The 72,089-nt window shown below is 44.1% G+C and overlaps 1 protein-coding gene and 1 non-coding gene across 2 annotated transcripts; both read right to left on the bottom strand.

Annotated features, from left to right (window-relative positions):
• Positions 1 to 32,910: 32,910 nt before the first annotated feature.
• Positions 32,911 to 50,997, bottom strand: LOC109898238 (U1 small nuclear ribonucleoprotein 70 kDa). Its single transcript, XM_020493131.2, has 10 exons — positions 50,801 to 50,997; positions 45,739 to 45,892; positions 45,551 to 45,613; positions 45,296 to 45,350; positions 45,142 to 45,206; positions 44,814 to 44,876; positions 44,589 to 44,670; positions 35,926 to 36,027; positions 35,594 to 35,696; positions 32,911 to 35,318 (listed from the first exon to the last, which is right to left on the bottom strand). The coding sequence occupies exons 2-10, from the start codon at positions 45,883 to 45,885 to the stop codon at positions 34,502 to 34,504; spliced, it is 1,497 nt and encodes a 498-aa protein (XP_020348720.1). The 5' UTR covers positions 45,886 to 45,892; positions 50,801 to 50,997; the 3' UTR covers positions 32,911 to 34,501.
• Positions 45,960 to 46,038, bottom strand: LOC116376025 (small nucleolar RNA SNORD35). The gene has a single exon (XR_004211422.1). It is a non-coding gene; the product is annotated as a small nucleolar RNA SNORD35 (small nucleolar RNA).
• Positions 50,998 to 72,089: the final 21,092 nt, after the last annotated feature.

The raw sequence follows: 72,089 nt of genomic DNA, 5'->3' as shown, positions 1-72,089 counted from the left end.
TCATGCATAACTGTGGCATAATCATCAATGTCAAATGTGGCATAACCCACTATGTCGAATATGATATAAACATTTGCTTTATATAGGGTGACTTGTTAGATCGAAGGATGGCATATGCTTTAAAGTGATGTGATGTTACTCACATTACACCTAATCTCCCAAACTTTTGAACGGTAGTGTATGTGTTATGGCTTTACACCCCCTGCTATATTGTAGATAAAGAGTTACCTTGTCTAACAGAACACAGACAGTGTTCTTTAATGGTAGCCTCTCAAACATAATCAAAGTAAAATCAGGAATTCCCCAAGGTAGCTGTTTAGGCCCCTTACTTTTTTCAATCTTTGAGTAAAGCCAGTGTGTCTATGTATGCGGATGACTCAACACTATACACGTCAGCTACTACAGGCAAAACATTTTGGGACTATATCAACAATGAAAATGAAACAAATACCAAAAGATAGTTTTGGGTGGAGTTTTTCTTTAAGGGCTCTCCACAGTGATTTCACAGTCTATGCAAATGTAGTTGCTGTGTATGGAGCTCCGTTTGCATCACCTATGCAAACTAATCTCCGTTGGATACTGTGTACACTGTAGAGTCTTTTAGAGCTGTCAAATCCACAAGTAGCTCTGGCATTATACCTAAATAGGACACTTACATTTGCTACATTGAGTTGCATTGAGAGAACTGCCATGCATCCTTGTTTATTTCAAACTCTAGAATGTGAGATGTAATCTATACACCTCTATTAGGCTGATATAAATCCTCATTATTTAATTTAATGATTGTCTATTTGGATGTCAATATTTCTATATGCACTACACTTTCTCATTCTGAACTTCTAACAGGAGTGGGACAGGTGTGGCTTCCTGACAATGAACACCGATTTGACAGCTCCAACAGGAGTTCCACCTTTTACACCGCCAAAACATCAGCTATGGGGTTGTCGGCTATACCTGGTTAACACTTGATCTGAATGATTTCTTCTATAGAAATTGGTCATGCCTGTCACTTAATAGTAGAATGCAGATCATGCAGTCTACGTTTTTTCAGTACTAGACTATGGTGACCTCATTTACATGAATGCAGCTGCCCCTTCATTGAAGCTGTTAAGATGCAGTTTTCCATAGTGCACATAGTTTTATCACATGGACACTAATTCTCAGAAGCCATCAGTCACAGAAACAAAATATTGAGATGTTTTTTGGGGATGTTTTGCACTCATTACTGCAATCAGAAAGTAAGTTGGCCAAAAACTCCCACATTCTCTTTACTCACCAAAAAAAGTATGAGACATAATACCCAATCACAGGGATTGCTAACTGGAAAATCTATCTGTTGCTCCAGCCTTTTCACCCCATGTATGCATCAACAAATTCCTTGCAACTAGTTACAATTGTGCCTCTCAGTTACAATGGTGCAGTTCAAAATATGGATCAAGAACATCTTCGTTGGGGAATGTGATTGTTTTTCTTAATAAGTGTGTATTTTTGTATTCTCTTATATTTTGTCAAATGTGTGAAATTGTAAAATGCAGGGCTCCCTTATCAAAGACACCGGTCCTCTGTGCCAGTGGGACTCCCTGTTGGAATAAAGGTTACATAAAATATACTCCAGTATGAATTTAAACGACTACAACCAGAAGTGTGTTGAAATAATGGACCTATACATTAAAAAATGTATTTCATCTCTAAAAATGTTTTTTCTTTAATCGCAATAAAGTTGTGAGCAGCACATTATTGTGGTCTCAAACCAGTGAGCATAACCTACATTCTTCAAGAATAAGAGCAATCTGGAATTATTTACTGCAGATAATTGCTGCAGTTATTAAAAAGTGCTGTGAATGACACACTTCCTCACCGGGACCAATTTCCTATTTTCTCCGCATACATCTGAGAATTCCCATGAACCAACATCACCCATTGTGAGTCAAATACTGTGCCAAATTCATGTGATAGGACCGTGATGTTTCAATGTCCATAGAGTCGCTGTAAAGTTTTAACAAAGGCCATTTCAGATCCACTCTGATAGCTAGATGCTGGCGTAGAAACAGTGGTGTAGTGGTAAAAAGAATTGCTGATCCCAGGTTGCAGTGAAAAAAGTTATGCTCCCTATACTTTCAATTCATTTTTCTGTAGAAGGTGGATAAACGCTCACGTAAAATGAAGGTGAGTAAATTACATTTAGGCTACCCTTCACTACACTGTAAAATAGATTCATAATAATTTATGCCTACACAATCTTTCAATGGGATGATCAAACCACTGAATGACACCACTGTTGCATGTTTTCAGGTAGTTTACAGAACTATAGTTTAATAGTGGATCCCAAATAAATGGTAGGGAAGGGATGCGAGGCCTCATTTTGCCATCGCATTGAGAAAAACAAACACCATAAGGACAATGAGTGAGAGAATGCCAATGAACGCTCTGACTGCTGCGAGAGGGACACCTTGTGGTCAGGTGTTAACATGGCCACTGGGAGAAAGGATGGTAACAGAAAAATAGTTCTGAGATTACATTCATTTAGACACACTTTGACATTCAAATAAAAAATATTTTGGTCTGTGTAATAATTAATACATAAATAAATAGTAACCTCACCACATCACTGCTCTAAAAATCTCCCAATGGTACACTCTACAGAACACAGGCAAGCCAAGCACTGTAGTATCCTGGGTACCAGTTCCACCTTTTACACCGTGGTGTCGGCTATACCCGGTTAACACTTGATCTGATTGATTTCTTTTGTAGAAATATGTCATGCCTTTCATGCCCTGTCATCCATGTCATGTGCCAAAGATAAAGATTGGCAATGACAAGAAGTGGCAAGGAGTGGAATGTTCGCTCTAAGACTAGCACTGTAGCACATGATTGGCAAACACCAAACACACACACACTGAAGAATGAGCAAAAAATATTTGATTAGATCTTCTTCTAGTCCATGGACTCAAACAGCTTCCTTCTCTCCTGGACAGAGTAATCCTCATTCAGACTTTGACAAAGAGATGACACATATGGATAAAAAGTGAAGAAATAAGGCACAAGATCAGTGTTTTGTTTTTAGTTATAGCAAAGTATTATCAAATTGGGATTGGTTGAGAGTTACCTCACCCCTGTATGCAGATGACCTCTCACCTTTGACCTGACCCCTCTGATTTGCCTAGTGAGTGTCAACCTCTCCTTCTTCGGGAAATCAGTGTTCCTTGTCAACTTCACTATGTCTTCAGTGTATGCAAGGAGAGAAGACCTAAGTAACTATACATGCCAGTATGCCAGCAGTACATGCCAGTAAGTGTGCATACAGGTGTGCACATGTGAGTGTGAAGAGGTTGAACTGTGTGGTGTGGGGGTGTTTGTGTGTGCACGTCTTACCGTATACCTGAGCAGCATTGGGGCCGTCGCCGCCCATATCCTCATCCCAGGGAGACCCTGTTGCAGTCTGGAGCTCCTCTCGCAGTTTGGGAATGTCACATTGGACCTTGGACCGGCTGAAGCTCAACTCAGCATACAGGGCTTTGCGCTTGTCTGTGGTGTATGCCTTATCCTGCATACACACATAGGGAAGATTGAAATTTTGCCAGATTCCCTTTTAGTGGTTTATTGACAAAAAATCTGGTGAAATGGAGCGGATGGTTTCAGAACCCCTGTGGAGTGGGGAACCAATCATTTATTATAGACTACTTGAAACTAGAGATGTGCACTGTTATTTGAATATTCAAATAGTGTGCGTATTAATGTATACTCATATACATTATAATATAGGCCTATTTTAACACTGAAAAGTATTTTTTCTGATTTACATCACAATATCCATGTGACATTATTACATAGTATATACCATGACATTTCAAATTATTAATTTAATAAAAAATTGTATTTTCAATGTAGTTTTGTAGTTTTTATGACATGCACTGCACCCCATAAAAAAGACCTGTAGCCATTTGGTAGCCTTCATTTGTGTAGCTTTTTGTTTGTTGGCCAATCAAAGAGGCTAATTGTGTAGCAAGTGTAGTGAGAGTTCACTAACGCAATGCAAGATTATGGAATTAAAAGCTAAAATAAATGAGAAGGAGTAGGCTACAACGAGCAAACAACAGGGGAGTTGGGAAGAAAGGCCAAATGTGGCCTCAATTAGCCTATCTAGCTATAGCTGGCTAGCTAGGCTACTCCAGTCAAGACAGGTACTGTTATAGCGCATTTAGAAAGTAAAGTCCTTTACTTTTTCCACATTTTGTTACATTATAGACTTATTCTAAAATTAATAAAAACGTTTTTTTTTCACTCATCAATCTATATATAATACCCCATAATGACTAAGCAAAAACAGTTTTTTAGACATTTTTTCAAATTTTTTCAAATTCCCAAATATCACATTTACATAAGTATTCAGACCCTTTACTTAGAACTTTCTTGAAGCACATTTGGCAGCGATGACAGCCTCGAGGCTTCTTGGGTATCACGCTACAAGCTTGGCACACCTGTTTTTGTGGAGTTTTTCCCATTCTTCTCTGCAGATCCTCTGAAGCTCTGTGGGGTTGGATGGGGAGCATTGCTCCACAGTTATTTTCAGGTCTCTCCAAATATGTTCGATCGGGTTCAAGTCTGGGCTCTGGCTGGACCACTCAAGGACATTCAGAGACTTGTCCTGAAGCCACTCCTGCATTGTCTTGGCTGTGTGCTTAGGGTCGTTGTACTGTTGGAAGGTGAACCTTCGCCTTAGTCTGAGGTCCTGAGCACTCTGAATCAGGTTTTCATCAAGGATCTCTCTGTATTTTGCTCCGTTCATCTTTCCCTCAATGCTGACTAGTCTCCCAGTCCCTGCCACTGAAAAACATCCCCACAGCATTATGCTGCCACCACCATGCTTCACCGTAGTGATGGTGCAAGGTTTCCTCCAGACGTGACGCTTCAGGCCAAATAGTTCAATATTGGTTCCATCAGACCAGAGAATCTAGATTCTCATGGTCTGAGAGTCATTTACGCGCCAAGCGGGCTGTCATGTGCCTTTTACTGAGGAGTGGCTTCCGTCTGGCCACTCTACCATAAAGGCCTGATTGTTGGAGATCTCCACAGAGGAACTCTGGATCTCTATCAGAGTGACCTTTGGGTTCTTGGTCACCTCCTTGACCAAGGCCTTTCACCCATGATTGCTCAGTATTGCCTGGAGGCCAGCTCTAGGAAGAGTCTTGGTGGTTCCAAACTTCTTCCATTTAAGACTGATGGAGGCCACTTTTTTCTTGGGGACCTTCAATGTTTTGGTACCCTTTCCTGGATATGTCCTGCAACACAATCCTGTCTCAGATCGCTACAGACAATTCCTTCGACCTCATGGCTTGGTTTTTGCTCTGACATGCACTGTCAACTGTGGGACCTCATATAGACAGGTGTGTGCCTTTCCAAATCATATTAAATTATTTGAATTTACCCCAGGTGGACTCCAATCAAGTTGTAGAAACATCTCAAGGATGATCAATGGGAACAGGATGCACCTGGACTCAAAGGTAAGGGGTATAAATACTTTCTGAATGCACTGTATATGGAATGATAAATAACATTGTGGCTGCTACAAGTTAGGTAGACTTAGGTGTAGCCAAGTAGTGTCTCACTCTCTGCTTCCATCTGCTAGCTCCAATCTCAGAGCTGCAGTAATATAGTGCCAACCTCTCCCTCAACACAGCAGTGCTCGGGTTAAAGATGTATGCACTACATGTAGTATTTTTGTGACCAGCAAATCTCTTGTTGTCAATTTGACTGGGGCTGAGCATTCGCGTGTGGCTTAGAACCAGTCAATTTAAGTATGTGGTGGGTCGAACTGACAAATGTGAAGTTGATCGATCCCTGTTGAGGGAGGAGCTGATTTTTGTATACAACAGTAAAACAATTGTTGTTGACACTTTTGATTCTTGCACATTTTATAATTTAAAGTATATTTCAACACTATCTGCTCAGGCAAATTTGCCAAACTGCTAAAGTTTGAATCAATCAGAACTCCTGTACATACCTTGTGAAGACTTACAGAAAACGTTTGACCTCTGTCATTGCCAACAAAGGGTATATAACAAAGTATTGTGATAAACTTTTGTTATTGACCAAATACTTATTTTCCACCATAATTTGCAAATAAATTCATTAAAAATCCCATAATGTGATTTTCAGGAAATGTGAGTGGCTGTCTGATGTAGAAGTGAACAACTCCAGGATTTTTTGAGTCGACTCTGACTCCTGTGTTTGGAGTCATAGTCGACTTTTGCTCGACTCCCAAAACATGCCAAAAGGTCTATCTTGTTTGAATGTATACAGGTATAGAAGGTAGGAACTAAAATATTTCGGTGAGATTTCTGCTGTGCCCATCCTTGACAGATCCCATGGGATGATGTGGCGCTCTCTACGCTAATAACCAGATGATCATTGTGCACATGTTGATTTTGTCTATCCCCACACCAGATGACTTCATGACATGCAGGTTAAAATACCAAAAACAACTGTAAACCAACTATATTAAAGGGTAATTTCATCCTGGCTCTGCCACGGCATTTAGTCATTTCTATTGTTATGTTCTGTTAATTACTGATGTCCCCTTTAAGGATGGAGCACCCTTGGTCATGCGCAGTATTGTTCTATGTTATTCTGGTACTAACTAGTTTCAGTTCAATGTGACGCTCCAGTTCAATTGCTTGTATTCAGAGTCTTTCTTATTACATAAATAAGTACTAAGTGTTAAGACACTACAATGGCGACGAGGATGATTACCTGCAGTGTGCATCACAAATACAGATGGAGTTCGTAGGAAGAGAGGAAGATTTTGACCCTGTAGCACAACAGCTAGCAAGCAGTGAAGACGAGGGGAGAGCTGACGAGAACGAGGCGGCAGATCAAAGACCCGTGGAGCCGGAGGTAAAGAGAATGGCTAGCATCGGGAAAATAGATGTGTTTGATGACACGCAAGAAAACTGGGCAACTTACATTGAACGACTGGAACAGTACTTCATTGCAAACGACATTGCTGATAACAAAAGAGTACCAGCGTTGTTGAGTTTAATTGGCCCAAAAACATACAGTTTGCTAAGAGATCTGACTGCCCCTCTGAAGCCCTCAAATAAAACATTCACAGAGATTGTGGAGATATTGCAAAATCACCTATCACCTAAACCACTCCTCATCGCGGAACGTTTTCGTTTCCACAAGAGAGATCAGAATGAGGGGGAGGGTGTTAGTACATATGTAGCAGTGTTGAAGAAACTGTCTGAACATTGCCAGTTGGGAGAGAACCTAAATGACACATTAAGGGATAGATTTGTTTGTGGACTGAAACATGAACACATTCAAAAACGTTTGCTCACAGAATCAGAGCTCACGTTTGCAAAGGCTGTTGAAATTGCTGTGGCTATGGAAATCGCGACTAAAGATGCATTTGAGTTGCAAAGTAAAAGAAGTACTGACCTGTCACAAATTCACTGCACAAGTTTTCACGCAGTCGACAGCGCCCCCGTGTGGCCGAAAATGCAACAGGTGTGACAGAGATGGTCACAGAGCAGAGGACTGCCGTTTCAAAGACGAAATATGTCACAAATGCAGTAGAAGGGGGCACATTCAAAGAGCATGCAAAGCAAAATTCAGTCACAACAGGAAAACTGAGAAAATTAAAGGGTCTGTGAATGCACTAGCAGAGAACAGTGGCAGTGATTCAGATGAACAATTCATTGGTACAATGGAGTTAAACACAGTGACTTCTCCCAGCAGTAGCATAATATGGGTGACACCAGATATCGAAGGCAAACCCCTCAAAATGGAGCTGGACACAGGATCTGCAGTGTCTATAATTTCCACTACTGTCTACAATGAGCACTTTAAGGCTATCAAGCTGAAGAACACAAATGTGTTGCTGAAGACATACTCAGGAGAGAGATTGAGCCCAATGGGGGCATTGCAGGTCAGAGTGCATTATGGGGGGCAAACACAGCGGTTATAGCTGTATGTGGTGCCTGGAACTGGCCCCCCATTATTTGGCAGGGAATGGCTTTCAAAAATAAAGCTGAATTGGTGTGACTTAAATGCTCCACACGTTCCAGTCCAAAGAGAAAGGCACAGACCAAACACTGGAACACTTGCGGAAGAAATACAACACAGTTTTCAGTGATCAGATGGGAACAGTAAAAGGCTTCACAGCAAAACTTGTACTAAGAGATGACGCAACCCCAAAATTCTGCAAAGCCAGATCTGTTCCATACTTCCTGAGACCAAAGGTGGAAGCGGAAATCGATCGCTTGCAGGATACAGGGATCCTGACGAAAGTGGACAGAAGCGAATGGGCCACACCCATAGTTCCTATTGTGAAGAAAGACAGGTCTGTTAGAATGTGTGGGGACTTCAAGGTAACTGTGAATCCAATGTTGCATGTGGACCAATACCCCCTACCACGTCTGGATGACATCTTTGCTGCACTTGCTGGTGAGAAACACTTCAGTAAAATCGATCTGAAACAGGCTTACCTGCAGCTACCGGTTGAAGAGAGTTCCAAACAGTACCTGACAATAAACACACACAAAGGTCTATACAGGTATAACCGCCTGGTTTTTGGCATTGCATCAGCACCAGCCATTTGGCAACAAACTATTGACCAGATTTTGCAAGGAATCCCAGGAACCCAGTGTATCCTGGATGACATGATCATAACAGGACGCACCGACAAAGAGCACCTGGCTAACCTGGAAGAGGTCCTGAAAAGACTGAAAGTGTATGGTCTACAGGCAAACTTAAAGAAGTGTGAGTTCTTCAAAGACAAGATTGTCTTCTGTGGACATGAGATTGACTGCAATGGATTGCACAAAACACAGGACAAAATCGAGGCAGTGGTACAGGCACCACGACCACAAAATATCACAGAAGTGAGATCTTTCACGGGTCTGATCAATTACTACAGAAGATTCCTCCCAAACCTTTCAGCAGTACTCCAGCCTCTAAATCAGCTCCTGGAAAAGAATAGGACATGGCGGTGGACAGAGCAGTGTGAAAATGCATTCCTGGAGGCAAAACGGCTCATAACATCTGAACAGGTCCTGATGCATTACGACCCTGAAATGCCAGTGAAGTTGGCTTGTGATGCGTCCCCTTATGGATTAGGGGCAGTCCTTTCACACACACTGAAAGATGGGTCAGAGAGGCCAGTTGCATTTGCGTCACGAACATTGAATGATGCAGAGAAAAACTACTCACAAATCGACAAAGAAGCACTGGCACTAGTGTGGGGCGTCAAGAAATTCCACGCATACCTATATGGCAAGCGTTTCACACTGGTTACAGATCACCAGCCGTTGCTTTCCATTTTCAGTCAAAAGAAAGGCATTCTGGCAATGACAGCAGCCAGGTTACAGCGATATGCCCTGTTCCTTGCCAGTCATATGTATGACATTGAGTTTAAGCCGTCATCCCTCCACACAAATGCAGATGGATTATCCAGACTGCCGTGTACAAGAGAAAGACAAAGGAGGGTGGAGGCAGTGGACATGTTCCATACCTCTCAGCTTGAGGCACTACCGGTCACAAGCACAGTTATCAAACATGAGACAAGGAAAGATGTGACCTTGTCAAAAGTGTACACCTACACCATGTCAGGATGGCCAGCTACTGGCAGAAAGGAGCTGACTCCGTATTTCCAGCGGAGAAACGAAATTACAACGTACCAAGGATGTTTGATGTGGGGAATGAGAGTCATGATACCCCAGAAATGCCAACATCTAGTCTTGCAGCAACTACATGAAGGTCATGTTGGAATTGTCAAAATGAAGCTGCTCGCAAGGAGCCACTTCTGGTGGCCAGATCTGGACCAACAGATAGAAAATATGGCAAAGAACTGTAGTGGATGTTTGGAAACCCTTCACATGCCTGCTCCTGTCCCAGTCCACCCATGGGAATGGCCCGCAGAGCCATGGCAGAGAATTCATGTGGACTACGCTGGTCCCTTTGAAAAGCACATGTTTCTGGTTATAGTTGATGCCCATTCCAAATGGCCAGAGGTGTTTTGCAGAACAACGTTTGCACGCTTTGGTTTGCCACTGCAGCTGGTAAGTGACAACGCGCAAGCTTTTGTAAGTGACGAGTTTACAAGAGTCATGTCAGTAAATGGAATCAAACACTCAACCTCAGCTCCGTACCACCCTGCCACCAATGGGCTGGCAGAACGCTTTGTGCAAACCCTAAAGCAAGGACTCCGTGCAGCAAAACGAGACGAAGGAACTTTGCAAACACAACTTGCCAAGTTCCTGGCCTCCTACCGAAACACCCCACATGCCACGACAAATGAAAGCCCAGCCGCACTGATGTTCGGGAGGCCTCTCCGCACACAGCTGGACATCATGAAGCCAAACAGGCGTAATGAAGTGCTGAACAAACAAGCCAAGATGCTCTCCGGTGGCCGGGAGCGCCATCTCCAAACAGGACAGGAAGTGATGGTGCGAGACTACAGAAGAGGAGGGAAATGGACAAGAGGGACCGTACACACACAAACGGGACCCAGAACTTACCAGGTTCAAGTGAGCCCAGACATAATGTGGCGGCGTCACATTAACCAAATGCATTCCACGGAAAACAGCACAACAATCGAGAGAGAACAGGCACAGAGAGCTCCTGAGAGTGACACACAGGGAACTGTAGAGGACGGTGGGGCAGTAGAGAGACCCCAGGCTGAAAGAAGGGAACGTGTTGATGAAGGTGCTGCTATAGCAGACGCTATAATGGAACAAGCACACACTGAGGATGTTCAGGAGCCTCCAGACAATCTGAGGCGCTACCCAGAACGAAGGCACCGTCCACCAGACAGACTAGACTTATAAACAAACAAACAAAAACGAACTGTTCAAATTAAAAGATGCAAAATAACTACAAGTTCTGGGAAATGTTTCAGTTGTGGTTTGGTAAAATTAACTATGATTGTATAAGAGAAGGAATGTTAATTACTGATGTCCCCTTTAAGGATGGAGCACCCGTGGTCATGCGCAGTATTGTTCTATGTTATTCTGGTACTAACTAGTTTCAGTTGTGAAGCTCCAGTTCAATTGCTTGTATTCAGAGTCTTTCTTATTACATAAATAAGTACTAAGTGTTAAGACACTACATCTATATTAACAACATTATGTTTTTATCATAAACAGTTATCATTCACTGTTCTACCTATCAGAGATTCACCCCGATTCTGCCAGTGGCTTGCGGTTATCAAGAATAGTGCAGTGACCAAAGATTAGAGTGATTTCACGGCTAAACTGATGGGGAATCCATTTCAACGACAGCTGAGAAGTGATGCAATACCATAGATTTTTTTTTTTTTTCACAACAAAATGGAAGATCCCCAATTAGAGACCTTAAAGTGGCCACCAGGCTCCTCCGCCCCTGCAACCCCTCACCTGGCCTGCTGAGCCCTGGGAGCACCTGCAGTTGGATATCTACAGTGAGATCCATGGGGTTCCCCACCACCAACGGTTCTTGGTGGTGTCCTGCAGTCTACGCTCAACATAACCAGTGGTCATTGCGGTGGGCTCCGTCCCCTTGCAGGTTATCATTGACTTCTTAGAGTCCCTCTTCTCCCTCTGTGATTTAGCAAAGACCATCACTACACACAAAGAGCCCCATCTCATCTCATACGAACTGTCCACCCACCAGGAAAGCAAAGGCATCCATCACGTCCGAATGGAGTACAACAACCTCCAGGCCAACAGAGGGGTGTCTTTAAAGAATGGACTCAACGCACACCTAGCCGAGGGGTGTACTTTAAACAAGGCCCTCTTCCTCACGCTGCTACACTACAGAGCAACGCAACATTCCACAACGGGTGTCAGAGCTGCCCCGTTCCTGCTCCTCATGTCAAAGCCTTGGTCACCAGACAGTAACTGCGGATGAAACAGCAACTAGAACAATCAGGATGGGCTCGGGCCCCCAACATCGCTGTTTCAGACTGGGTCAGAGTTAACAGGCCCCACCGCAACAACAAAATGGCGTCAGCAGCCAACTTGGCCCAGCCACCTTCTGCCTCACTGATGCCTCCCGGTGGCATGCTAGACACTTACGGAAGGTGTTAGAACCCTCTGGTGCAAGACCACACACAACTCACCTCCAAGACATGCACCCGCAATGGCTGAATGCACCTGTGGCTCAGCCTGCCACCACCGAAGCAGAAACTGCTCCTCAGCCACAACCACACAAGTCCCCACCTTGGCCTGCTCAAGGAACAGTGCCTCAGCACGACCACACAAATCCCCACCTCGGCCTGCTTGTACACCTCACCTGCTTGTACACACTCTCACCCATACCACCTACAAGACTTTGCCACTACATTTCACGTTTGAAATCCTGTGAGGGGGAAGGAAATGCTTTGTCAGCACACTGCATTTACAGTGCTGCATTGAGTTACACTAGTACACAGTTCGATAGAGCTTTTATTGTTGGGTTACGCCTTATGTATTGGGATATGCCATTGATTGCGTTGTGCTGAAACCGTCACTTGAGTTTGAGATAAAGAGCAAAATGGTTGATTATAAATCGCTGTCACAGAGTGTAATTCTAAACACAACAGAATGCACTTGAAATATGCATCATCAACAGGGCTGTAGTAGAGCAGGCTAAGAACTTCAAGTTCCTTGGTGTCCACATCAGCAACAACCTATCATGGTCCAAACACACCAAGACAGTCATGAAGAGCGCACAGCAAAGCCTATTCCCCCTCAAGTGACTGAAAATATTTGGTGGGCTCTGGCCGGTGCTCTGGGTCCCGGGGACTTTCATCTCCAGTGTCATGCCCTGACCGTAGAGATCTTTTTATTCTCTATGTTTGGTTGGTCAGGGTGTGACTCAGGTGGGAAACTCTATGTTTTTTGTTTCTATGTTTTGGCCGGGTATGGTTCTCAATCAGGAACAGCTGTCTATCGTTGTCTCTGATTGGGAATCATACTTAGGCAGCCTTTTTCCTTTTGTATTTGTGGGTAGTTGTCTTCGTTAATGGTATTATAGCCTAAGTAAGCTTCACCGTCGTTTTCTTGTTCTTTGTTTTGTTGGCAACATTTATCAATAAAAGAAATGTACGCTCACCATGCTGCACCTTCGTCCGGTCCTTTCCCCGACGACAGTAATCATGACATCCAGAGACCTCTCAGGCTCCTCGGCTGTAAGGGGGGTTGGCGGCGAGTGAGCTGGGGACGCCTCCTTTTCCCCACGTTTGGAATCTAAACCAGTAGATGAATGTCTGTACATTAAATCAAATGCATAACAGACCTGGTGGGTTTTTAAATACTTTGTGCTAAGTATTCACACCCCTTGACTTTTTCCACATTTTGTTTGTGTTACAAAGTGGGATTAAAATTGATTTGTCATTTTTTGTCAACGATCTACACAAAATACTCTGTCAAAGTGGAAGAAAAATTGTAACATTTGTAAAACAAGAAAAGAAAACATGGTATCTTGATTAGATAAGTGAGTCTTTTGGGGTAAGTCTTTAAAAGCTTTGCACACCTGGCTTGTAAAATATTTGCACATTATAATTTTTTTTATTATTCAAGCTCTGTCAAGTTGGTTGTTGATCATTGCTAGACAGCCATTTTCAATTCTTGCCATAGATTTTCAAGCCAAATGCAAACTGCAACTAGGCCACTCAGGAACATTCAATGTCTTGTTTACCAACTCCAGTGTATATTTGGCCTTGTGTTTGAGGTTATTGTCCTGCTGAAATATGAATTTGTCTCCCAGTGTCTGTTGGAAAGCAGGCTGAACCATGTTTTGCCTGTGCTTAGCTCTATTCTGTTTCTTTTATCCCCCAAAGAAAATCACTTGTCCTTGCCAATGACAAGTATACCCATAACATGCAGCAGCCACCACCATTCTTGAAGAGTGGTACTCAGTGATGTGTTGTTGGATTTGCCCCAAGCATAATGCTTTGTATTCAGGACAAAGTTCATTTATTTTCCACATTTTTGGAAACTGGATTCGTGTTTTGAATATTTTTGTTCTGTTCAAGCTTCCTTCTTTTCGCTCTGTCAATTAGGTTAGTATTGTGCAGTAACTAAAATGCTGTTGATCCATCCTCAGTTTTCTCAGTTTTCTTTTTCAGACATTAAACTCTGTAACTGTTGTAAAGTCACCAGTGACTGCGTGTTTTGATACACCATCCAAAGTGTAATTAATATCTTCACCATGCTCAAAGGGATATTCAATGTCTGCTTTTTTATACCCATTTCCAATACATGCCCTTCTTTGTGAGGCATTAGAAAACTTCCCTGGTCTTTGTGGTTGAATCTGTGTTTGAAATCCCCTGCTCGACTGAGGGACCTTACAGACAATTGTATGTGTGGCGTACAGTGATGAGGTAGTCATTTAAAAATCATGTTAAACAGTATTATTGCACAAATAGTGAGTCAATGCAACTTATTATGTGACTTGTTAAGCACATTTTTACTCCTGAGCTTATTCAGGCTTGCTATAACAATTGGCTTGAATACTTATTGACTCAACACTTCTCCACTTTGACATTATGGGACATTGTGTGTAGGCCAGTGACACAAAATCTCAATGTAATCCATTTTAAATTCAGACTGTAACACAACAAAATGTGGAACAAGTCAAGGGGTGGCAATACTTTCTGAAAGCACTCTATATGACATTATAAATGTTAAAATGATACAAAACTGTAAATGATATAAAACCCTCACACTGGTTGGTTTGAAATACTAGCATTAGGTCAAATTACTCTTCAGAAAACCTTCTATTCTGTTTTATCTGCAGATGCATATAACCTTGCCCTAAGACATATCTGTGGACTCAGACTGTAGACTTCTTAGGGAAAACTGTAACCATGTTAGAAAAACAACTATTGACTTAGCTAGGCTAGACATACGAGAAATACATCAATGATATACATTAATCATAATACCGGTGGTTTCAGATACTACAGCTAAAGTTAACTTACTATTGTGAAATTATTATCCTGTCTGACCTGCAGATGCATGATGACTGTAGGCCTAGTTACTTGATGTTGTGGCTATAACTGCAAATAGGCTTTATGTGATTTCATGCATGTCCATTGAATCAGAATGACAGCTGGCTAGCTAGCTAGCTACATGTATATCAGATATTATCCAGCAAAACAGTAAAGCAAAAAATGCACATTGAAATTTACCAAGGTCTCACTTCACCATATCTCTGCAGCAGCTTGCTTTCACATCATCTTGACACAAAACAGACAAATATACATGTTACAGGTCCCAGTTTTGGGACTGGTGCAGCAGATAATAGTTCCTGTAACACAGGAAAAATGATGAAACAGGAGAATGTGGCTTCTCTTTCACTGGGTTCTCTCAATTAGGAGAATACACAGGTGCAGGATCACATTTCGTCCCAGTGCGAAGTGAACACGTTTCACTGCCCCCTACTGGCCAACAGTAGTATAAACGCATTGCAATGGCGAAACCTTGGAGTGCTGACATTTCAGTAAAAGCATTCTTCCCCAATACAAAGAACAATATAGAAACACAAATGTGAACACACCTTTTGTGTGCATCACACACTACCTGACACAAATCAAATTGACTCCTTTTTCGTCAATCAACAGATGTAGTGTATGTACAGTGCCTTGCGAAAGTATTCGGCCCCCTTGAACTTTGCGACCTTTTGCCACATTTCAGGCTTCAAACATAAAGATATAAAACTGTATTTTTTTGTGAAGAATCAACAACAAGTGGGACACAATCATGAAGTGGAACGACATTTATTGGATATTTCAAACTTTTTTAACAAATCAAAAACTGGAAATTGGGCGTTCAAAATTATTCAGCCCCCTTAAGTTAATACTTTGTAGCGCCACCTTTTGCTGCGATTACAGCTGTAAGTCGCTTGGGGTATGTCTCTATCAGTTTTGCACATCGAGAGACTGACATTTTTTCCCATTCCTCCTTGCAAAACAGCAGTTTTCAGTTCTTTCCACAGATTCTCGATTGGATTCAGGTCTGGACTTTGACTTGGCCATTCTAACACCTGGATATGTTTATTTTTGAACCATTCCATTGTAGATTTTGCTTTATGTTTTGGATCATTGTCTATTTGGAAGACAAATCTCCGTCCCAGTCTCAGGTCTTTTGCAGATTCCATCAGGTTCCAGAATGGTCCTGTATTTGGCTCCATTCATCTTCCCATCAATTTTAACCATCTTCCCTGTCCCTGCTGAAGGAAAGCAGGCCCAAACCATGATGCTGCCACCACCATGTTTGACAGTGAGGATGGTGTGTTCAGGGTGATGAGCTGTGTTTCTTTTACGCCAAACATAACGTTTTGCATTGTTGTCAATTTTGGTTTCATCTGACCAGAGCACCTTCTTCACACTTTTTATGGATATCTTTAAGAAATGGCTTTCTTCTTGCCACTGTTCCATAAAGGCCAGATTTGTGCAATATACGACTGATTGTTGTCCTATGGACAGAGTCTCCCACCTCAGCTGTAGATCTCTGCAGTTCATCCAGAGTGATCATGGGCCTCTTGGCTGCATCTCTGATCAGTCTTCTCCTTGTAGGGACGGCCCGTCTTGGTAGATTTGCAGTGGTCTGATACTCCTTCCATTTCAATATTATCGCTTGCACAGTGCTCCTTGGGATGTTTAAAGCTTGGGAAATATTTTTGTATCCAAATCCGGCTTTAAACTTCTTCACAACAGTATCTCGGTCCTGCCTGGTGTGTTCCTTGTTCTTCATGATGCTCTCTGCACTTTTAACGGACCTCTGAGACTATCACAGTGCAGGTGCATTTATACGGAGACTTGATTACACACAGGTGGATTGTATTTGTCATCATTAGTCATTTGGCAAAAGGTCGCAAAGTTCAAGGGGGCCGAATACTTTCGCAAGGCACTGTATGCGGCATGTAAGTGGACCGCATGTAAGGTGCAAGTGAATAGGGTGGAGGAATGCAGTAAGGTGTTTCCCATACTGGTAAGTATGTTACACCAAGTGTGTTAACTGGAGGGTGTGATTGCATTGAAGGTTGACCGAGTGTCTCATTTGTGAACATTAGCTTTGGCCTTCTATCTCTAGTGTACTGCGTACTCTCAGTGTGAGCCTCAACTACGGGGGGGGTATCTCTTTGTATCATGGGAGGTCTTGCAGGAACCTGGATTGGAGATCTTTGTTCTGGCCTAGTCACAGGTCTCCTTAACCAATAGTCTTCTGTCCATTCATCATCCGAGTCAGATGTGTCCCCATTGTGAGTGTGTTCTTCCACATCACTGACTCTTGGTTGTCTGTTTCTCTGCATAGATCGCTTCTCCGTTGCTGGTTTAGTTGGACGTAGTGGTGGAGGTTCAACCAGTAAGTTGAACCTCCACCACAAGTTTTGGTGCAGTGTTCTGGTTTTACCCCTGTCTCCAACCTCGGGATGAACTATATATACCGGATTGTCTGCAAACTGTTTCTTCACTATGTAGATCACTTTCTCCCAATATGATCTTAGCTTCCTGGGCCCTTCCCGCTCACTGAGGTTCCTAACCAAAACTCGGTCTCCAGGTTGCAGAACTACCCCTTTCATCTTCTGGTCATAGTAGGATTTGCCTCTAGCACTTGACGATCGGATATGCTTCAGTTATTTTTCCCGCCCAATCTTCTGCATATCTCTTGTGTGTGATTGTGTCTCTCTCTCCCAGCAAGCCAAACAACAAGTTCACTGGAAGACGTGGATGATGACCGTAGATCCGATAGTAGGGTGAGTAACCAGTGGACTCATGTCAGGTGCAGTTGTATGCGTGTACAATTTGTGGAAGATGGTCCTTCCATCTCTCCTTCTCTTTGTCTGCCAGCGATCGCAACATATGTAGCAAGGTGCGATTAAATCTCTCAGCTGGGTTACCTTGGGGATGGTATGGTGATGTTCAGGAATGGCCAACCCCCGACAGCTGCTGGAGTGTATTAAACTCATTCAAGCTCATTCTCAAACTTCCAACCCTGATCATGATGCAGTTTCAAGGGGTATTCCAATCAGGGTACGAAGTCATTAAAGATACGCTCTGCTGCAGTCTGTCCGGACTCGTTCTTTGTCAGATAAGCTTGAACAAATCTTGTAAAATTATCAACCATGACCAGGATGTACTCTTAACCTCCTCTGCTGGTCTTCAGATGTAAGTAATCAATACAGATGTGATGCTTCCCATAGGTGCTCGCACATGCATGGCGGGTTTCTTCTGCTTTATGCACAGAAATTTCCTTGTGACATAGTTCTCGATTTCCTTCTTCATAACTGGCCAGTAGAACCTCTCTTTCGCAAGGTGGAGTACTATTTTGGTACCAACGTGTCCCATGTCATCATGGAGATGTTTAAGGGCTACCGGTCTGTACTTTACAGGAAGGATGAGCTGTAGTCTTTCGTTGGTCCGTTTATATAGGAGCCCATTGTCCAGGTGCAGTTTGCTCAACTCGTCTTGCTTGTGACCCCATTCACCACTTTTCTCATTTCCTCAGTAACTACTGTAGCAGTCTCCTTAAGTTTTACAATCTCTCCAAAGGCTGGGTCTTCACGCTGTGCTTTCAACAGCTCATCATGACCTGTCATTGGCAGAAGTGCACTGGGCTGTTGACTGGAGTCTACAGAAGAGATGTGGAGGGCAGTGATCCAGGCCACGTCCTTCCTCTGGGCCGCTTGGCTCCCTTCCCAAGTTGCACGCACAATGTCCTGTGACAGCTCCTCAGTGCATTCTGTCACATATTGGTTGATGTCCATGGGGATACGAGACAATGTATCCACATCTATATTTATCTTTCCAGGCCTGTACTTAATGTTGAACCGGAAATCTGACAGTTCTCCAACCCAGTGGTGGCCGACAGCATTAAGCTTTGCGGTGCTCATGACGTAGGTTAGGGGGTTGTTATCTGTATAAATGGTGATAAGTAGTCTCTAAACGTTTCACACACTGCCCATTTTAGAGCAAGGACCTCAAGCTTTCCGCTTTGCAAATTGTAGTTCCTATCAGCTGGTGTTAATGTTCTTGATCCATACCCGATGACTCTCAACTTCCCATCATGCTGCTGATAAAGGACAGCTCCAAGGCCCTTCTCTGAAGCATCGGTTTGCAGTACGAGTGGTAAGTCAAAGTTAGGGTATGCTAATACAGGTTTGTTCACAAGCATGTCAACGAGTCATTCAAGTGTGCTCTGGTGTTCGCCTGTCTAATCCACGGGGGTCCTGGAGGACAGCTGGGGGCCTTTGGTCTTTTCTCTGCGCGGCTGGACTTTGGCATTCCAGATTTTACTTGGAGCAGCTCATAGTGGTTTGGCTATTCGACAAAAGTCCTGGACATATGATCTGTAGTAGCTGAGGAAACCAAGGATCCTCCTGACGCCACCCACTGTCTGTGGTGTCTTGGTTTTCAGGGACAGCACAGCTTTCAGGTCCTTAGGGTCCATCACCCCTTCGGCCGACACGAGGCGCCCGATGTACCAGGTCTCCAGGAGGAAGAGTTCGCACTTCTCTGGACGGAGTTTCACTCCGGAGTTTCACTAAGGAAGCTTAGCCCCAGTGATGTACTGGGCCGTAAGCACTACCCTCTGTAGAGGCTTACGGTCGGATGCCGAGCAGTCGCCATACCAGGCAGTGATGCAACTGGTCAGAATGCTCTCAATGGTGCAGCTGTAGAACTTTCTGAGGATCTGGGGATCTATGCCAAATATTTTCAGTCTCCTGAGGGGAAAAGGTGTTGTTGTGCCTTCTTCATGACTATCTTGGTGTGTTTGGACAATGATATTTATTTATTTGTTTTTTTCACCTTTATGTGACCAGGTAGGCTATTTGAGAACAAGTTCTCATTTCAAACTGCGACCTGGCCAAGATAAAGCATAGTAATTCGACACATCAAATCAAATCAAATTTTATTTGTCACATACACATGGTTAGCAGATGTTAATGCGAGTGTAGCGAAATGCTTGTGCTTCTAGTTCCGACAATGCAGTAATAACCAACAAGTAATCTAACTAACAATTCCAAAACTACTGTCTTATACACACAAGTGTAAGGGGATAAATAATATGTACATAAAGATATATGAATGAGTGATGGTACAGAGGGGCATAGGCAAGATACAGTAGATTACAGTAGAGTACAGTATATGCATATCAGATGAGTATGTAAACAAAGTGGCATAGTTAAAGTGGCTAGTGATACATGTATTACATAAAGATGCAGTAGATGATATAGAGGACAGTATATACGTATACATATGAGATGAATAATGTAGGGTATGTAAACATTATATTAGGTAGCATTGTTTAAAGTGGCTAGTGATATATTTTACATCATTTCCCATCAATTCCCATTATTAAAGTGGCTGGAGTTGAGTCAGTGTGTTGGCAGCAGCCACTCAATATTAGTGGTGGCTGTTTAACAGTCTGATGGCCTTGAGATAGAAGCTGTTTTTCAGTCTCTCGGTCCCAGCTTTGATGCACCTGTACTGACCTCACCTTCTGGATGATAGCGGGGTGAACAGGCAGTGGCTCGGGTGGTTGTTGTCCTTGATGATCTTTATGGCCTTCCTGTAACATCGGGTGGTGTAGGTGTCCTGGAGGGCAGGTAGTTTGCCCCCGGTGATGCGTTGTGCAGACCTCACTACCCTCTGGAGAGCCTTACGGTTGTGGGCGGAGCAGTTGCCATACCAGGCGGTGATACAGCCCGACAGGATGCTCTCGATTGTGCATCTGTAGAAGTTTGTGAGTGCTTTTGGTGACAAGCCGAATTTCTTCAGCCTCCTGAGGTTGAAGAGGCGCTGCTGCGCCTTCTTCACGATGCTGTCTGTGGGTGGACCAATTCAGTTTGTCTGTGATGTGTATGCCGAGGAACTTAAAACTTGCTACCCTCTCCACTACTGTTCCATCGATGTGGATAGGGGGGTGTTCCCTCTGCTATTTCCTGAAGTCCACAATCATCTCCTTAGTTTTGTTGACGTTGAGTGAGAGGTTATTTTCCTGACACCACACTCCGAGGGCCCTCACCTCCTCCCTGTAGGCCGTCTCGTCGTTGTTGGTAATCAAGCCTACCACTGTTGTGTCGTCCGCAAACTTGATGATTGAGTTGGAGGCGTGCGTGGCCACGCAGTCGTGGGTGAACAGGGAGTACAGGAGAGGGCTGAGAACGCACCCTTGTGGGGCCCCAGTGTTGAGGATCAGCGGGGTGGAGATGTTGTTGCCCACCCTCACCACCTGGGGGCGGCCCGTCAGGAAGTCCAGTACCCAGTTGCACAGGGCAGGGTCGAGACCCAGGGTCTCGAGCTTGATGACGAGCTTGGAGGGTACTATGGTGTTAAAGCTGTAGTCGATGAACAGCATTCTCACATAGGTATTCCTCTTGTCCAGATGGGTTGGGGCAGTGTGCAGTGTGGTTGAGATTGCATCATCTGTGGACCTATTTGGGCGGTAAGCAAATTGGAGTTGGTCTAGGGTGTCAGGTAGGGTGGAGGTGATATGGTCCTTGACTAGTCTCTCAAAGCACTTCATGATGACGGAAGTGAGTGCTACGGGGCGGTAGTCGTTTAGCTCAGTTACCTTAGCTTTCTTGGGAACAGGAACAATGGTGGCCCTCTTGAAGCATGTGGGAACAGCAGACTGGGATAGTGATTGGTTGAATATGTCCGTAAACACACCAGCCAGCTGGTCTGCGCATGCTCTGAGGGCGCGGCTGGGGATGCCGTCTGGGCCTGCAGCCCTGCGAGGGTTAACACGTTTAAATGTTTTACTCACCTCGGCTGCAGTGAAGGAGAGGCCGCATGTTTTGGTTGCAGGCCGTGTCAGTGGCACTGTATTGTCCTCAAAGCGGGCAAAAAAGTTATTTAGTCTGCCTGGGAGCAAGACATCCTGGTCCGTGACGGGGCTGGTTTTCTTTTTGTAATCCGTGATTGACTGTAGACCCTGCCACATAGCTCTTGTGTCTGAGCCGTTGAATTGAGATTCTACTTTGTCTCTATACTGACGCTTAGCTTGTTTGATTGCCTTGCGGAGGGAATAGCTACACTGTTTGTATTCGGTCATGTTTCCGGTCATCTTGCCCTGATTAAAAGCAGTGGTTCGCGCTTTCAGTTTCACGCGAATGCTGCCATCAATCCACGGTTTCTGGTTTGGGAATGTTTTAATCGTTGCTATGGGAACGACATCTTCAACGCACGTTCTAATGAACTCGCACACTGAATCTGCGTATTCGTCAATGTTGTTGTCTGACGCAATACGAAACATATCCCATTCCACGTGATGGAAGCAGTCTTGGAGTGTGGAATCAGATTGGTCGGACCAGCGTTGAACAGACCTCAGCGTGGGAGCTTCTTGTTTTAGTTTCTGTCTGCAGGCAGGGATCAACAAAATGGAGTCGTGGTCAGCTTTTCCGAAAGGAGGGTGGGGCAGGGCCTTATATGCGTCCCGGAAGTTAGAATAGCAGTGATCCAAGATTTTGCCAGCCCTGCTTGCGCAATCGATATGCTGATACAATTTAGGGAGTCTTGTTTTCAGATTAGCCTTGTTAAAATCCCCAGCTACAATGAATGCAGCCTCAGGATATATGGATTCCAGTTTGCAAAGAGTCAAATAAAGTTCGTTCAGAGCCATCGATGTGTCTGCTTGGGGGGAATATATACGGCTGTGATTATAATCTAAGAGAATTCCCTTGGTAGATAATGCGGTCGACATTTGATTGTGAGGAATTCTAAATCAGGTGAACAGAAGGACTTGAGTTCCTGTATGCTTTTGTGACCACACCACGTCTCGTTAGCCATAAGGCATACGCCCCCGCCCCTCTTCTTACCAGAAAGATGTTTGTTTCTGTCGGAGCGATGCGTGGAGAAACCAGCTGGCTGCACCGACTCCGATAGAGTCTCTCCAGTGAGCCATGTTTCCATGAAGCAAAGAACGTTACAGTCTCTGATGTCCCTCTGGAATGCTACCCTTGCTCAGATTTCATCAACCTTGTTGTCAAGAGACTGGACATTAGCGAGAAGTATACTGGGGAGTGGTGCACGATGTGCCCGTCTTCGGAGTCTGACCAGAAGACCGCTACGTTTCCCTCTTTTACGAAGTCGTTTTTTTTGGTCGCCGGCTGGGATCCATTCCGTTGTCCTGGGTGAAAGGCAGAACACAGGATCCGCTTCGCGAAAGTCATATTCTTGGTCGTACTGATGGTGAGTTGACGCTGCTCTTATAATCAGTAGTTCTTCTCGACTGTATGTAATGAAACCTAAGATGACCTGGGGTACTAATGTAAGCAATAACATGTAAAAAAACAAAAAACTGCATAGTTTCCTAGGAACGCGAAGCGAGGCGGCCATCTCTGTCGGCGCCGGAAGTACAATAACACATACATAGCAATTCGACACATACAACAACACAGAGTTACACATGGAATAAACAAAACATAGTCAATAATACAGTAGAACAAAAGAAAAAATAAAGTCTATATACAGGGAGTGCAAATTAGGTAAAATAAGGGAGTTAAGGCAGGTGATGTGGACACCAATGAACTTGAAACTCTCCCTCTCCACTGCAGCCCCTGTCGATGAGAAAGGCCCTCCTTTTCCTGTAGGCCATGATCAGCTCCTTTGTCTTGCTCACGTTGAGGGAGAAGTTGTCTCCTGGCACCACACTGCCAGGTCTCTGACCTCCCTATAGTCTAACTCATCATTGTCGGTGATTGCCTACCACTGTTGTGTCATCAGCAAACTTAATGATGGTTTTGGAGTCGATCTTGGCCACGCAGTCGTGGGTGAACAGGGAGTACAGGAGGGAACAAAGCACTTCATGGCTACAGACATGAGTGCTACAGCTCGGTAATCATTTAGGCAGGTTACCTTCGCTTTCTTGGGCACAGGAATGGTGGTCTGCTTGAAACAGGTAGGTAATTACAGGGAAGGCCAAACCTTCCCTTAACACGGAAGACACTAGACCTCATGGGTCTCCCAGTTACATCTGGCTGTGACACAGCCTGGGATCAAACCCGGGGCTGCAGTGGAGCCTTGGCACCCATTGTTGAATTTGTGATTTCCAACTTGTTGTGTAATATTTATGTCCAATGGCCGATAAGCACCAATACGTTTGATCTAGAATTCCTCTTCATATGACAAGGATTGAAAAGGATTTGCCAGTAGATTGCCGACTTGATTCATGATGATGACTGCTAGCTTGCTAGCTAAGATTTGGAAGTATGATGAGTCCAATCAAAGCTACTGTAGATATAACGTGATTTGACATACTTTTATTTGTGTCCAATGACCTTGAGCCTTCTTGGACGGGCACTTCTAATGTAAGTCTATGTCAGCACCCAAGGGGCTTGAATTTTCAATCTCTAACCATAGATTTTGGGGGATCACGGCACAACTAGAGAACATTACCAACCCCTACGCTCCATATTTTCCACTGGCTGCCACTGAGCTAGGCGGAAACACCTGCATTTTGGAGCTGAAAGCAAAAAAGTGACCATGTTTATATGCAGCTTTATTAATGATTTATTTATTTACATCTCTTGCAAACTGATATGTGACACATATTGAAGCCAAAATAATAACATGCAAAACAGACAACAAAATATATATACACATGCCCTACCTGCCCTGAATGACGAGTCGCCAATGGTTGAACTGTGTGATGTTTTGAAGCAAATTATTTCATTTGACATATTTCCTTGTTTGTAAGAATTGCAAAGAAGCCTGCATTGGACATTGAGGGAGTTATATTCACCTGAGACCCAATTAAATATTGAAGCATTGAACCACTAACTAAAGGCTTCAATTGTACAAAAAGTTGTACTTAAATCCAAACTGTTTTTCCAGCAGGTTAGTAAGAATGGCTCACCCAGTGTTCAAAAGTTTCATTTTTCCCTTTATTCAGATGACAACCAAACATTTGGTTATTTGAAAATTAAATAATCTCCGGAATATCGCTATTTTTAAAACAAGCCATAGAAAACTGGTTGCAATTTCAGTTTAATCCACCAGCAAAGACAGAACAAATATTACAACAAATATTAATGGTTAAATTTAATTATAATAGTTGATTAAAAATTGTTTTGATATTTTTGTAAAAAATGTATTAAGAACGGTATAATCTTTCTTAATTAGATCATAAATAGGACTGGTGGAGTTACAGTTGAAGTCAGAAGTTTACATACACTCAGGTTGGAGACATTAAAACTCATTTTTCAACCACTCCACAAATTTCTTGTCAACAAACTATAGTTTTGGCAAGTCGGTTAGGACATCTACTTTGTGCATGGCAGAACAATTTTTTTTTACATATTGGGAGGTACTGCAGTGATCAATGAAGCCTGTCACACCTGTTGAATATATGCTAAATAAGTTTCCCGCTGTGGAATTTACATTCGCTTTTAAAAAATGGCATATCTGGACAGAGATGGCAGGAGAAAATAGATACCCAATGGATGGTTCATTCAACAAGACTAGGTTGGATGTAGTCAAGGAGATAATTCAGACAAGAAAAATTGACAAAAAGAAGGGGATGAAGAAAAGTACCCTTGTATCAGAAACTGTGATAGGAATAATGATGCTGGAAGGACAGATCTTCATGAACAAGGCCACCGTGACCAAACTAAAAGCTGGGGAGAACAGTAGAGTGTGGGAGGAAAGAAATGAGTCAGGACAGAGGCAGAACATGAGTACTCCCCACCGCCGTATGAGAATCAACCCAAAGGACCCCCGGGCAACTATACACAGATCTACCCTCTCATACCACTGACAGAAGAAAATGGAGAAGCAACCACAATTATCCTCAAGGAAGGGGACTCTGATGAAGGAGGTGGATGACACAACAGCAGCAACAAGTGACATGAGAACAATAGAATTTGATGAAAAAAGGAGGCACAGTTCCTGGAGGGAGTTTCCCTCACCACCCCAACTCACTCCACAAAAAGGAACAGACTGGAAGACCCTAGACATATGGCCGCCTGTAGAAAACAAACTAACTACTAAAGAAGTTTTTTTAAAGTACAAAGAGTTACCATCAATGGGTGACCTATTCAGAGACCAGAGAGAAAGGGAAAAAAGAGAGAAGAAAGACTGGAAAATGATGTATACATTATGACAAGAGAGAAGAGGAAGTTGATAGAAGATCTGCAAGTGCTAATAAGATTAATGAGACACAGACGAGGTGGACGAAAGTAAAAAGCTAAAAGAGGAGGTCAGAAAAGCCACAGATATGGTAAGACAATACCAGAGGGAGGTAGAAGAGTGTGAAGAGGAAATTAGAGATTTAGGGAGAGATAGAAAGGGAGAGGCATATTCCATGATACCCTTGGTGTATTGTACGGGTCCAGGGGGACAGGTGACTCGGGAATACAAGGCTTGGAGTTTTGGAGACCTGAAAACAGCAGTAAAAGGCATGCCCAGGATCTCAAGAGGAGCGGATGGGTGGATACAGACTGTTGAGCATTTACACGGGCACAACGAAAAACAGCGCCTGGGGGACATCAAGGCGCTGCTGGTGAGGATGATGACACCAGGGCAATTGGAGACACTATTGTTGAGAGCCCTCATCGATGATGCCCCACCTGAAACAGTATTGCATGAAGTCCCAGCACCCCTATGGAGGACTCTAAGATATGAATACCCCACTGTAAGAGATATGACCAGACTAAGCCATGTGGCCCTCGACGAAAACACAGATTTCGCAGAATGGCTTGAAAAGTTTACAGCAATATGGAATGAGGAACTCAGAGAAAAATATGACAAGAATGACACTGGAGAACGCATGTTCTATGATTATACTTCCAAGAATTTCCCTGAACCCATCAGAAAAAAGGTTGAAGATGAAACAGTCACATCTGGCACCCGTGAACCTGGTGCCTGCAGGGAATGTGCCTTTCCCCATTCAGCCTTATGGTGACCTAAAAATATGGTTTGGAAGAGGATATGGGCCCGCCAGAGCTCCTCGTGACTGGAACAGTCAATGCTGGACCTGTGGGCAGTTGGGACATATGAATTTGCAGTGTGTGGGACATGGAAGAGGAAGGGGTTACAGCAGGGGCAGAGGAAACCTTGGGCCTGGCAGAGGAAATTTTGCTAATGCACATTCTGAAGTGTACTACCCACCATGGCAACAGTATGCTCCTCAGTCACAGTACCAGTCGCCCGGAGCTGAAAATGCTCCCCAGGGGCCACCTATGCCCTATGGACAAGGAGGACAAGTTCATGACAGAGGACAGCCATGGCCAATGGGAAATCAGAACATCAACCGTTCTTATTTCCCTCAGAATCAACAATGAAGGTGCCTAACTCACTGTTCCTGTTTCGGGAAACCTGAACAAGTTGTTTGGGCTTCTCTGAGCAAATCATCAGTAACAATAACAGGGACATCTGGACAGCCCAGGAATGTGTACTGGACAAAGACTTGTTTGATGAACCTCTTCTTGACTTCTTGACTTCTTGACATGGTGCTGTTCATTGTTGGTTCTGCTTACATAGATCAAAGCACAGGGAAGAAACATGTAGGATTTGCTGTAGTAAATGTGGAAGGTGATATTGAGGTTATACAGCCCCTACCAGAACATTTATTAGCGCATCAGGCAGATTTATTAGCTCTGAACACAGCTTGTGAATTGGGGGAAGGGAAGGCCCTTACTGTCTACTCAGATTCAGCATATGCTATTGGGGTTTGGAGAGCAGGAGGGTTTACTTATACAACGGGCACACCTATTAAAAACAGACCTTACGTTGAACAGTTGATTGAGACTTAAAACCTACCAAATTTGCTATTGTTAAGGTTGAGGCACACACAGGTTGGTGTGATTATGCTAGTATTGGTAACAGTATAGCTAATGAGGCAGCCACATTTGCTGCTTCCTGTTGTCACACACATGCATTCAATTTTTAGTCGTTTGTGTCCATCTGAAACTACTGATCTTGAGAAACAGCATCAGGCTGATATTCTCAATCACCATGTGTGGAGGGAGAGAGAGTGTGCTCTCTGTCCTAGGTCTGGCTTATGGCTACATATTTTGTCTGTCATGCCCTGTTTACCATCAACCATGATCTTTAATATTTGCCGATTGGCTAATGGATTGAGCCATTCGTCAAGGGGGATATGGAGGAGGAGAAGATTTAGGAGGAGAAGAATTCAGCTCAATGGTTTTGCCAAAATTTGAATCAGCACATAAAAAAGTCAATTTATCATTGCGTGACATGTCTGTTATATAACATAGACAAGGGAACTCCACTGCAACCAGGGAAGTTCCCCACTCCAAAAGGACTTTTGTCCACCTTGCTATGACTTTCATAGACATGGCAGAGCGAACAGAAAGCAAGAGATATTGCCTGGTGATAATTGACAGGTTCACCAGGTAGTTTGGAAGTATTTCCCACCACCAACTGTGTTGTGCGAACAGTTGCAAAATTGCTAGTCAGGGAAATCATACCCAGGTTCGGAATGCCTGAGGTTTTGTCTGCAGACAATGGGACCCATCTCATAGATGTGGTTGCCCAAGTGGTTTTCTTTGCTAGGATCACTTAAGGGTACGAGCAAAATACCAGCCTTGGTAAAGTTTAAAATGTACCCTGAGGCCTTTGGCTCTTACAGCTACCGAACTCACCAGTTTCTCCCCAGAGGTCCATAGGTCATCCCTGTAGACTGTCCGAAGCTGGTTCTTTAAAACGTATCATTTATTTATCAACTTAGGATAGTGCCCTAAGCATCACACAGCTAATTAGGAACATCCTAGTTATGACATTAGACACAGTGCCATGACCTTGGACATATATAGAATACAATCCAATTAGACAATCAAGGTGAGGTAACTATATTTTGTATATCTTTTGTTTATGCTTTTATTCATTCTTTTTTTTTTCTTTAACACTTAGGAAGTGATAGAGCCATAAACAAGTTTCCCATACAACCATCAGTTAGTGCCACAATGCCACTCATTTGGGTAAGAAATGTAATTATGTATTTCGAAATCTACCTGCCTGAACGACCAGACGACGGGTTCGCAACGGCGATCCCCAACCCGGACATCCGATTCCCATTCTTGTGGTGGACTGCTCCGTTGGCAGAAACCCTACCAGGGTAAACCACCAGAGGGGGATCGCAATAGCGATGTGATGGTTTGCAGCTTTGCAGTTAATTGTTACATGATTAATTTCATTGAGTAATAATTAAAGGTAGTAGGTAATTATTCGATGAATAGCAGTCATCACATTAATGATAGTCACGTCACTGCTGATGCCCCTGAAAATGCCGCTGATGCGGTGGCACTGGACTCTGACCCTGATTAATAGTCTGGTTCAGCACAGAGACTGGTCAGTGTGCAGCCGAAACCACCTCTGAATACTCGCTCTGCTTAACACAAAGTTAACATTAGTTGGATATAGAGACAAGGGAAAAGCATTAACCGACTTGATCAAATTTGAATGTCTCTAGTTTAAATAGACAGGTAGTCCAGAACATTTAGCTAAGGGTAATTCAGATACAGATATGTATGACTAGTTTGAACGCATGCTTTCCGTAAACCAAGTAGCTGTAAGAGTCTTGTCATTGTGGATACATGTAACGTTGCCTACAGCTAGCTAACTGGAGACATTCGTGATGTGATTTTAGTCCTAATGGCCTATTTCGGCGTGACTTGGTTTAATATAAAACATACCGACAACCCTACGGCTGGCAATGGCTAGCCACAGGCTGGCAATGGCTAGCCACAGGCTGGCAATGGCTAGCCACAGGCTGGCTGCGACCATGTAGTGTCTTGCGATTCATTCCATTTCGCTAGCTAGTCAGACAACTTAAGGCCGCCGACTAAACAATGTAGTTATGTAACGTACGCCAATAGTCACAGATCAAAATACAATGAACAAAAATATAAAATGCAACATGTTGGTCCCATGTTTCATGAGCTGAACTAAAAGGTCCCAGAAATGTGTTTACATACCTGTTAATGAGCATTTCTCCTATGCCAAGATAATCCATCCACCTGACAGGTATAGCATATCAAAAAGCTGTTTAAACATCCTGATCATTACACAGGTGCACCTTGTGCTGGGGACAATAAAAGGCCACTAAATGTGCAGATTTCTCACACAATGCCACAGATGTCTCAAGTTGAGGGAGCATGCAATTGGCATGCTGACTGCAGGAATGTCCACCAGATCTGTTGCCAGAGAATTTAATGTTAATTTCTCTACCATAATCCGCTTCCAACGTCGTTTTAGGGAATTTGGCAGTACTTCCAACCGGCCTCACAACCGCAGACTATGTGTATGGGATTGTGTGAAATCAGTCAAATTGTTACATGTTGCGTTTATATTTTTCTTCAGTATATTAAGCGTCTCGTTCTACAATTTAGTGGATGGTATCAGGCAAGATTGTGTCTAGACTTCAGTTATTGTTATGTGAATAGCTATTTAGGGTTGTGGCTGTTTAATCTCACTCTCACACTCCAGGCAAACTTTTCACTATGGCTAGCAGTGGCTTGCTGTAATGTTACAGGCATGCAGTTTTGCGATTCATTCCATTTGGCTAGTTTGACGCCAAAGCCAGCCAACAAAGCTAAAGTACTTCAAAATTGTCAGTCACGTAATATATGGATATTAGAAGCGTGTCTAATACATTTAATAACAAATGATGTACCTACTTAGGTAAACATATGAATTACCTGTTGCCCAAAGTTCGGCGCAACTGTTAGTAATTGGTTCGCCATGTTCAGAACATGCGGCCACATGGGGAAAGATGTGGCGTGTAGTGGTGACGTCAGATCGTCTGGTTAAGTAGCCCCAAAAAATTGTGGACCAATGGAGACTCATTGTCTACACCTCCCTCTAAACCCTGCCCTTCACAACAACAAAAAGCCAAAACTCACAAAAAAAACTGGCAGTGAAAACAAAGAAATCGAGAGCCAAGACATGAGTAGCATAACCAAAAGGTAGTAATTGCAGCCAAAAGGATAGTGGAAATGGATTCAATAGGATTGGTTGTTGGGGAAGTTGAACTGAAAACATTTTTGCATTGGTTTTCAAATACGTTTTTCAATCATTTCAAGAGTTTTTGCTCTCGCTTTAAAATTGTCTTTGCAAGTTTTGGGGTTTTGCTTTTGATATACACTGCTCAAATAAATAAAGGGAACACTTAAACAACACAATGTAACTCCAAGTTAATCACACTTCTGTGAAATCAAACTGTCCACTTAGAAAGCAACACTGATTGACAATAAATGTCACATGCTGTTGTGCAAATGGAATAGACAACAGGTGGAAATTATAGGAAATTAGCAAGACACCCCCAATAAAGGAGTGGTTCTGCAGGTGGGGACCACAGACCACTTCTCAGTTCCTATGCTTCCTGGCTGATGTTTTGGTCACTTTTGAATGCTGGCGGTGCTTTCACTCTAGTGGTAGCATGAGACGGAGTCTACAACCCACACAAGTGGCTCAGGTAGTGCAGCTCATCCAGGATGGCACATCAATGCGAGCTGTGGCAAGAAGGTTTGCTGTGTCTGTCAGCGTAGTGTCCAGAGCATGGAGGCGCTACCAGGAGACAGGCCAGTACATCAGGAGACGTGGAGGAGGCCGTAGGAGGGCAACAACCCTGCAGCAGGACCACTACCTCCGCCTTTGTGCAATGAGGAGCAGGAGGAGCACTGTCCGAGCCCTGCAAAATGACCTCCAGCAGGCCACAAATGTGCATGTCTCTGCTCAAATTGTCAGAAACAGACTCCATGAGGGTGGTATGAGGGCCCAACGTCCACAGGTGGGGGTTGTGCTTACAGCCCAACACCGTGCAGGACGTTTGGCATTTGCCAGAGAACACCAAGATTGGCAAATTCGCCACTGGCGCCCTGTGCTCTTCACAGATGAAAGCAGGTTCACACTGAGCACATGTGACAGACGTGACAGTCTGGAGACGCCGTGGAGAACGTTCTGCTGCCTGCAACATCCTCCAGCATGACCGGTTTGGCGGTGGGTCAGTCATGGTGTGGGGTGGCATTTCTTTGGGTGGCCGCACAGCCTTCCGGAGGTAGCCTGACTGCCATTAGGTACCGAGATGAGATCCTCAGACCCCTTGTGAGACCATATGCTGGTGCGGTTGGCCCTGGGTTCCTCCTAATGCAAGACAATGCTAGACCTCATGTGGCTGGAGTGTGTCAGCAGTTCCTGCAAGAGGAAGTCATTGATGCTATGACCTGGCCCGCCCCGTTCCCCAGACCTGAATCCAATTGAGCACATCTGGGACATCATGTCTCTCTCCATCCACTAACGCCACGTTGCACCACAGACTGTCCAGGAGTTGTCGGATGCTTTGGTCCAGGTCTGGGAGGAGATCCCTCAGGAAACCATCTGCCACCTCATCAGGAGCATGCCCAGGCGTTGTAGGGAGGTCATACAGGCACGTGGAGGCCACACACACACTACTGAGCCTAATTTTGACTTGTTTTAAGGACATTACATCAAAGTTGGATCAGCCTGTAGTGTGGTTTTCCACTTTAGAGTGTGACTCCAAATCCAGACCTCCATGGGTTGATAAATTTCATTTCCATTGATAATTTGTGTGATTTTGTTGTTAGCACATTCAACTACATAAAGAAAAAAGTATTTAATAAGAATATTTCATTCAGATCTAGGATGTGTTATTTTAGTGTTCCCTTTATTTTTTTGAGCAGTGTAGTTTACAATTCTATACATTTAGCTTCAAATCATTTGGTTTTTGATTAATATCAATTTCACTCCTCCTCAAAATGTTTACATTAGTAACTTTTTCATGTTTACGATGCATTTCAATTCAATGGCGTGAAATTGGCCACATAAGGTACGATTGATTTAGTTTCTCCCAGTTGCTGGCCCACACTCCAGTACAGTAGGTGGCAGTAATGCACCATAAGGTTGGATGCCAACCAATGATGAACCTGGTAATTTAGATTATTGAACAGGATGACACTGACTAAATGTTTAAAAACAAAACTTTATTTCAGGAGAATCAGAACAATTCCATTGAGGGTTCCCCAGTCTTGCTTTACAGAATAAAAATGAGCAATATTTGCCAACTCTTGGACATGCACTTTGCAACACATTTCCTTACTCCCGCAAACATTTTCAATAACCAGGTTTCCAGCCAACCTTTGTGTGAGTAAAGGACATCAGATACAAAAAAGTAATGACAGGCCATAGACATTTTTGGGGTAAATTATCCAAATGTCAAAACAAAAAAAATACACTAGACAAAGTGGAATATTGTAAGTAAAATTAATTTGAAAAACAGTGGAAATGCTTTAATGCGCAAATATTGATACAATAACCATCATATTGAAGTAAACTTGGAGTCATGTGGTCCTCCCACAACAACTAGTCGGGAAAGCATGCCGTTCATTAAACTACAGATGAAATAAGTGAACTTCACAGGGTGGTGAAAGTGCAAGGTAATTAGCTTGATGCTACTAACCAATAAATATCTAGGGTCTTCGTCTGGTGACATGATATTCTATGCTTGGTTGTTAAAAAAACAACTATTGTCCATATGATGTCATGTAGGCAATATGTGTGCTCTAGCCAACAGCACACAGATCGTGCTATTGGTTAGAGCACACATGCCAATACCAAAGTGAGCACACTCACTATAACGCAATCAGTGGAGTTGAAAATGTGATGAAACCCATTTACCTAGTTTTTCATTTTGATACATGGGAATTTAACCACAAAATGCTTTTAATTTGCACTACATCACACAGCCTTTTATTTGCAACAAGTCAATAGGATGGAAACATGCGCAATGTTTTTAGGCAGATTCAAGAATATGTGCATGAAAATCTGTTGGCAATTGAATGGAAACCTAGCTGTTGCTGTACATTTTCTTGAGGGTAGACATGTGTGTCCAGACAGTTGAGTAAGATGTTCTTAGGTTTGTACTTAAAGTAAAAGGAACATGAAGGCTCCAAAATTATGAAGGAAAAAAAAGAATCTAACAATAGGTTAGGGTACTGCTTTTGTGGGATCATGGACTCATACAAATGGGGGGAAATGTTCAATAAAACCATAACGTAACCCCCCCCCCCCCCCCCCCCCCCCAAAAAAAACAACCCTGGTGGAATAAAGAAAAATACACCAACTGAGAATAAGAAAAAGAGAAACAAATATTTCACCCTAACTACACCATCTCTGCCTCACGTGTGAAGGGATTGTAAAATCAGACAATTAAGTACTTGACAGAGCAGAATGTGAGATTAAAGTTCCGGTTGGGGGAAGAGTGTGAATGTTAAGGGACAGTGAGCACCGTTCTCAGTTTGGTACCGAGGGACGGGTTTGAAATAATTGTGGTGTGGACCTCGTCCTTGGGGTTCAAATACAGAAGAAACAAAACCCTACTTAAGAAACAAACTGTCCGTTTTATGGTTTATGCCTACACTGCACCGTTGTGGTTTCTAACAGGGCAGCAGCTCATTACAATATCCTTTCACACTAACAGGGAAGGGGTATGTGGGTTTGTGTTGGATACATTTATTTTTTTAAAGGAAATTAGTAAAGATGGCAAAGCCCCTCTTAATACTCTTCTGCCTGGGTCTCCACCTTGTAGCCGTTCTCATTGGAAACGTAACCCTCCCCCGATTGCACCGACTCTTGGTCCATCATCAACCCATCCTGGCTGTTCTCCTCTGGCTGGGGCGGCGCGTCGCCCTCCTCCCCGTTAACCACGTCGTTCTGCTCGGCCGAGGGGAGCAGGAGAGAGCCATGCCGGTCCTCCCTGCGCTCCCCGCCACCCCGCTCCCTGTCTCTCTTATGCTCCCTGTCTTTCTCCCTGTCGCCCCTGTGCCTCTCACGGTCCCTCTCACGGTCCTTGTCCCTGTGGCTGCGCCTCCGGTCACGGTCCCGCTCCCTGTCTCTGTCACGCTCCCTCCCGCCGCGCTCCTCTCCCACTTCCTCACCCACACTAGGCTCTTCAGGCATCCTCTCTCCTCCCTCCCCTATCATACCATCTCCTAGCACCAAGCCCTCATCACCTTCGCCACCCTTGCCCCTCTCCCGGTCTCGCTTGCGCTCTCGACTGCGGCTCCTCCTCTTCCTTTCACCTTTGTCTCTGCTTCTCTCCCTGCTATGACTGTCTCCCCCTGGCCCTCCTCCCCCCCGCTCCCTCTCTCTGTCTCTTCTCCTGCCACCCCCTACGCTCTCCTCTGCGGGCCCAGCCTGGACCAGACCCCTGTCACCCCTCTCCCTGGAGCGAGAGCTGCGCCTGCGTCTTTCCCGGGACCGGGACCTCCGTCTCTCGCCACCGCGCTCTTTTTCCACCCCCCGTTCGCGCTCACGGCTGCGCTCTCTGCGTTCCCCTCTGGGCTCAGGTCCACGTTCACGCTCACGTTCCCTGAGGTGAAGAGAAGGGCAAAAATAAGTCAACTGTCAAACCTCTATACAGAAATATCAAGTCAGTCAAACAACAAAATGTCCAATCCCAAATCTACCACTGGCCCATACACTCTACACAGATCTAAAATAAATTGATGTAACTAGGGAATATGGTAATAAATCTCGCCTTCAGATTATCCAATTCTTTCAAGTCTAATGGGTAGGGCCTATTTAAATATAGGGTGACAACCCTCCCTTAGTGAACCACCCCAAGGGCCCAGTGTAGGTACTCACCCTCCAATTGGGGGGTGGTCATCATAACGTGAGGTGTCGTCTCTTCCAGAGTGCTTGATGTTGACGTCAGCCCCACCTCTCCTTGTCCCACCAAGACCACCGCCTGGTTGGGGACAGAAAACAGGGCTCATTGTGATACCAAAATCATTGACAGGAAATGAAAGCATTTAAAAACTGACAAAATATTAAAAAAGGATTCAGAAAATGACCAATGTCAATATGAGAATCATCCATTCCAAAACACTCAGTGAATTCAGTGTTAAAATTTTAAATGGCATGACTGTAGTATGGATAATTATGCACCGTCACAGAGATCATGTGCAGTTCCTCACCTAGCCTGCGGGGATGCCATCCCTTCACAGTGCGGCCTCTCTCCACATCCACCAGCACTCTCCTTCCGTCGATCTTCTTCCCGTCTGCATGCTTGTAGGCAGCTGGGGGAGGGGGGTGAGAATAAGGTAGAAGGGTAAGTTGGAGATCTGCGGTTTTAAAGGTAAGGTTAACAAAGAGTGCATGAATATACTGACCAGGAGCAGGTGAGGTAGTGTGGGGCTGCTCTCTGGGCAGACAGACCATGTAGTAGTAGACCTTTTTCCACCACTAAATGCTGCATTTACCTGCACATCGCTCTTTTTCGAAGATGCACCACAGTTTAAGTATTTTGTTGTGCAAGCACTTTACTTCAGTAAATCTTTATTTTGAAATGCTAAAGAGGGATAGAATAAAGAAATTCATTCTAGCCTAAAATCACAAGTGAGCCGGTATAGCAGATAAGGTTGACAAAACCGGGGGCCTCCTGGGTGGCACAGTGGTCTAATGCACTGCATCGCAGCGCTAGCTGTGCCACCAGACACCCTGGGTCGAGCCCAGGCTCTGTCGCAGCGTCCGGGAGGTCCATGTGGCGACTCACACTTGGCCCAGCGTCATCCGGGTTAGGGAGGGCTTGGCCGCACTAGCAACTCCTGTGGCTGGCCGGGCGCAGTGCAAGCTGACCAGGTCGCCAGGTGCACTGTGTTTCCTCCGACACATTGGTGCGGCTGGTTGGATGTGTGTTGTGTCAAGAAGCAGTGCGGTTGGGTTGAGTTTCAGAGGACGCATGGCTCTCGACCTTCGCCTCTCCATACGGGAGTTGCAGCGATGAGACAAGACTAACTATTACCACGAAATTGGGGAGAAGTTGACAACTTCCATTGAAAGCATTTATTATTAAAATCTCAAACCTTATATTTTATTATATCAAGTTTGAATATATTATATGGCAAACAAAACATTGAAGTTAGGCATATAATGATTGCTCTGTTCAGGTGTGGTTTCTGTGGAGCACTAGAGACCGATCATTTAAATCTTACTTAGGTCCAGTAATGACCACACTACTGTTGAAGAGGGTCAATTTTACCTTGAAGCTAAGGTTATAGTTTAGACCAAGGGTACGCAATTATTACATGCTGACATGCTGACTACACCGCTCACGTCACGTGCACTGCAAAATAAATGTACACCCACACTGCTCGAGCGTCTGCATGGCCAAGGTATTAAATATAAATTATATTTGACACTCAATGTGCTGCAAGTCCGACCTCTTCCATCTCATTGGTTTTTAGGAGCATGTACCCACGTGGATGATTGAAAGATGAACTGACGTCCACACTCCTGTTGGTTGTAGTAACGCACCGTAAAGTTAGTTGCCAACCTCCATATAAAGTCCAAAGAAGTAAAAGAGAACCCTGAGGAAGGAGGAGAGATGAGACAGGAATTTGGTTTACCGTTTTATCTGTGGATTAATTGTCGGAGTAGAGGACCTTGTGCATTTCAGGTAAAATAACCCAATGTATATATCCCAAGACAAATTAGCTAGCTAGCGAAATTGCCATAAATGTTTAATGCTTTTCGACCAGTCACCAAATTAATATAATTGATTAAGAGTTTTTGATATTTTAATCTGCGTGTCCTGATCACGTCTGGTGTGGGGGTACAAAAATCAACATGCGCGCGTCCGGTTTGGTCAGCGTGTTACCCTACGCGGTCCTGAGCCTGCTGCTTTTCTGTTCTACCTTATAATTGCACACCTGGTGTCCCAGGTCTAAATCAGTCTCTGATTAAGGGGAACAGACTTCCAAGGTCCAGAGTGGAGTTTGAGGAGTTTAGACCAATCAACGGTCTTGACTTGGCCCACAACTAAGCTAAAATATTACATCTAAGGAAGCAAGCAAAAATTCAGAAAATCAATTATAAACTCAGCAAAAAGAAATCCTCACAGCAAAGTTTGACATACATGTGACTAACAAAAAATGGTATAATGTGTCCCTGAACATGGGGGGGGGGTCAAAATCAAAAGTAACAGTTGGTATCTGGTACATTATGTACTGCAGTGCATCTCCTCCTCATGGACTGCAACAGATTTGCCAGTTCTTGCTGTGAGATATTACCCTACTCTTCCAACAAGGCACCTGCAAGTTCCCGGACATTTCTGTGGGTAATGGTCCTAGCCCTCACCCTTCAATCCAACAGGCCCCATACGTGCTCGATGGGATTGAGATCCGGGCTCTTCGCTGGCCATGGCAGAACACAGACATTCCTGTCTTGCAGGAAATCACACACAGAACATGCAGTATGGCTGGTGGCATTGTCATGCAGGAGGGTAATGTCAGGATGAGCCTGCAGGAAGGGTACCACATGAGGGAGGAGGATGTCTTCTCTGTTAAGCACAGCGTTGAGATTGGACTGTGCTTGTTGTCATTGCAGGCAATGATGCTGTGACACACCGCCCAATACCATGACGGACCCTCCACCTCGATCCAGAGTACAGGCCTCTGTTACGCTCATTCCTTCGACGATAAAAGCGAATCCAACCATCACCCCTGGTGAGACAAAACCACGACTCGTAAGTGAAGAGCACTTTTTGCCAGTCCCGTCTGGTCCAGCGACGGTGGGTTTGTGCCCATAGGCAACGTTGTTGCCGGTGATGTCTAGTGAGGACCTGCCTTACTACAACAGGCCTACAAGCCCTCAGTCCAGCCTCTCTCAGCCGATTGCGGACAGTCTGAGCACTGATGGAGGGATTGTGCGTTCCTGGTGTAACTCGGGAAGTTATTGCCATCCGGATGTACCGGTCCTGTGCAGGTGTTACATGTGGTCTGCCACTGCGAGGACGATCAGCTGTCCATCCTGTCTCCCTAGAGTGCTGTCTTGGCATCTCACAGTACGGACATTGCAATTTATTGCCCTGGCCACATCTGTAATCCTTCGTGCCTTAGGCATGCTGCAAGGAGTCATGTTCACACAGATGAGCAGGGACCCTGGGCATCTTTCTTTTGGTGTTTTCCAGAGGCAGTAGAAAGGCCTCTTTAGTGTCCTCATAACTGTGACCTTAATTGCATACCATCTAAGCTGTTAGTCTTAATGCCCGTTCCACAGGTGCATGTTCATTAATTGTTTATGGTTCATTGAACAAGAATGGGAAACAATGTTTAAACCCTTTACAATCAAGATCTGTGAAGTTATTTGAATTTTTATTAATTATCTTTTGAAAGACAAGGGTCCAGGAAAAGGGTTTCTTTTTTTGCTGAGTTTATATGTATACCCTTAAATTACAGTGTGTAACATGAATGGCTCATGTAGCATTACAAAGCTTTTTACATGAAACTATATTAATTTAAATAGCTCCAGTGATTTAGAAAATACCCAGCCTTTCATAACTTTAATCTCATGGGATTCTGTAAAAATACATTAATTTAAAAGCTACGGTAATCAGATAAATAGACCATTACCGATAATGCTTTATTACTGAATACTGCGTGTCCCTAGTGGTTAGCCAACGGTTAAGAGCGTTGGGCTAGTAACCGAAAGGTCGGTGGTTCAAATCCGAGTAGACTAGGTGACAAATCTGTCAATGTGCCCTTGAGCAAACCCTAATGACTCCTGTAAGTCGCTCTGGATAAGTGTGTCTGCTAAATGAATAAAATGTAAACAAAGTAGTCCAAGCAGTTGACAGTACTTCGTTGTGGAGTACGTTTGAGAGCCTGCTGTGAAAAATGCTTGCGCACTTGAAATTAAAATCAGATGACAGTAATTCATGTCGCACCATATTTATGTATTTCCGCATTTTCACATCAACCTCTTACCCAGAAGGAACAGTGAATAGGCGTCACCGTGCGTCAAATCAGACACCCACCTCACTTACCAAAGCACGTCTAACCACTTACAGGTGGAATTGGGGATTTTTCTACCAGTAGCTATGTTTCCATCCAATTGGCGACAGATTTGAATGCAAATATTCTCAAATCCAAAGTAAATGCAATTTTTCCCACCAAACTGACTTGTTGCGGATTTTTAAAAAGGTGCGTGACGACGCAGTGAACACAACTTAATTTTTCACTTAAGTTCTGATGTATAAAAATGTCAATTGAGTGGTCACAAACCTGCGTTTAATAGCAAATGTGCCTACACTGGTATTGGCATGTGTGCTCTAGCCAACAGATTGCATATACAGTACGGATAGGCTAGTCTACACGAGATAATGGATGAGAGAATATTTTGTCACGGCAGTCAAACATCGATCATCATGTCACAAGCATAAGACCCTCGATATTTATTGGAAATGAAAATCAAGCTTATCACCGTGCACTTTTCACCACACATATTTTATCGGTAGCCTATTAAAACTGCATGGTTTCCCCAAGTCGTAATGGGAGGACCACACACACACACACACTATATAGTCATTTGATAAGATTATAATTACAATCAATATTTTGCACAAAAGGCATTTACACCGCTATTTCGCACATAATTCAATTTTATAGACACAAAGATCCCACCATGCCAAACTAACAAATTCTGTGACACATTGGTTTGAGTTCCTGAAAATGTACTCTGATTGCCAGAGTACACAACCTTGTACAATGCTGCAATCTTCTTACCCAATATATGTTGTGCTTCAGACTATATTGAGACTAGAGTAAATTAGGTTGCCTTACATACAACCTCTGACCTTGTAATACTGGTCTAGAGGGGGAGATATAGGGGAGGGGTCATCTCAATACGAGCAAATGTTAAATGTGACCATGTTCACATACCTTAGTGGGAGTTTTATGGGCTGCTGTGTTTGTTTTTCACCAACTATCTTACCACCGCCTGGACACGAGCGCAGTGTCGGACTCAGAACCTCCCAGAGCATAGGGCTTCCAGTTGCAAGTCAACATGGCAGGCTCCTGCCAGATTTACCACCACATAGAAGCTGCAGCTTCTGAATCAAACTCAAAACACACACAAATATATACTCCCTTGGCCCAGACAGTCTTGGGATCAGTCTATTATGACCGAAGAATTCGGCGAGATCCATGATGACCCATCCTGGCCTCTACACTGGTCTGCTCTGCTGTGGTAGACGATCCAATGGGAAACGGCACAGAGGACTCTTTCCTCTTTATATCCAATCAGAGGGCCTTACCAGAACCACTCACTTTCATAGCCAATCTGAGGGCCTTACCAGAACCCTCTCTAGATCATGGCAAATTATCACTGTACTTTAATGACATCTCACACGTTTATACTACCAGGGGGCCTTACCACAACCCCTCACTAACCTAACCAATCCAGGTTTGTCTTACCACAAACCATAACCTTCTCAACCAATCAGACATGGGGGGGTTGCCTTACCTCGAACCCCAAAAAACTACTCGAAAACATGGCCTAAATATAATCTTACTATACAAGCACACATACGGTGCATATCAAAAATATATATTTTTTAAGAAACAGAAAGGGATGTATCTAGAGAAAATTGGATGTGTTTGGTGTAGGCTAGAATAAATGTAGGCTAGTAACAGTGGTGACATGTTTCCTCACTAGACTGGTTCTATTAGCTGTATACACCGGATCCTTGCTATCAGCTGTGCTAAAGAGATCTGGGGGTGAGATGACTGCCATGTCTGAATGAGCTACCCCTATGCTCTTGTTGGCATCTGCTCTTGCCTAGTTATATAGTAGGGACAAAGCTACATGTGCGCATAAGTATGTGCCTTGCTGTAAAAGTGTTTAGAGTCCCTTCGTAACCCTATTCCATTAAAGCCAGCTCAACGCACACAAGAAAGGACCTTAACTTACAATGCTAGGGGATTTTGTTTTGGACGTGTGGTCTTTTTGATGCAATGTTATGCAAAATATTGCCCGTTTCTTAATGATTATGCAAGAGACAACTTGATAAAATGCCGTTTCAGACAACTAAAATACTCAAATAGTAAAAGCACTGTCTATTTGTAAAAAAAAAAAAGGTGCTAAAATGGATACATCTGAGGTGGCTTTAACACAAAAGGAAAACTCATAGGGCACCCATTAACTGACTAATGGCCTGGGGGGTGCATTCAATGGTCAAAGCACCAGCGCCATCTTATCAATGTCAATATTGTTCAAGCAACTTCAAACAAAAATGTGCTTTGCCCATTGAACGTAGCTCCTCTTCCCTAAATAGGATGGAGGGTGGAAAGAAAGCTTACCCATCATACAAACCCATCATACCAACCATATACTGAGCTGTGGTAGTAGGGTGTAGATGTATCATAACCATCATCATCATCATCATCTGCAAGCCAGCTCTGGCCAATAGCCATCACAGATAGGCGGCTGCAGTGGCAATGAGAACAACAAACAATTAATACACTGCAGAGCCAGCATAGACATCCCCTCAAGTCAACCCTCACCTGAGTCACATCATACCAAGGGTGGGCGACCCTGGTCCCGGGGAACACTACTCCCTGCCTGTTCATTGCACCATGGGTGCATGAACCTAAGTGCTCCAGCAATTAATCAGTGGCTGCGTTTCAGGCCAGCTACATTGCAGTCGCTCTGTGTGGATACTTGCCTCATCACCGACTAGCAGTCAGGCATCAGATTCTTATTTTATATGATTAGCTGATATGTAAAACACCTACCCAGGGGATGTGATATCTGGCAAGTGACTGCAATGTAGCCGGCCTGGAAGGTAGCCAGTAAGTAGCAATCTTAGAGGCCAGATTTAGACCGGGAACACCCGTCTGCCTGATAATTTAAATACGATAAATGACAATAATACCAGCAGGCATGGTAGCTCGCCAGGACCAGGGTGGAGGACCACTGATATGAGCTGATAGAAATGGCCTAGTGTCACACAAAAGCACAGAGGAGGGTACCCAAGTTAACCAGACAAGTTGGGAGGGGGGGGGGGGGGGGTACTAGCCTGTTGGTGGCCTGTAGCTTACCGTTGGTGGTCCAACCAGGGAACCCACCCGTTCCACAGAGGACTTAACACTAACCATTACAGGCCTAACCTAATGCAAGCAAAGGCATTCAAGGTGACCAGAAGAACAAGGCTTAGAAGTTGTTTATACATACAAGACATAGGCCAAATCTTCCCACCGAATGGCACCGCCACATAGAAGTGCCATGGCTGGACTAACTGCACTCACTCAGACAAGTGCAGTACAGAAACCCTTTCTTGAGATAGTCAAGAGGTCATCATGCTCCACAAACACAAGACAGACGTCACACAAACCTCACTCAGCACCTTGTTTCCCCTAATTAATAACATAGCCATTCTAAACTCAAAGTTCTGAAAATAAAAAGGATGGATGGATTTTGGTGACCCTAGTGTTCAGAGTTATACCTTCAACTTGTATGGACTGTGGATCCATATTTGTAACCCCCTTGCCAGTAGGCTTGGGCGTTATACCGTATACCGGGGTATTTGGAAAAAGACAAGGATGGTTTTTCCATACTGTTGAAACAAATTCCTTGAAATTTGATAAATTTTAACATTTGTAGCTACTTAAGTAAATACCTGCAGTCAACTTGTACAATATGTTAGGAGATAAACATTGAGTTCTTAATTTCACCCGTTACATTATAATGAAGCTTACTGTAGTCCCCTGTCATGTGGTGTTTGTTTACAAGCACACAACTACGAGAGACCGGAGCCTTGGGAGTCATTCACTGTGGTGCCGCATGAGCCAGGTGATCTAATTACAGTAAGTCTAAAAGTTCTCCTGTGTTTGGTTGGCTAATTTAGTAGCTAGTTAGCCATCTAGCTAAGTGGTTAGCTTCTTCCAAAAATCAAGCATTCGCTTGGTAACAGCAGAGAATCCCCTCCTGGATCAAGAGCCTTGTTGGCATATATTGGTTTTGTGCATGCAGCAAACTGTGTAGCATTTGAGTTACTTGTATAGTTTAGGTCAGAAACTGTACAAAATGTTCACAATGCGTTTAGCATTCTATGGAATTTTACATGTACTTGTTAGCAATGCTAACCTTCAGATTAGAGTATCAGTGGGTTTTGAAAACAGCACCGCTTGGGTTCAGTGCCAGTATTACCGAATATCCCAGTATGACAAGGTCGGTATGAAAGCATGACAATCTGGATACCGCCCAAGCCTACTTGCCAGCTAGTTCTTGTCCGACTCTTTTCATACCATTGTTCCAAACCATACTCTGGATACTTTCCATTCAACATGTCCTTGCAGCATTATTAGACCAGCGCAGAACAGCTCAGTGTGCCTCAGCAGTGTGAACATTTTTTATATTTGGCAGATATTAAGAGTGGGCCTAGACCTATGGATAAATGTAAAACCAACACCCATCCTGGCCCGTCAATGGGAAATCATACCAGGGACAGCATAAGCTGTTAGTGCAGTACAGAAAGAAAAAAAACATTTAAAAAAAACGGAGCCTAGTCAGTTTGCACCATAAAAAAAAGGTGCTATTCAGTCAAGAGGCTTCCTCGTACACTGGGCAAGAGTATAAGGTGCTGATGTTAACTAATAGTCAGCAACACCAACTGCTACAACTTCTAAAGCTATAGTGAAATTACAACCATTTGTAAGCTGCCACAATCTGGTGCCTTCGTCATTTCTCACTTACACAAGTCCTTCAACAAATACTATCCCACCTACATACCCTCCCAGCATTCAGACTCCCATTTGAGATGAGGTGGGTTATAAGGAGGTTGGCCTCTCGTGGTACTCACAGTGCATGTCTCTCTCGTGCTCGTACTCTATGAAGGCGTAGCCTCTGGGCTTCCCTGACCGCTTGTTGTAGACTATGTAGATCTGGAAGAGAGAGCGACTATAATAAAGCTAGCTGAACAATCTGGGGGGGGGGGGGGGGGGGGGCAAGAGGACCAACTGCCACTAACAAATGTCCGATAAGTTGTATTGTAAAACCAATGGGTGGTTTGGGAGACAAAACTTACCCTTTTGATGGGTCCATAGACCTCAAACTCACGGCGAAGCTTGGATTCCGTTGTGTCATAATTCTGCAGCAATGATAACAGTTAACATCGATCACATGTGCCAAATACAAAAGGTGTATTTCACTGGCAGCCTGGTCTTAGTATTGTCCTCAGAACACACTTCTGTCTTTCATACCATTCGATAACAAAGCATCTGCATATTCTTTCATTATATTGTAGTGTATGTGTGCTTCATTTTTTATTAATCACTACCCGGTTTAAGTATCAATGGCCAAAACAGGATGGAAGGTAAAGATGCCATGGAAGAGCCTGTATAATGCACACTTACAACACGAGCCACAAACAGGGTCTTGAAGGCATCCCCCTGAGCATTGGGGTCATTGTGTGGATCCCCTAGAAGGCAGAAGCCAATATTACAACATGACTTCATCACAACTTTCAGTAAATCCTATGAATGTCACAAGCTCATCATGTCAACTTACAGAGTTTCAGTTCTGTCTCCACAACCGTCTGCCTCCTCTCGATCTTCTCCCTCCTCTGTAAAACAGAAACAGGTTAGCTAGGCCCCTCAGACGCAAACCCCAAATGGGTACTGTACATGTACATTAAAGCCATGTACTAGTACAACCTACTGAAGATTCGTTATCCAATCTCATTCAGATACGCATTGAGGTTTCAGAGACTAAAAGTGAAAGAAAATGTCTAAAACAAAGTAACCCCTCTTCCAATTGTCTCACCTTTCTCTCCAACCTCTCATCACGAGTTTCTGCCCTAGTAGGGGGAGGGGCATCTCTGGGATCCTATCAAAACAGTCCAAAAGTTAGGCTAAGAAAAGCTAGAGGGCCAAAGACATTCAATCAAATAGCCAACTATCCATCTCATTCATGAAGAGTAATTGCACAAGAACTAGGTAGGTTTGCCTTACCTCAAAGTGCCTGATGAAGGGAGCGATTCCACAGTATGGCTGGTTGTGGTGTTTCTCATGTGGAAGCTTCTCCAACTGGGTCAGAAATGGTATGGGGTCCCGCGGCGCAAATAGGGCCAGCAGATTGGGGGGTAAAAACTGGGTCATCTTTCACCTGCAGCGAGAAAAATACATGTTTAGTTTACAAACTACATAGTAACTAATAATATGCAGACATGGAGTTGGTTGCATCAGTGTTGTCATTAGGCAGTGTGGACAGAGCCACAAAGGCTTGGAAGACCATTGCGATAACCATGTGCAGCTCAATTTCTTCTGCAAAGCTAGCTAAATTATTTCCATGTAGCTAGCAAGGTAAGGCAACATCTTATTTTGATGTGTGGAACTAGCTTCGAAGCTAGTGTCGAAAACTGATCAATGTTGCCAAACAATGCTCAAATCTTCCCATTTTCAAGGAAAATGAAGGCCGCAAAGTCACAGGTTAACGTTAACTCGCCAACATGAGATTTCTCCCCCAAAAACATTTACAAGGATAGCTACCTAGCAGAAATAGTGAATGCTTTATGCTGATACACCAAAAATAAAAACTCAACTTAAGATTTTACTCAGTTACAATTCATATTAAGGAAATCAGTCAATTGAAATAAAAAAAAGCATTAGGACGTAATCTTTGGATTTCACAACTGGAAATACAGATGTAGCTGTTAGCGATACCAAGCAAAAAAGGGCGTGGATCAGAAAACCAGTCAGTATCTGGCATGACCATTTGCCTCATGCAGTGCAGTTGATTGTGGCCTGTGGAATATTGTCCCACTCCTCAATGGCTGTGCGAAGTTGCTGGATATTGGCGGGAACTGGAACACGCTGTCGTACATGTCGATCCAGAGTATCCCGAACATGATCAATGGGTGACATGTCTGGTGAGTATGCAGGCCATGGAAGAACTGCAACATGTTCAGCTTCCTGGAATTGTGTACAGATCCTTGCGACATGGGGCCGTGCATTATCACATCGTGCCATTCATCCATCACTTCATGTTCCGACAATGGGCCTCAGCATCTCATCACTGTATCTCTGTGCATTCAATTTGCCATCGATAAAATGCAATTGTGTTAGTTGTCCGTAGCGAATGCCAGCTCGTACCATTAACCCACCGCTATCATGGGGCACCCTATTCACAACTTGACGAACCGCTCACCCACACATGCTGTCTGCAATCTGCCCATTACAGTTGAAACAGGGATTAATCCATGAAGGGCACACTTCTCCAGCATGCCAGTGGCCATCGAAAGGGTGCATTTGCCCACTGAAGTCAGTTACAATTTGGACATGTTGCAGCAGTATATAAAATGGAGATCGCACAATATGAGAAATGTACAGGAGGGTATAGTCAGAGGGAGTGTACAGTTAGGATAGAGAAAGCACTGTGGGGGTGCCCATGCACTTGGGGATCAAAAGTGCCCCGAGAGACAGGTTGAGATTGCCAGAGTTCGAGTGGTGCAAAAAGCAGCCTATGTTGAGGCAGCGAATAGAGCAGAGAATAGCCGAGGGTGAGAGAGTCGACTGGGAGCCCCCGAGTGAGTAGGATTTCTTGCATTTAGAGCCATGGTGATCAACTACACTGATTAGAGGTCGACCGATTATGATTTTACAATGCCGATACCGATTATTGGAAGACCAAAAAAAGCCGATACCGATTAATCTGCCAATTTTATTTATATATACACACACATACATAAGTGGGGCAAAAAAAGTATTTAGTCAGCCACCAATTGTGCAAGTATGCACGACAAAATGAGGGGGGGAAAAATCCGGGGGGAAAAAAAAATTGTAATGAATTTATTAGCAAATTATGGTGGAAAATAAGTATTTGGTCAATAACAAAGGTATATCTCAATACTTTGTTATATACCCTTTGTTGGCAATGACAGAGGTCAAACGTTTTCTGTAAGTCTTCACAAGGTTCACACACTGTTGCTGGTATTTTGGCCCATACCTCCATGTAGATCTCCTCTAGAGCAGTGATGTTTTGGGGCTGTTGCTGGGCAACACGGACTTTCAACTCCCTCCAAAGATTTTCTATGGGGTTGAGATCTGGAGACTGGCTAGGCCACTCCAGGACCTTGAAATGCTTCTTACGAAGCCACTCCTTCATTGCCCGTGCGGTGTGTTTGGGATCATTGTCATCCTGAAAGACCTGTTTCATCTCCAATGCCCTTGCTGATGGGAGGTTTTCACTCAAAATCTCACGATACATGGCCCCATTAATTCTTTCCTTTACACGGATCAGTCGTCCTGGTCCCTTTGCAGAAAAACAGCCCCAAAGCATGATGTTTCCACCCCCACGCTTCACAGTAGGTATGGTGTTCTTTGGATGAAACTCAGCATTCTTTGTCCTCCAAACACGACAAGTTGAGTTTTTACCAAAAAGTTCTATTTTGGTTTCATCTGACATACTCCCAATCTTCTTCTGGGTCATCCAAAAGCTCTCTAGCAAACTTCAGATGGGCCTGGACATGTACTGGCTTAAGCAGGGGGACACGTCTGGCACTGCAGGATTTGAGTCCCCGGCGGCGTAGTGTGTTACTGATGGTAGGCTTTGTTACTTTGGTCCCAGCTCTCTGCAGGTCATTCACTAGGTCCCCCCCATGTGGTTCTGGGATTTGCTCACCGTTCTTGTGATCATTTTGACCCCACGGGGTGAGATCTTGCGTGGAGCCCCAGATCGAGGGAGATTATCAGTGGTCTTGTATGTCTTCCATTTCCTAATAATTGCTCCCACAGGTGTCTTTTATACTGATAACAAGTTCAAACAGGTGCCATTAATACAGTTAACGAGTGGAGGACAGAGGAGCCTCTTAAAGAAGAAGTTACAGGTGAGAGACAGAAATCTTGCTTGTTTGTAGGTGACCAAATACTTATTTTCCACCATAATTTGCAAATAAATTCATTAAAAATCCTACAATGTAATTTTCTGGATTTCTCATTTTGTCTGTCATAGTTGAAGTGTACATATGATGAAAATTACAGGCCTCTCATCTTTTTTAAGTGGGAGAACTTGCACAATTGGTGGCTGACTAAATACTTTTTTGCCCCACAGTACATACACACAAAATAATGACAATTACAACAATACTGAACTTATTTGAACTAAATATAATACATCAATAAAATCTATTTAGTCTCAAATAAATAATGAAACATTCCATTTGGTTTAAATAATGCAAAAGCAAAGTGTTGGAGAAGAAAGTAAAAGTGAAATATGTGCCATGTAAAAAAGCTAACGTTTAAGTTCCTTGCTCAGAACATGAGAAAGCTGGTGGTTCCTTTTAACACGAGTCCAATATTCCCAGGTAAGAAGTTTTAGGTTGTAGTTATTATAGGACTATTTCTCTCTATACCATTTGTATTTCATATACCTTTGACTATTGGATGTTCTTATAGGCTCTTCAGTATGGCCAGTTGATAGTCTTGAAGTCATAAAAGTCATGAAGTCATAAACAGAAGTCATAAACAGCACAAATGTTTGAAGCATTGAGAAGAGCTGCTGGCAAACACAGTAAAGTGCCACATATACCCTGACTCTGTTGCACAGAATGCAAGAGAAGTGACAATTTCCCTAGTTAAAATAAATGAATGTTAGCAAGTAAATATTAACTAAATATTGGTTTAAAATGTTAAGAAAGGCATTGATGTTTATGTACACATTGGTGCAACGAGTGCTTTTTTCGCAAATGCGCTTGATAAATCACCCATTTGGAGAAGTAGACTGTGATTCAATGATAATCAATGCGGTGCCTGTTAATTTATATGCCAGACAGGACAAGCTAGATAAACTAGTAATATCAACCATGTATAGTTAATCACTAGTTATGTTAAGATTGTTTTTTTTTTTAAATAAAAGATACGTTTAATGCTAGCTAGCACCTTACCTTGGCTCCTTGCTGCACTCGCATAACAGGTAGTCAGCCTGCCACGCAGTCTCCGCAATGTAATCGGCCATGATCGGTGTCCAAAAATGCAGATTACCGACTGTTATAATAGGCCCTAATTAAAATCAGCCATTCCGATTAATCGGTCAACCTCTAATACTGATGGAGCAGAAATCACAGAAGATACATGGTAGTTGCAGTAGCAGATAAATATTTGGGTGTAAGATTTTAACACAGAAGATCTGCAGGACATTGAGAGAAGGGGTTCCATTCTCCCAGGCCTAGTGTAGGATAATTTAGGGTCAAAGTAGTGGGATGGGTTGGTTGGTTTTGGGGGATAGTTTTTTAGGTGTAAGGTAAGGTTAAACAGTGGTGCAATTGAAGTTCCATTCGCTTTTTATTATATTTTCTCAGTGACCAAAATGTGCAATCCACACTGACCTGTGAAAGCAGACAGTCTACTTCTGCTGGAAAACCACATAATGAGAACCCGCTATTGCACAAACAGTTAATTTTAGAATCCCTACTGTTGACCAATGAGCAACGAAGGGGCGTTGACTTTGGCACCGAACTTCGGCTTGTATTGTGAAAAACAAATGTTCGCACGAACAGCCTAAAAAATTAAATAACGTGATGCCCTCCCCTCTCTCAAGCATCCCATTAATCTCTGCGTGTACATAGCGCAGGGAGGCGGGGAGAGTCCTTCGAATTGCACCTTCAAGACAAAAACGAACAAAAATGTCACAAAATTCCGTAATATATGCACCAACTGTTCCGGATAAGGACGCCTTTAGAACAAGCATTTCGTTACACATGGTTAGCAAATGTTATTGCGAGTGTATGTGACCAATACAATTTGATTAGATTAGTCTGGCTTCCGACGAGACACCTCAGTGGGCTAACAACGCAGTCAAACAATGGACCTTAGCCAATCCACCATAGCTTTAAGCTAGTTAATTACAGAAAGACCAGATACCTAAAATAAAATATCGTGCAAATGTGGTACATTTTAATAGGTCTAGTTCGGTTAACTAAACTGGAATATGTAACGTTATCTACCAAAACGCTAACCACTGTCCAGCGTAGGCCTCGTGCCTCCACTCAGGGACACTACACATTTCTGGCCCACTCACCTTAACTCTTCATTCAATCCCTTTAAAACTCAGAGAGCCCGAATCAGGCAACGTGGAATAAGAGCGTGCACTCTAATTGTTCCACCCAAGATGTTTCCCCACAGTTGAATATACGTGAGCTTCAGCTTGGTTAGGTTCTTGCCAGGAAAAAATATTTGTCCTCAACTTAAAATGGCGGGATGACGTAAAGCGACAACACTGTCGCGACAGTTCCTCTAATGTTTCACGAAGCTTCGGGCTAATTTACGTGAGACCTGGTTTCCACAGAGAGGATGGGGAAGAGAGAGGCCCAGCTCCGCGGAAAATCTGTCTCCCTCCAGCAGATGGCGATTTTTCGTTGTTTCCCCCGATCAAGCAAAGACTTTCTGTATGGAGGTCAATGAAAGTGTTGAAATATGGCTTATTTGCTACGTGAGGTTTATTTGATTGAATATATGTTTCATACTGCTTTCGTTGTTACGAATGTACTGATATAAATAGGACACGTAACATCCCGGCAACTTTGTGAAAAATCGGAATGCCTCGAGATGGATATGCATATTCATGGTATGAGGCTAGTAGCATAGCATCTCTCTCCATTAAATACAGGTCGTTGATATAAAAAACCCTCAGTGATTATTCAAAAAAGATTACAATAATGAGATGTAATCAGGAGACTGAAAAGATTTGGCATGTGTCCTCAGATCCTCAAAAAGTTGTACAGCAGCACCATCGAGAGCATCCTGACTACTTGCATCACTGCCTGGTATGGCAAATGCTCGGCCTCTGACCGCAAGGCTCTACAGAGGGTAGTGCGTACGGCCCAGTACATCACGGGGGCCAAGCTTCCTGCCATCCAGGATCTCTATACCTGGCGGTGTCAGAAGAAGGCCCGAAAAATGTTCAAAGACTCCAGCCACCCTAATCATATACTGTTCTCTCTGCTTGCGCACGGCAAGAGGTACCGGAGCGCCAAGTCTAGGTCCAAAAGGCTTCTTAACAGCTTCTACCCTTGAGCCACAAGACTCCTGAACAGCTAATCAAATGGCTACCCCAGGTTGCTACTCTCTGTTTATTATCTACTTTAACTCTACCAACATGTACACTACCGGTCAAACGTTTTAGAACACATACTCATTCAAGGGTTTTTCTTTATTTTTTACTATTTTCCATTCTACATTCTACATTGTAGAATAATAGTGAAGACATCAAAGCTAATAAATAACACATATGGAATCATATAGTATTAAAAAAAAGTGTTAAACAAATCAAAATATATTTTATATTTCAGATTCTTCAAACAGCCACCCTTTGCCTTGATGACAGCTTTGCACACTCGTGGCATTGTTGGCACAATAAAATAACAATAACGAGGCTATATACAGGGGTTATGTGCAGGTTAGTCGAGGTAATTGAGAAGATGTAGGTTCGGGTAAAGTGACTATGCATAGAAAATAAACAATGCAAAAAGTCTGGGTTGCCATTTGATTCATGGATGGAAACGGACGTTAATGAACTTAAAAAGGAAAACATATTTTCGAGAGAAGTCTTACTTGACATACAGACTAGATCTATGAGATCAAATCTGGTACTTACTGGTATCGAAAAAGAAAAAAAAGCGGAAATCGTGGTGAGTTCATTATTTCTTACTTCACTACAAATCCTAGGTGATGTTGTCGACAAAATCTAACTCGAACATGTACACCGTTTAGGACAGAGATATGAGCGCCCAATCGTTGCCAAATTTGCATTCTTTAAAGATAAAATAATGGTTAAAAGCCTGGGTAAAATACTCACTGGCACTAAAATAAGCATGACTGATCAGTTCCCGAAGGAAATTGCAGAACGGCGAAAAGTTCTGTACCCACTCTTCAAGCAGAATAGACTAAAGGGAAAATGTATAGCTCTCATAGTCGATAAACTGTATATTGATACCCAAATGTTTCCGAGACACCAAAACTACACCATGGCTACTCTAAATATTACAAAGTTGCCATAGAGGAGTCGAATAATGGACCACTCAGTAATATCCATGGTGAGGATTTAAAAATATATATTTTAAAAATAAATATATATATAGGAAAACAATAAAATAGTACACTATAACAATTAAGACAGGGAATGTTGTAAAATGATTAGTATTCAACTTTCAATTTATAAAATTGTATAAATAGATAAGATAGTATTAGAAGAAAGGATCATTATCGAAATAATACATCTTCAAATATAAGGAACTGGAACAACAAAGGTACTCAGAATCAACATGGTAGGGATAAAAACACAGCAAACAGAGGACTTAGAAAGCACAATATGTGGGTATGTACATGTGTATTGTGATGGAAGGTGGGGTGTGTGTTTTTGTGTTTGGAAAAGTGTGGAGTTAAGGTTTGAAAAAAGAATGGATGCGAATACCAGAGCCCATGTGTATCTGAGCAGGGGTTGTGAGAGAGAGCTTTCAATTTTGTGCAGATATGGGATATACATTTTAAAATAAATTATAAATATAGTTATTTATTGTCCTATCATGATGGAACGGTCCCCAACCCTATAAAACTAGACACCCACCTGAGTGACCCGTACACTAAGGAGAAGTCTTTATCTGTTTTATGGGTCTACCATAAGTAGCCTATACGCAGCCAAAACAGGAAGATAAATGCAATCAGAGACCAACTAAAGCAGCACCACCCCCTCAAGATTCTGAGCCTGCCTGGCAGTGTTGGGCCTACAAAGCCAAAGTCCCCTGATGGGTGAGCATAATATACAAGGAATTTCTCAAAGCTGTTAATGAGAACCTTGACAACCTTGTACCTAGCCAGTGGGGATTTGGGTGGGGTGCCCCCACCAAGGTAGTGGCAGTGCTGGCAACACTAGCTGCAGTAACCCATGGGGAGGGGGTCACACTCAGACAATCAGAGAGGGGATAAATTACTGTGGCCCTGGTGGCACGGAATAATTAAAGGTCTGACTGCACAGAGATACTTGGGAAAATGATCACAACGGGGGACCAGCGTGTGTGTGTTTCAGGGGAACGGGGTGTACCTGATCTGATCTCTTAATTGATTGATTAATACAATTGACATATTTTTGCCATTTTTTAAAATAAATTCTGCAAGCCTTCTCAAACAACCAACTCTATTCACACATCAAGGCCTTTCTTGAGTTGGGCTCGGGGATGGAACAACTGTTGAACATCTGAGTTTGTGGTTGTTTGTGGGGGAGAGGGGTCGAGTGTGTACGAGTACGTGTGTGTGTATGTATCCCACATCTGTTGCTATGGGGTTATGATGTTAGGGACAATATAGGATGAATCACAAGAATTGTTTCCTAAAATAATAATTGCTTGCCAAAAATGTAATCTTTGTAATGGCAATAGTGCTTATAGGTAACAAACCTTTGCATGAACTGCCTGTCACGCCCTGACCTTAGATAGCCTTTTTATGTCTCTATTTGGTTTGGTCAGGGTGTGATTTTGGTGGGCATTCTATGTTCTGTTTTCTATGTTTTTGTATTTTTATGTTTTGGCCGAGTATGGTTCTCAATCAGGGACAGCTGTCTATTGTTGTCTCTGATTGGGAATCATACTTAGCAGCTTTTTCACTTCTGCCATTGTGGGAGATTGTCTTTGTTAGGGGCACTATAGCCTTTGTAGCCTCCCACCACCAAGGGACCAAGCAGCGTGGCCAGGAGGAGCATGGATCCTGGGCCCGGAAGAAGAGCGAGTGGAGGACATCTTGGACATGGGAGCAGGTTATGGCAGGGGACAAGACCCTGCCATGGAAACAGGCGGAAGTAGCAAGGGAGGAACGACAATGATACCAGGAGTCACTGCAATGTAGCAGGCACGAGAGGCAGCCCCTCAAAATATTTTTTGGGGGCACACAGGGAGATTGGCGGAGTCTGTGCCTCCTCCCAGAACCAGGAATCCTGTGTGTCTCCCCAGCCTGGTAAGCCCTGTGGCAGCTCCACGCACCAGGCTGCCCATACGTCTCCTCACTCCAGTGATGATACATGGCACGAAGCCTCCAGTGATGATCCATGGCACGAAGCCTCCAGTGATGATCCATGGCACGAAGCCTCCAGTGATGATCCATGGCACGAAGCCTCCAGTGATGATCCATGGCACGAAGCCTCCAGTGATGATCCATGGCACGAAGCCTCCAGTTAAGAGTCATAGCACGAAGGCTCCAATGACGGCCACCACTCCGGAGTCCCCCAGCGAAGGCCTCCAGTCCGGGGCCCGCATTGAGGGTCCCCAGTCAGGGGGCCCGCAACGAGGGTCCCCGCACCAGAGGTGCCACCAAAGTGGGGTGAGCCAGAGGTGGAGCGGGGTCTACGTCCCGCACCAGAGCCGCCACCGCGGATAGATGCCCATCCGGACCCTCCCCTATAGGTTCAGGTTTTGCGGCCAGAGTCTGCACCTTTGGCAGGGGGGGGGGGGGGGGGGGGGGCTGACCTTAGAGAGCCTTTTTTGTCTATTTGGTTTGGTCAGGGTGTGATTTGGGTGGGCATTCTGTTTTATTTTCTATGTTTTTGTATTTCTATGTTTTGGCAGGGTAAGGTTCTCAAACAGGGACAGCTGTCTATCGTTGTCTGTGATTGGCAATCATATTTAGGCAGCCTTTTTCCCTTCTGTCATTGTGGGAAGTTGTCTTTGTTAGTGGCACTATAGCCTTTGTAAGCCTCACGGTTATTTTTATTATTTCTTGTTTTGTTGGCGACATTTTAACAAATAAAAGAAAATGTACGCTCACCACGCTGCACCTTGGTCTCATTCCGACAACGGCCATGACACTGCCTACATTATTACGCATATTATTTGTGAATTGTGGAAATTAAGATAAGCAAAAAAAATATTATATATACACTACAGTTCAAAAGTCAACTGGCAGCTTCATTAAATAGTACCCGCAAAGCACCAGTCTCAGTGTCAAAGAGGCGACTCCGGGATGCTGGCCATCTAGGCAGAGTTCCTCTGTACAGTGTCTGTTCTTTTGCCCACCTTAATCTTTTCTTTTTATTGGCCTGTCTGAGATATGGCTTTTTCTTTGCAACTCTGCCTAGAAGGCCAGCATCCCGGAGTCGCCTCTTCACTGCTGACGTTGAGACTGGTGTTTTGCGGGTACTATTTAATGAAGCTGCCAGTTGAGGACATGTGAGGAGTCTGTTTCTCAAACTAGGCACTCTAATGTACTTGTCCTCTTGTGCAGTTGTGCACCGGGGCCTCCCACTCTTTCAATTCTGGTTACAGCCAGTTTGCGCTGTTCTATAAAGGGAGTAGTACACAGCGTTGTACGAGATCTTCAATTTCTCACAAGAAATAGACGAGTTTCAATAGAAAGTTCTTTGTTTCTGGCCATTTTGAGCCTGTAATCGAACCCACAAATGCTGATGCTCCAGATACTCAACTAGTCTAAAGAAGGCCAGTTGTATTGCTCCTTTAATCAGAACAACAGTTTTCAGCTGTACTAACATAATTGCAAAAAGGTTCTCTCATGATTAACTAGTCTTTTAAAATGATAAACTTGGATTAGCTAACACAACGTTCCATTGGAACACAGGAGTGATGGTTGCTGATAATGGGTCTCTGTATGCCTATGTAGATATTCCATAAAAAAATCTGCCGTTTCCAGCTACAATAGTAATTTACAATGTTAACCATGTCTACACTGTATTTCTAATCTATTTGTTATTTTAATGGGCAAAAAAGTGTTTTTCTTTAAAAAATAAGGACATTTCTAAGGGATCCCAAACATTTGAACGGAAGTGTATGTATTGATAACTATATAAACTCAACAAAAAACGAAACGTCCCTTTTTCAGGACCCTGTCTTTCAAAGATCATTCATAAAAATCCCAAAACACTGTTTCCAATGCTTGTTCAATGAACTACAAACAATTAATGAACATTCTCCCGTGGAATGTTCGTTAAGACACTAACAGCTTACAGACTGTCCGCAATAGGCTGAGAGAGGCTGGACTGAGGGCTTGTAGGCAGGTCCTCACCAGACATCACCGGCAACAAGTTGCGTTTGGGCACAAACCCACCGTCACTGGACCAGACAGGACTGGCAAAAAATGCTCTTCACTGACGAGTCGCGGTTTTGTCTCTACATGGGTGATAGTCGGATTCGCGTTCATTGTCAAAGGAATGTGCGTTACACCGAGGCCTGTACTCTGGAACGGGATGGATTTGGAGGTGGAGGGTCCATCATGGTCTGGGGCAGTGTGTCACAGCATCATCGGACTGAGCTTATTGTCATTGTAGGCAATCTCAACGCTGTGCTTTACAGGGAAGTCATTCTCGCTGGCATAAAAAGTTTAAAATGTGTTGATAGGGGACAGAATGTGGTCAGACCATCAAATAATTGACATATATTACTCTTACAGAATTTCCATGTACGCAAGGATATTGGAAATTGAATCAGCTTATTGGATGATAATTTGTTTTTAACTAGGGCATAAGAATTTATAAAGGACATGACATAGGTACAGCAGATCCCCTTATTGTATGAATGTGCCTTTAGAGTCCATATTAACAAAGCAAATGGAAGGACTAATAGTACAGATAGATAGCAATAAAGGCACCATAGAGGCACATAATAAGTTAGAGGAAAAACAAAAAGAAATTGAGGAACTTATTCAAGAAAGATCAAGTGAAATATATTATAAAAAATAGAGCAAACTGGAAGGAATATGGGGAAAAATGCACCAAATTATTTAGAAATGCCACCAAAAATTATTTACTGAAACTTGTGACAATGATGGAGTCACCCATGATTCACCAAACAATATTTTGAAAGAGGAAGCAAGTAGTTTAAGCACATTTTAATTTCAGTCTCCTCCAGCTCCACTAACCAACGATAATTGTATGGATTTTTTTCTATAAATTATGTAAAATTAACTAACTAATTATCGCATGTGAAGCCCAAATTACAGTGGAGGAACTTCTTGATGCAATTAAAGCCTTTAAGTCAGTGAAAACTCCAGAGTTGGATGGCATACCAGTGGAAGTATACCAAACATTTTTTGATGCACTCAGAGGACCGTTATTAGCATGTTTTAACCACTCCTACACACATGGTAGATTATTAGTTACTCAACAAGAAGGTCTGATTTCATTATTACTGAAACATGATCCAAGTTCTAAATATAAAGACCCTGTCCATTAAAAAAAATTGGAGACCCCTTACACTGCACTTGTGTGATGCAAAAATTCTTGCAAAATGTATAGCGCATGGAATTAAAAAGGTAATGTCTGATATTATTCATCCTAATCAGACAAGTTTTTTACATGGACAATAAATTGGAGATAATATAAGACAAGTACTGGAAACAGGTGTAAGGCTCTGATTGTCCACAAGAGGTCACAATGTCCTTCTTCTTAATTGTCTGTGTTCACCTGCACTCGTTCTGGAAGAGTGTTCTTCCGAGGACAGCTAATCAGCCGTCTCGATGATTCCCAGAGTGTTGATGAAAGCAGTGTAGTCGGCGATGATTTGAAAAGAGTAACCGGATGGTCCTACTTAAATTATCTGTTTTAGATCCAGTACCTAGAACAGCACCTCAACCGTAACATTGACTGTTAGAGGCTACTTCGTCTTCTTCAACCTTGTGTTGATTTTCAGGGTCGTGACTAATGTAGATCTAGCTGCAGCTTGTGGTTCTTATAGTCTGGTATGTTAATTCTTAACTCAATGTTTTATACCCCAAGGAAAAGGGGGCGTTTTCGTCATGCTGACACGCTCTCTGAGCTCCATGGGGCGTGGCTAGTTACGAGGCAAAGTATCATCAGTACTATAATCTCGTTAGAGAACTCAAATAACATTCTTAGTTGACCTATTTGCTTATGGTCTTGCTTACACCCAGCGACCTGTTTTTTTGTTGTTGTTTTTTTTTTCATTTTATGAGCAAAAAACATTCAATTTTATTTGGAACAGCAAGTCAGACAAAATTAAAATGGCCTATCTATATAATGAATATGAATTCAGAGGGCAGAAATTATTAGACCTCTCACTAAAGGTGTCAGTCATACAAAAGTTATATTTAAATCCAAACTGATTCTATAGCAGATTAGAAAGAATGTCTCACCTCATGTTCAAGAATGGCCTTTTTCCCTTTATTCAGATTACAACCTCTCACTTTCAGTTATTTGAAAATTAAATAATCTCCAAGACATCGCTATCTTTAAAACAAGCCATAGAAAGTTGGTTGCAATTCTAGTTTAATCCACCAGAAAAGACAGAACAAATAATTCAACAAATATTGTGGTTAAACTCAAATATACTAATTGATTTTAAAAAATCATTATTTTTCAAAACAATGTTTAAAAAGGTGTGATCTTTGTAAATTATATCATAAATAGGACCAGTGGCATTATGTCACACATGCTAACAAAAATATATGGAAATGTGTCAGACCCTTGATCTGTTTCACCTGTCTTTGTGATTGTCTCCACCCCCCTCCAGGTGTCACACATCTTCCTCATTATCCCCAGTGTATTTATACCTGTGTTCTTTGTTTGTCTGTTGCCAGTTGATTTTGTTTTGTGAAACCTACCAGCGTTTGTTCCCTTGCTCCTGTCTGTTATGTTTCACTATATTGGATCACTCCAATATATTGGTATCAGTCCGAGGCGGAGGGATACATCCGAGGTGAGGATTTACAGAGTTACTCCCGTATACACCTGTGTCACGGTTAGGGTCCGTCCCTATATATAGACCCCATGGCCGCGACACGTTCTCTTTCATTTCTCACTGGGCGTCCGTATGGTTTGAGGTAAAACTTTCTGAAGTTCGCTTGGTAAGTCACTGGTAAGTGTAATATCTTGCGTGGAAGTATACTCACTGGCTGTTTGCAGCCTGGAGCAGCTGGCCACATGGCCAGCCCCTCTTCTTGAGTGCTCCACTTGCTGCGCACGGTTGATCTGTATCTTCCGCCCGTGGTTTGTCGTGCTTGTGTTTCATTAGCGTTAGTCTACAACTCCAAGTGCATCCATTAATATATTGTTGGCTCTTGCTGCCACATACTGTATTTACCTTACACAACTTGCTGACTGGCTTGTTCTGTGTGTGTTGGGAATTGCTTTAATTACCCTGCAGGTTTTTTCTTCTTGTTCTTTCCACTGCCGAATGTAAGAGTATCGTGGTGGGCTTCCACTACATTGAGACATTAACTTTGGAGTTCCTTAACGGAGTTACTCCATCATATGGTGCTGTTTTTTGTTTTCTGCTTGGATATTAAACCTGCTAGGTAATATTGCAGTTGGCGTAAAACAAAAAAAACACAAAAATCAGGTCCATTGCCTGGTTGCTGTTTTTTTTGTTGTCTGCCTGCTTTTCCCACACAAATCTTCCCCATATTTTGCAGAGGTACTGGGTAATTTATCCCTCACCGGGTACCTATTCCTCCAAGCAAGTCATGAAATAAGCTCTCCCAGGGCATCGGAACCCTGCTCCGTGTCCTTGGTGGCTTGGCTGATCTTATGGCTTCCCTTTGTGACGGGTGTGATGGTGGCATCCCCCCTGGAGATCCGCATACCTTGTGTGTGGACTGCCTAGGTTTGAGCCACTGTTTTGTGTGGTGTTCTCAGAACGCCTGCGCCTAGCGCGATTGGAGGCCATGTGTGAGTGGGTCGGCCAGGCTCGGGCCCAGGCAGGTGATGAGCTCCCTCCCTCAGGAGTGGTGTGCCAGCGAGCTGTTAGTCCCTCTACTGGGCCCAGTACCCCTCCCAGGAAGCGTGGCCGGGGCCCCCGAAGGCAGAGCCCATCTGCTGCCAGTCCTGGACGGGGGCAGGAGTCGGACCACTGGGACCGAGGAGGGCGCATGCCCTGCATCAGGAGGCGACAGCTGTTCCCTGTTGGCCAGTGATAGGCTGTTTTGGGGGGACGATGCTGGCACTGTTCACCACGTGAGCGGGGCTACCAGGCTGACAAGCCATCAGTAGCCGGCAGTGGGGCTTCATCGCCCCCAGCGGCTCGAGAGGCTATGAGGGGCCTACTCACTCAGTTAGCCAATGCACTTGGACATCAAACTGGTGGACAGTGATGACTCTCCATCTGTCCCCATCTCTGTTGAGTTCAGCGAGGCCTTTCAGGAAAGCTGGGCCTCTCCCAGGGGGCGCTTCCGACTCACAGCAGAGACTGGACCAAGGAGTTACAGTGCCTTGCGAAAGTATTCGGCCCCCTTGAACTTTGCGACCTTTTGCCACATTTCAGGCTTCAAACATAAAGATATAAAACTGTATTTTTTTGTGAAGAATCAACAACAAGTGGGACACAATCATGAAGTGGAACAACATTTATTGGATATTTCAATAACTTTTTTAACAAACAAAAACTGAAAAATTGGGCGTGCAAAATTATTCAGCCCCTTTACTTTCAGTGCAGCAAACTCTCTCCAGAAGTTCAGTGAGGATCTCTGAATGATCCAATGTTGACCTAAATGACTAATGATGACAAATACAATCCACCTGTGTGTAATCAAGTCTCCGTATAAATGCACCTGCACTGTGATAGTCTCAGAGGTCCGTTAAAAGCGCAGAGAGCATCATGAAGAACAAGGAACACACCAGGCAGGTCCGAGATACTGTTGGGGGCCGAATACTTTCGCAAGGCACTGTATGTTGTTGGCACAGAGTCACTCGGCCTCCGAGAGTACCCGACCATGGACACCATGATAGCTGCCATGGTCCTCCTGGACCAGGAGATTACAGAGCAGAACCCGTGACTGAAGCAGGGACCCCCCAGAGTCCTTGATGAGGAAGCCACATATGGGTCCCTCTGCTCTCTTGGCCACCTTACCAACATGGCCATGCTGCTGCAGGCCTACCTGCAGACTCTGTTGCCCCAGCTGCATGAGGGTGCAAAGGAGATCCTCCGGGAAGCGATGGAGGTGTCTCGTCTGCTTTCCCTGCTCCAGAGGGATGTGGCCCGCTCCAATGGACGGGCCATGGCGCAGGTGGTTACCTCCCGGCGCCATCTCTGGCTGGCCCAATCCTGTCTGCCAGCTGCTCTCGAGAGCACATTTGCCACTCTACCCATCACTCCAGGGCTGACGTTTGGCCCAGGGGTTAATGACATTCTGGAGCAGACTGATAAGGTTCGTAGCGTCCGGGAAACCTTGAGACAGTTCATACCTCCTCAGGGTCCCTCTCCTGCCCATCGCCTTGTGAGGGACGACAGCGGGAAGGGGCAAAGCGTGTGGTGGAGCAACAACCTGTCAACCGTCACTGCCATAGGGACGTGCCTGGGGGACCCAGGCCCTCGGGGCGCCAGGGGAGAGGACCCCTGACACACCCTTCCCCGTCCTCGGCCTCTTCTTCAGGTCTAAAAGGGCATAGTGGGAGGAGTGTGTGGAGTCCCCATGGAGTCCCCATCACCGGTCCCCATCCTTCAGGGGCCTTCATGTCAACATGGTGGCCGACCCCCTGAAGAAAATCCTGCGACTGGAGATGTCTTCACTCCTGTATAAGGGTGCCATCCGCAGGATCGAGACAACAGAACGGCTAGGTGGGTTCTACTCCACTTATTTTGTGGTCCCAAAAAGAGACGGAAGGGTTTTGACCGATTCTGGACCTTGAAGGCACTGAGGTTTCACATGCTGTCCCCAGCCTGCGTGTTGAAGTGGACAAGTGGTTTGTGACGCTGGACCTGAGGGATGCATACTTTCATGTTCCTGTCTACCCGGCTCATTGGCAGTATCTCCGATTCGATTTTGGAGCGAGGGCTTACAAATTCACGGTTCTTCCCTTTGGTCTCCTTGGCACCCCACATTTTCACAAAGTGCATGGACGCTGTCCTGGCACCTCTCACGTGCCGAGGATTGTTGATCCTCAATTACCTGGACGATTGGTTGAATTGTGCCCCGACCAAGACCCAGAGGCATGCTCCTGACCCACATCGGTGGGCTGGGCATTACTGTAAACAACAAGAAGAGTCGTCTGATGCCTACCCAGAGGATGGCATTAATTGGCATGGAACTGGACTCAGTCCTCATGAGAGCACGCCTGCCCACCAGAAGGGTTCAGGCAATCTTATCTTGCCTCGACCGCTTTCAGCAGGGGCGGGTGGTTTCTGCCCTAACCTGCCAACGCCTGCTGGGCTTGCAGACGGCGGGACTTGTTGTTGATTGAGTCCCCTGGGCCTGCTCCATCTCCGGCCTCTTCAACGGTGGTTCAACCCCCACCGGCTGCACCCGAGCCGCCACCGTCACCGCCAGCTGCGGGTGACCGCACAGTGCCTCAGGGCATTGTTGAGGTGGTGCTGTCACTCCTTTCTCTCAGGTGGGTGGAGATAATGAGGATGTGCTGCTGGGAGCTAGTCAGCACGGCTGAGGGGATGTGACCAAGGGCAGATCGGCCAACAGCTGTTGGCTACCCCCTTGGAGCGGCAGGCACATCAATATACTAGAGCTCCGAGCTGTACTGCTGGCCCTGCAGTCTTTCCTTCCACATCTGAAAGAAAGACATGTCCTGGTGAGAATGGACAATACCACAGTGGTGGATTACATCAACCATCAGGGTGGACTAAGGTCCCACCGCCTCCACCTTATGGCACGAGAGCTACTTCTTTGGGCTCAGGGATGTCTAGCATCTCTACGCGCAACCACGTACCTGGCACCCTGAATGTGGCAGTGGATATGCTCTCGAGGGAGGGCCCACCACCTTGGAACTGGAGCCTACATCCCCAGGTGGTGCAGCACCTGTGGGATAAGTTCGGAAGGGCACAAGTGGACCTCCCTGGACAATGCACACTGCGCCTTGTGGTACTCCATCTCGGAGCCACCAGGGCCTCTGGGCTTGGATGCTCTGGCTCATGATTGGCAGGGCTGGAGCTTTACACCTTCCCTCTTTTCCCCTGATCCAGGCTGTGCTGGACAGGACCATGATGGCAGAGCATCATCTGCTTCTGGTGGCCCCATACTGGCCCAGATGTCCCTGGTTCAGCCTTCTCCTGTCCCTGTTGTCTGGGACACCTTGGCAACTTCCTCTGAGATCGGACCTGCTCTGTCAGGCCGCACCGCCTGGGTCTGTGGGCTTGGCCACTGAATGGCACCAATGGTCCATGTTAGGACTACAGGAGGGTGTAATGAACACCATGCAGAGCGTAAGGGAACCAGCTACAACTGTGGCATACCAGTTGCGCTGGTGGTTGCTCTACTCTTGGTGCACTGGTATTGAGGTTGTGCCCGAGTCATGCGGGATGCAGTATGACCTCCAATACCTGCAGTCTCGCTTGGATGAGGGCTTGGCAGCCTCTACACTGAGAGGGTATTTGGCCGCTATATCTGCCTGCCATGTGGGGTGGATGGACAGGCCAGTGGGGTGCCATCCCTTGGTCTCCAGGTTTATGAAGGGGGTTCATTGCCTGCGTCCAGCTAGGACCCATTCAACGGGGAGCTGGGATTTGGATGTGGTCTTGGCAGCTTTGGCAAAGCCACCTTTCGAACTGTTGGAGTCTTCCTCCCTGAAACACCTCTCTATGAAGGTGGCTTTCTTGGTAGCAATTACTTCCATGAAGAGGGTAGGTGAGCTCCATGCTATTTCGGTAAGTTCTGAGTGCTACCGGATGGACCCCTGGGGGAGGAGTATATCTCTCCGCCCCAACCCTTCATTCCTCCCGAAGGTTCTGTCAGACAGGCATGTGAACATCCCTTTTATCCCGTCTGCTTATGACCCCCAGGCAGTGGCGGGGGAGTCTGGGCCTCCCTTCGGCATGCTGTGCCCTATGTGGAGCGGACACGGTCAGTGAGAACAACAGACCAGCTCTTTGTCTGCTATGGTGAGAGAGTCCTAGGGGTGTGGCCATCAAAGCAGAGGCTCTCTCATTGGATAGTGGACACGATTACGACAGCATACCGCCTGGCTGGCAGGCCAGTGCTAGGATCTGTGGTGGCCCATTCAACATTAGGTGTGGCTGCGTCCTGGACTCTACTGAGATGAGTGCCCCTCGCTGATATCTGTGCTGCGGCCAGCTGGGCTTCCTCTTGCACCTTTGCTAGGTACTATCGGGTAATGTGGCACCTCCCTCTGCAGTTGGTTCAGCGGTCCTGGGCATCGCAGGAGCATCCTGTTTCCATTGATTATCCTTGAGATGTTTCTAAAACTTAATTGGAGTCTACCTATGGTAAATTAAATTGATTGGACATGATTTGGAATGGCACAACTGTCTATATAAGATCCCACAGTTGACAGTGCATGTTCGAGCAGAAACCAAGCCATGAGGTCAAAGGAATTGTCCGTAGAGCTCCTAGACAGGATTGTGTCAAGGCAAAGATCTGGGGAGGCGTGCCCAAAAAAAATTCTGCAGCAATGAAGGTCCCCAAGAACACAGTGGCCTCCATCGTTCTTAAATGGAAGAAGTTTGGAACCACCAAGACTCTTCCTAGAACTGGCCGCACAGCCAAACTGACCAATCGGTGGAGAAGGGCCTTGGTCAGGGAGGTAACCAAGAACCCACTCTGACAGAGCTCCAGAGTTCCTCTGTGGAGATTGGAGAATTTTCCAGAAGGACAGCCTTTATGGTAGAGTGGTCAGACGGAAGCCACTCCTCAGTAAAAGGCATATGACAGCCCGCTTGGAGTTTGCAAAAGGGCACCTAAAGGGCATTCAGACCATGAGAAACAAGATTTTCTGGTCTGATGAAACCAAGATTCAACTCTTTGGCCTGAATGCCAAGCGTCACGTCTGGAGGAAACCTGGCACCATCCCTACAGGGAAACATGGTGGTGGCAGCATCATGCTGTGGGGATGTTTTTCAGCGGTAGGGACTGGGAGACTAGTCAGGATTGAGGGAAAGATGAACAGAGCAAAGTACAGAGAGATCCTTGATGGAAACCTGCTCCAGAGCACTCAGGACCTCAGACTGGTGCAAAGGTTCACCTTCCAACAGGTCAACGTCCTTAAGAAAACAGCCAAGACAACACAGGAGTGGCTTCGGGACAAGTCTCTGAATGTCCTTGAGTGGCCCAGCCAGAGCACGGACTTGAACAGGTGTACCCAAGAAGACTCGAGGCTGTAATCGCTGACAAAGGTGCTTCAACAAAGAACTGAGTAAAGTGTCTGAATACTTATGTAAATTTGTTATTTAAGTTTTTTATTTTTAATAAATTAGCAAACATTTCTAAAATCTGTTTTTGCTTTGTGATTATGGGTTATTGTATGTATATTGATGAGGGGAAAAAACAATTGTATACATTTTAGAATAAGGCCATTACGTAAGGGGTCGGAATACATTCCTAATGCAGTGTATAGTGAATTTACAACGTAGCTTATTTGATTCCTTTACTATGTCACTTTTGTTGTCATTTGACTGTGAGAAGCCTGTCAATTAAATATTTAATTTGACAGGATTTAGTTCTTATTATATCACTTTAGTGTACTGAGAACCAAATCCAAATCACATTTAAATTTTTATTGACATAATTATCACACAGTGAAATGGCAACAAAAGTAACATAGTAATCAAAGTGACATAGGTTTCCACCGGAGATATCTCTTGTTTCCACTAGTTTCCACAGCCATGAAGTCGAAATAAGGTTAGGGATAGCAGTGTGGTTAAAGCTAGTGTTAAGATTAGGTTTTAAAAGAGAAATTATAGAAATGGTCAGGTTTATGAAGCTAGTGAAGACCATTCTTTTTGTCTACATGATAAAATCGGGGAGGGGACTGTGTATCTGTCTCTGTCTGTGCGTACCAGGGGAGATCGACCGCCCGCACTCATTGGAGCCGGGGAAGTTCATAACCGACCAAGGTACTGCAGGCATTGTTAGCAAAAAACAGGATCCCCCATTATAGCGAATGGAAATAAAAATGAAAATAATTCATAGACAATCATGGTACCAATAATTGCTTCTCCACAAGTAATCTTGTGGAATAGTAGTTGAACTGTTGTGATACTCTGAATGACTTGTGGTTATTTCAATGCACACACACAACATTCAGTTATTCGTGTTACTGCCCACAATAAAAAGTATTCAGAAAACATGCCTCTTCTCTCTTCGGACAGCGATAACACTCTGACCTGAGTGGGCGGGTGCAGTGTCCAGACACGCTTTTCCAAGCACTCTGATTGGTTGGGAATGGCATGAGTGACAACTAAGTTAGACTGAGCAGACAAATGAACAGGATTTAAGGGAAACTAAGTGTACTGTGAGGGGATGTTGGGTAGAAAGGTGGGGAGCAGGACGGTCTTTTTTACAAAAGCACAAAGTAAGCTCCACTCATAATTGCCTGCATCCGTAATGGGTCAGCGGTCAAACGACCTCCACTCATCACTGTAAAACGCTCCCTTGAAACACTTCAGCGAGCAGGCCTTTCTAATCGACCTGGCCGGGGTATCCTGGAAGGATATTGATCTCATCCTGTCAGTAGAGGATGCCTGGATATTTTTTTTAAATGCCTTCCTAACCATCTTAAATAAACATGCCCCATTCAAGAAATTTAGAACCAGGAACAGATATAGCCCTTGGTTCTCCCCAGACCTGACTGTCCTTAACCAACACAAAAACATCCTATGGCATTCTGCATTAGCATTGAACAGCCCCCGTGATATGCAGCTGTTCAGGGAAGCTAGAAACCATTATACACAGGCAGTTAGAAAAGCCAAGGCTAGCTTTTTCAAGCAGAAATTTGCTTCCTGCAACACTACCTCAAAAAAGTTCTGGGACACTGTAAAGTCCATGGAGAATAAGAACACCTCCTCCCAGCTGCCCACTACACTGAAGATAGGAAACACTGTCACCACTGATAAATCCACCATAATTGAGAATTTCAATAAGCATTTTTCTACGGCTGGCCATGCTTTCCACCTGGCTACTCCTACCCCGGTCAACAGCACTGCACACCCCACAGCAACTCGCCCAAGCCTTCCCCATTTCTCCTTCTCCCAAATCCGTTCAGCTGATTTTCTGAAAGAGCTGCAAAATCTGGACCCCTACAAATCAGCTGGGCTAGACAATCTGGACCCTTTCTTTCTAAAATTATCTGCCGAAATTGTTGCCACCCCTATTACTAGCCTGTTCAACCTCTCTTTCGTGTCGTCTGAGATTCCCAAAGATTGGAAAGCAGCTGCGGTCATCCCCCTCTTCAAAGGGGGGGACACTCTTGACCCAACTACAAATACTTAGGTGTCTGGTTAGACTGTAAACTCTCCTTCCAGACCCATATCAAACATCTCCAATCCAAAGTTAAATCTAGAATTGGCTTCCTATTTCGCAACAAAGCATCCTTCACTCATGCTGCCAAACATACCCTTGTAAAACTGGCCATCGTACCAATCCTCGACTTTGGCAATGTCATTTACAAAATATCCTCCGATACCCTACTCAACAAATTGGATGCAGTCTATCACAGTGCAATCCGTTTTGTCACCAAAGCCCCATATACTATCCACCATTGCGACCTGTACGCTCTCGTTGGCTGGCCCTCGCTTCATACTCGTCGCCAAATCCATGTCATCTACAAGACCCTGCTAGGTAAAGTCCCCCCTTATCTCAGCTCGCTGGTCACCAAAGCATCTCCCACCTGTAGCACACGCTCCAGCAGGTATATCTCTCTAGTCACCCCCAAAACCAATTCTTTCTTTGGCCGCCTCTCCTTCCAGTTCTCTGCTGCCAATGACTGGAACGAACTACAAAAATCTCTGAAACTGGAAACACTTATCTCCCTCACTAGCTTTAAGCACCAACTGTCAGAGCAGCTCACAGATTACTGCACCTGTACATAGCCCACCTATAATTTAGCCCAAAAAACTACCTCTTTCCCTACTGTATTTAATTTATTTATTTTGCTCCTTTGCACCCCATTATTTTTATTTCTACTTTGCACATTCTTCCATTGCAAATCTACCATTCCAGTGTTTTATTTGCTATATTTGTATTTACTTTGCCACCATGGCCTTTTTTTGCCTTTACCTCCCTTATCTCACCTCATTTGCTCACATCGTATATAGACTTGTTTATTCTGTATTATTGACTGTATGTTTGTTTTACTCCATGTGTAACTCTGTGTCGTTGTATGTGTCGAATTGCTTTGCTTTATCTTGGCCAGGTCGCAATTGTAAATGAGAACTTGTTCTCAACTTGCCTACCTGGTTAAATAAAGGTGAAATAAATAAATAATAATATACCTGATGCACTATGTAAAACGCCTTAACTATAGCAGTCTGTATGTGTGATGACATGGCAGATTATCCCAGACAACTGGTTGGATTGGATTTTGTGTACTCTGCTCTCTCTACTCCCTGTAAAAGTCTATAAAAACGACTGTTTCCATCTCCCTATCCCAAGGTGAGTCTTCTGGACTATAGAACTCTAGAGCACCACATAAAAAATCCTGCCACCCTGTTGTCAGTTATCTGCAGACAGTTCCTTGAGGAAGAAGGATGCGCCTATCAAGCTTTTAAGTGGCCATAATTTGGGGATGAACAAATACAATAAGGTTTTGCATAAACAACACATTTTCATTTTCAGTTGTTAGATTACAAAACAATAACTTTTCATAGCATGTTTGGCACATTGGTCTTCACATTTTTTAAATGAACTTCTATGGTAAATTCAACATCAAGACAAAACGTAGAGCGTTTTGACTCAAAACTTTGAAAATCAGTCCATGTCCAGAGTGAATATGTCACGTTTTATCAAGGTGGGTGGAATCAGGAGCAGATTTAGTGATTCGACAGTTTATTCTCCGGCGCACAAAAACACACGGTCAACCCAACACACAGGGTGAATAATCCAACAACGGATCAAAATAGACCGGAGAATAAAACACAAGTACTACACCAAATGACATGAATACAAAAACAATCCCGCACAAAACAAGGGCGGGACAACCTACTACATATAAGGGCGTTAATTAAACTAAAATACACACACGTGAAACTAATAAGACAAAACCAACAGACAAACGAAAAAGGGATCGGTAGTGGCTAGTAGGACGGTGACGACGACCGCCGAGCACCGCCCGAACAGGCAGGAGAGCCAACTTCGGCGGAAGTCGTGACAGAATACATGTTTATTAATGTACAGTACCAGTCAAAACATTTGACACACCTACTCATTCAAGGGTTTTTCTTCATTTTTACTATTTTATACATTGTAGAATAATAGTGAAGACATCAAAACTATGATATAACACTTATGGAATCATGTAGTAACCGAAAAAGTGTTAAACAAATCAAAATATATTTTACATTCTTCAAAGTAGCCACCCTTTGCCTTGATGACAGCTGTGCACACTCTTGGCAGTCTCTCAACCAGCTTCATGAGGAATGCTTTTCCAACAGGCTTGAAGGAGCTCCCACATATGCTGAGCACTTGTTGGGCGGCTTTTTGTTCACTCTGCGGTCCAACTAATCTCTAAGCATCTCAATTGGATTGAGGTCAGGTGATTGTGGAGGCCAGGTCATCTGATGCACCCTCCATCACTCTCATTGGTCAAATAGCCCTTACACAGCCTGGAGGTGCATTTTGGGTCATTGTCCTGTTGAAAAATAAATGACAAATGACTAAGCGCCAACCAGATGGGATGGCTTATCGCTGCAGAATGCTGTGGTAGCCATGCTGGTTATGTAACGGTTTTCTTCTGGGGAAAAAGAGGCGGTCCAAAATGCAGCGTGGTTAGTTTTGTCCATCTTTAATAAAGATGAAACTACAACAATCTACAAAACAAGAACCGTGAAAAAACCAAAACAGTCCTATCTGGTGCCACAAACACAAAGACAGGAACAATCACCCACAAGAGACCTAAAGAATATGGCTGCCTAAATATGGTTCCCAATCAGAGACAACGATAAACACCTGCCTCTGATTGAGAACCACTCTAGGCAACCATAGACTTACCTAGAGTACTACTCTAACCACAATCCCATACCTACAAACAACCCCAGACAAAACAAACCACATAAATCCCCATGTCACACCCTGGCCTAACCAAAATAATAGCGAGGGCATGACAGGATAAGTGTGCCTTGAATTCTAAATATATCACAGACAGTGTCACAAGCAAAGCACCCCCACACCTCCTCCTCCATGCTTCACGGTGGGAACCACACATGCAGAGATCATCCGTTCACCTGCTCTGCGTCTCACAAAGACCCCGCGGTTGGAACCAAAAATAAACAAATTTGGACTCATCAGACAAAAAATTCCACTGGTCTAATTTCCACAGGTAATGTTTTTTGGCCCAAGCAAGTCTCTTCTTCTAATTGGTGTCCGTTAGTAGTGGTTTCTTTGCAGCAATTCGATCATGAAGGCCTGATTCAAATCAAATCTTATTGGTCACATACACATGGTTAGCAGATGTTATTACGAGTGTAGCAAAATGCTTGTGCTTCTAGTTCCGACAGTGCAGAAATATCTAACAAGTAATCTAACAATTCCACAACACCTACCTAATACACACAAATATAAGTAAAGGAATGGAGTAAGAATATATGCATATAAATATATGGATGAGCAATGACCGAGCAGCATAGTCAGATGCAATATATGGTATAAAATACAGTTTATACATTATATGAGTAATGCAAGATGTGCAAACATTATTAAAGTGTCATTATTAAAGTGACTAGTGATCCATTTATTAAAGTGGCCAATGATTTCAAGTCTGTATGTAGGCAGCAGCCTCACTGTGTTAGTGATGGCTGTTTAACAGTCTGATGGCCTTGAGAAGCAATTTATCAGTCTCTCAGTCCCAGATTTGATGCACATGTACTGACCCCACCTTCTGGATGGTAGCGGGGTGAACAGGCAGTGCGGGTGGTTGTTGTCCTTGATGATCTTTTTGGCCTTCCTGTGACATTGGGTGGTGTAGGTGTCCTGGAGGGCAGGTAGTATGCACCCGGTGATGCGTTGTGCAGACCGCACCACCCTCTGGAGAGCCCTGTGGCTATGGGCGGTGCAGTTACCGTACCAGGCGGTGATGCAGCTCGACAGGATACTCTCAATTGTGCATCTGTAAAAGTTTGTGAGGGTTTTAGGTGACATGCCAAATTTCTGCAGCCTCCTGAAGTAGAAGAGACGCTGTTGCGCCTTCTTCACCACACTGTCTGTGTGGGTGGACCATTTCAGTTTTTCCGTGATTTGTACGCCGAGGAACTTCAAACTTTCCACCTTCTCCACAGCCATTCCTTCAATGTGGATGGCGGGTGCTCCCTCTGCTGTTTCCTGATGTCCACGATCATCTCCTTTGTTTTGTTGACGTTGAATGAGAGGATGTTTTCCTGACAACACACTCCGAGTGCCCTCACCTTCTCCCTATAGGCTATTGTTAAGGGAATTTTTATCAATGATGACTAATTATGTATACATTT

Source organism: Oncorhynchus kisutch, linkage group LG10 (genome assembly GCF_002021735.2).
Source record: "Oncorhynchus kisutch isolate 150728-3 linkage group LG10, Okis_V2, whole genome shotgun sequence".
Lineage (NCBI taxonomy): Eukaryota > Metazoa > Chordata > Actinopteri > Salmoniformes > Salmonidae > Oncorhynchus > Oncorhynchus kisutch.
The sequence above is the reverse complement of the archived record's forward strand: the minus strand, read 5'-3'. Positions and strand labels throughout refer to the sequence as shown.

Excerpts from the sequence above, each read along its gene's own strand:
- LOC109898238 (XM_020493131.2), bottom strand. The coding sequence starts at position 45,885 with ATGACCCAGTTTTTACCCCCCAATCTGCTGGCCCTATTTGCGCCGCGG. Across the intron at positions 45,207-45,295 it reads GGAGACAGAACTGAAACTCT|GGGATCCACACAATGACCCC; the intron begins GTAAGTTGACAT and ends TCTGCCTTCTAG. Across the intron at positions 35,319-35,593 it reads GACCACCCCCCAATTGGAGG|GGAACGTGAGCGTGAACGTG; the intron begins GTGAGTACCTAC and ends TCTTCACCTCAG.